This window comes from Ictalurus furcatus, chromosome 24, assembly GCF_023375685.1.
Source record: "Ictalurus furcatus strain D&B chromosome 24, Billie_1.0, whole genome shotgun sequence".
NCBI classification, from domain to species: Eukaryota; Metazoa; Chordata; class Actinopteri; order Siluriformes; family Ictaluridae; genus Ictalurus; species Ictalurus furcatus.
In genome coordinates, this window is record NC_071278.1 from 6,405,203 (window position 1) to 6,477,291 (window position 72,089).

General features: G+C 42.4%; 4 protein-coding genes across 8 annotated transcripts; 2 read left to right on the forward strand and 2 right to left on the reverse strand.

Annotated features, from left to right (window-relative positions):
- Positions 1-4,278: 4,278 nt before the first annotated feature.
- tril (TLR4 interactor with leucine-rich repeats) lies at positions 4,279-7,396 on the forward strand. The gene has a single exon (XM_053613220.1). It carries the CDS (start codon positions 4,487-4,489, stop codon positions 6,695-6,697), a length of 2,211 nt encoding a protein of 736 aa, XP_053469195.1. The 5' UTR covers positions 4,279-4,486; the 3' UTR covers positions 6,698-7,396.
- A 46-nt stretch (positions 7,397-7,442) lies between these two features.
- Positions 7,443-18,749, reverse strand: creb5a (cAMP responsive element binding protein 5a). Its single transcript, XM_053613221.1, has 11 exons — positions 18,647-18,749; positions 17,298-17,369; positions 17,055-17,148; positions 16,677-16,786; positions 14,371-14,534; positions 11,086-11,161; positions 10,484-10,564; positions 9,759-10,073; positions 9,430-9,651; positions 8,861-8,960; positions 7,443-8,596 (listed from the first exon to the last, which is right to left on the reverse strand). Exons 2-11 carry the CDS (start codon positions 17,349-17,351, stop codon positions 8,487-8,489), a joined length of 1,326 nt encoding a protein of 441 aa, XP_053469196.1. The 5' UTR covers positions 17,352-17,369; positions 18,647-18,749; the 3' UTR covers positions 7,443-8,486.
- A 5,590-nt stretch (positions 18,750-24,339) lies between these two features.
- On the forward strand, positions 24,340-35,243 carry jazf1a (JAZF zinc finger 1a). 2 transcript variants are annotated; one of them, XM_053612900.1, is made up of 5 exons: positions 24,340-24,512; positions 33,612-33,684; positions 34,107-34,300; positions 34,428-34,597; positions 34,797-35,243. In XM_053612900.1, exons 1-5 carry the CDS (start codon positions 24,398-24,400, stop codon positions 34,941-34,943), a joined length of 699 nt encoding a protein of 232 aa, XP_053468875.1. In that variant the 5' UTR covers positions 24,340-24,397; the 3' UTR covers positions 34,944-35,243. The 2 variants fall into 2 exon arrangements, with proteins under 2 accessions (XP_053468875.1, XP_053468874.1); XM_053612899.1 differs by lacking the exons at positions 24,340-24,512; positions 33,612-33,684 and having other exon boundaries at positions 33,710-34,300.
- Positions 35,244-39,795: 4,552 nt separating this feature from the next.
- Positions 39,796-56,731, reverse strand: tax1bp1a (Tax1 (human T-cell leukemia virus type I) binding protein 1a). 4 transcript variants are annotated; one of them, XM_053612895.1, is made up of 17 exons: positions 55,214-56,731; positions 53,649-53,870; positions 50,844-50,946; positions 50,486-50,676; positions 50,072-50,179; positions 49,094-49,212; positions 48,877-48,967; positions 48,359-48,514; positions 46,394-46,633; positions 45,466-45,657; positions 45,318-45,393; positions 44,997-45,226; positions 42,690-42,776; positions 41,681-41,861; positions 41,376-41,527; positions 40,705-40,790; positions 39,796-40,503 (listed from the first exon to the last, which is right to left on the reverse strand). In XM_053612895.1, the coding sequence occupies exons 2-17, from the start codon at positions 53,844-53,846 to the stop codon at positions 40,293-40,295; spliced, it is 2,421 nt and encodes an 806-aa protein (XP_053468870.1). In that variant the 5' UTR covers positions 53,847-53,870; positions 55,214-56,731; the 3' UTR covers positions 39,796-40,292. The 4 variants fall into 4 exon arrangements, with proteins under 4 accessions (XP_053468870.1, XP_053468871.1, XP_053468872.1 ...); XM_053612896.1 differs by having other exon boundaries at positions 45,466-45,636; positions 55,214-56,730; XM_053612897.1 differs by lacking the exon at positions 46,394-46,633 and having other exon boundaries at positions 45,466-45,636; positions 55,214-56,729.
- Between the last annotated feature and the right edge of the window lie 15,358 nt (positions 56,732-72,089).

A 72,089-nucleotide genomic window follows, 5' to 3' on the forward strand; every position in this document is an offset into this window, starting at 1 on the left:
CTGTGTCTTTTGTGTCGATGGCATTTTGTTGCTTCACTCACTTTATTGTGTGCGATAATCCCCCTTTAGGAAGACTTTGTGGACAGCGGAACGTCTCGGGTTGACTGCATGTCGAACGTGAGAAGGTGATGTGTTGAGTCACACTGTTTACAGTACAGCTGGTGTGGCATGGACTGGGCCTTCGCTAAGAACTCAACTCGCTAGTGTAGAGTGTACAGTGTCATGAAAGAAAGAAGGAGGAGGAGGATAAATATCCAGAATTGCATGTTTTAAAAGATTATTCTCACTAAAATGTAATAGAATGAGCACAAATCTAAAAAGCACAGGTCATACCGTACATGCTGTTAATATGTAATCTCTCTCTCTCTCTCTCTCTCTCTCTCTCTCTTTAAGAGCGCGTGAGAGAGGAGACAGAGAAACAGCCTGTTTGACTGGTAGGGTAGGTCACCTCACACAGAAACACAAATTGAGTATTGTATACAATAAAACCTTCTGTGTGTGTGTGTGTGTGTGTGTGTGTGTGTGTGTATTTCCAGGACTGGTGTTGCATGTGAGTCAGCAAACAATAGTAGAGAAATTCACAGGAGATATTGTTTGACGTATATAGAGTGCTATTAATACACTAACACTGAGCCACCCTGCAGTGTTATTATTATTATTATTATTATAAGCATATAGTAGTAATAGTATTAGTATTAGTAGTGAGCAAGTAGATAAAATATATAATATTATATTAATGAGGTACACTCATTATATTAAACAGTACACTGTAGGGAGAGTATAGAGTCCAGAGTATTTATATACTATTAATACAATTAGACCTAAAAAAAAAAGGAGTAAAAAATAAAATACAAATTAAAAAAGGATATTGTGTCCTGAATGAGTGGATGGATGAATGAATTGATGAATGAATGAATGGATGGATGAATGGATGAATGAATGGATGGATGAATGGATGAATGGATAAATGGATGAATGAATGGATAGATGAATGAATGGATGGATGAATGAGTGGATGAATGGATGAATGACTGAATGGATGAATGAATGGATGGATGAATGAGTGGATGAATGAATGGATGAATGGATGAATGAATGGATGGATGAATGAGTGGATGAATGGATGAATGAATGGATGAATGAATGGATGGGTGGATGAATGGATGGATGAATGAATGGATTAATGGATAGATGCATGAATGGACAGATGCATGAATGGGTGGATGAATGAATGGATGAATGGCTGAATGGATGAATGAATTAATTAATGGATAGATGCATGAATGGATGAATGGATGGTGAATGGATGAATGAATGGATGGATGAATGAGTGGATGAATGGATGAATGGATAGATGAATGAATGGATGGATGAATGAGTGGATGAATGGATGATGAATGAATGGATGGATGAATGAGTGGATGAATGAATGGATGAATGAATGGATAGATGAATGAATGGATGGATGAATGAATGGATGAATGAATGGATGGATGAATGAATGGATGAATGAATGGATGGATGAATGAATGAATGAATGGATTAATGGATATACGCATGAATGGATAGATGCATGAATTGGTGGATGAATGAATGGATGAATGGCTGAATGAATGAATTAATGGATAGATGCATGAATGGATGAATGGATGGATGAATGGATGAATGATGCTAGCTGACACAGGCTCACACCTCAGCTATTCATGACTCTGGAACCTGGTTCCTGAATAAACCTGGGCAGGGGTTCAGTAACGACCAGCAGATGGCGCTATACTAACCCCCGCTATAATAACCCCCCCCCCCCCCCACTTCACATCTGGACTCTTATCATGGTTACACTGTGTGTTTGTACTGATGTGACTTTTCTCTAAGACTGGTGTGAAGAGATGAAAGAAGAAAAACTATGCACCACACTAAAGGGAATTCTGTCTCTCTCTCTCTCTCGCCCTTGCTCCTTCTTGGGTTTGATTTTTTCCAGATGTGGCCCCCCTCCTTCTCTGCGCCCCCGGGGAACAGCGATCCCCGCACCGGTCTGAAGCTGGAGGGTTTGCTTCAGTGCTGTGCTCTCTGTTATAAGAGCAACAGTAATGCAGTGTGTATGTGTATGTGTGTGTGTGTGTGTGTGTGTGTGTGTGTGTGTTGGGGGGGTACATGCAGACTGGTATAAGGGCCTGAAGGCAAACTCGAAATGGCAATTGGAGGCATTATAGTGCTTAGATACAGATCACAGTGCTGAGTAGGCTCTAACACACACACACACACACACACACACTTTTTGTGGAATAGAAGATAATGACCCGAACAGCTGCTACTAGTCTCAATCTTTTCCCTCCTATCTTGTTTCGTTTGTCCTGTCCTCTCCCCCTCTTCCTGTGCATCCAGAAAAACACACTCGACGTGTTTTCTCTCACTAAACGTTCCTTCGTATTCAGTAAGCGCTTCCTCCTCGGTCCAGCTCCAGGTGGGTCCGGAGTCGGCGCCGGGGCCGCTGGGCGCAGGGTGACGGACACGAGGAGAACACGTGACCCTCCACCCAGACACTGCTGTGTATTAATCATCTGGTTATTATTGGGGTTTTTTCGAACAGGTATTCCATAGGAGTGAAGAGAAAAGATCCGCTACACTGCTGACATTTTTCACACCTGAACTCGTTCAGAATTCAGAACACGTTGGTGTTAATGAGTGTGTAGAAGAGTTCAGTGTGTGTGTTCATGTGCTGCTGCTACACAACATGGGATACGTGCAGCTGGAGCTGTTCTCCATCACGCTGCACGTGTTTCCAATACGTCCTCCTTCAGCGTTCCTTTAACCACAACACTCGTTCCTGACCAGACCCCACATCTCTCTCTCTCTCTCTCTCTCTCTCTGTGTTGAGTGATAAAACATTATGCCACTGACATACTTCTGAGAAAATAACACCATATTATTATACACTAAACACGCCTTATGAACAATTTCTGGTCACTTTCAATGATTCACGCTTTGAAAGCAGGAAAGAGAGAGAGAGAGAGAGAGAGAGAGAGAGAGAGCCCTGTTGCTAGCCCTAACACATGCGTTTATTCTATCATGTCTGTATCTGTTAAACAAACAAATCCCACATACTCTTCTTCTGCACATGCAATGCTCTCTCTCTCTCTCTCCCCCTCACACACACACACACACACACACACTCACACACACATACATTGCAGATTTTTATAGCTTCAGCCTGCTTCGTCTCATTCACTGAGTAGACAGGAAATGACCTTCCTGACATTAAGGGGGTTTTCTCCTTGGACACACACATAGGGTACAGAGGAATTGTGTGTGTGTGTGTGTGTGTGTGTGTGTGAGTGTGTGTGTGTGTGTGTGTGCGTGAGAGAGAGAGAGAGAGAGAGAGAGAGAGAGTTTTACAAATGGTTTGTCCAGGTTCGACTGAATAACTTTACTGAGATTGAAGTTTAGGGGCAAAATACCAATCCACATCCCACAGCTAATGACAGAATAACCGAATGTAGCGCACCCTATCTGTGCTAAGCAACATTTTTCTGTCATCTAGCAAGCTCCAAAAGTCACAACTAGCTTAGCATTAGGCTAGCTTTTATGAAGTACTGTAGCTGTACAACTTGTGTTCATCGTGTTTCCGGTTCGTCTGCGTGTCCTGTCCACTGAGTCAGTGGAGATTATCTTACTGTCTGGAGAAGTATTCAGAACTCAAGCTAAACTCTGGCATGGGTATCTTCTCAAGCATGGGAAGTAGGAGACATCTGGGCCTTCCATCCCCCCCCCCCCCACACACACACACACAAGTATTTAACAGCTTTAAAATGTCATCTGTAGCGAATGTCTTCATCTTTATGGTGAAAGAGTGGAACACGTGTTCTGTGCTTTCCCCCTCCATGTCTCTCTGTGTAATTAATAACCCTAACCCTAACCCTGACCTCCTGACCCTGACCTCCTGACCCGCACGTGCAGCCTGAGAGAGACAGTTCAGCTGGAATATAATCCATCTCCTGTTTTTTTTGTCTACATTTATCGTTTCTGTGATCAATCTGCTTTTCTCAAACAAGAAAAGAATGCAGTTCAGGATTCAGTCCCCATACAAACCCTCACGGGAAGCCAAGTCTGTTTTTCCCATACACCAGATGTGTGTGTGTGTGTGTGTGTGTGTGTCGTTAGCAGACCGTTGTCCACATCTGGCCGCTGAGGGTAAAGGGGCGGGGCGATCCATGTCTAAACTCAAAGAAAAGTGTGTGTGTGTGTGTGTGTGTGTGTGTGTGTGTGTGTGTGTGTGTCTAATCTGCACCAGATGACCACTTGTGGAGTCCGAACAAGGCTCTGACTTTGTCTCCTTTGTCTGCACGCGCTGCGGTATGAAAGCGGAACTCCCTCCATGTGGAATTATTACTGATGCTGTTTTGCACGCGCTTTCCCGTTAAACGGTGCCTGTGAAGTCCCGGGCCAGGGACAGAGTGATGTCCATAGTGCCGGTGAGTTGGCGTGGAACATGGCGAAGCGCGCGCTCTCTCACCTCGCTCTATGGAAGGCGGGCGCGCTCTCGCTGCTGCTGCTGTGCGCTCGCGCCGCGTGTCCTGAGCTCTGCGAGTGTCCGCGCGCGCAACACGTCCTCTGCGCGAACCGCGGCCTGCGCGCTGTGCCCGAGAGCAGCCGGCCCGTGCGCGTGCTCGGACTCGCGGGCAACTTTATCGGTAACGTGAGCGCGCTCGCTTTGGCACGCTACGGCCACCTGACGCGGCTCGACCTGCAGTTTAACCAGATCCGGCGCGTGCACCCGAAGGCGTTCGAAACGCTCCTGGAGCTCGAGGAGCTGTATCTGGGACACAATCTGATCTCGACACTGCACCCCGGGACTTTGGGGCCGCTACAGAAGCTCACCGTGCTGTTCAGTAACGATAATGACCTCCGCGAGCTGACAGGAGACACGTTCGGGAAGCTGGGGAGTTTGGTCCGGTTAAGGCTGGATAAGAACGCCATAGAGCTGCTGAGCGAGTCCGTGTTTCAACACGTCTCCAGTCTGATGTTCCTGCACCTGGAATCTAACCAGCTCCGTCATATTCACCATAGAGCTTTCTACAGTCTGACTAAACTCCAGTTTCTCAACCTGTCAGACAATAAGCAGACGCAGCTGCGCCACAGGACCCTGTTCTCCCAGCTCAGGTCTTTACTCACACTGCTGCTCTCACGAAACCAGATCACGCACATCGGCAGTCACGTGTTCCAGAACCTGAAAAAGCTCACCAAGCTGTCGCTGAGCACCAACAACATTCTCAGGCTGGAGAACGATACGCTGAAGGGGCTCGTGCGCCTCCAGGAGCTTGCAATCGACGGCAACAAGCTAACGGAGATCCAGGCAGGTGTGCTGGAGCCGCTCACGCGTGTTGAACGGATCGATCTCAGTGACAATCGGATCGCACATATCGATCCCGCCGCGTTCGCCCGCCTCGCCCGTCTCAGGGTGCTGGATCTCAGCAACAACCGGCTCAGGAGGATCTCCGGTGGTGCGTTCGCCTCAAACGCCGCGCTCTTCCAGCTGGAGCTGAGCGGTAACCAGTGGAAATGTGACTGTCAGATGGAGAAGTTGAAGGACTGGATGGCGGAGACGCGTGCCCGTGGAAAGTTACTCACAGCGCTCGTGCGATGCGATCGCCCACCTGCGCTCGAGGGGAAATATCTGGAGCATGTGAACGGCACGGAGCTGCTTAACGGAAGCGGTTACTGCCGAGCGGATGACGAGGAAGACATGATGGAGGCGCAGGAACCGCCAGGTGTAACGGAGGACATGCTGAAGAGAGGGGGAGATAAAGAAACGGCTCGGGATGCTCAGGGAAGTCACAAGAACCTGACGGTGAAGAGGAAGATGGAAGTGAAGCTCAGACCTGCACCGAGTGCTTCTGCGAAAGTGAGCTCCTCCTCGGCTCTTCTTGGAACACTGACAACCAAAACGTTCCCTTCAACGGAGGAGAACATCAGCACGTGGGAGCTGAGTGATGCACCGCAGAACCACGTGGAGCATCACGCAGCCGTACGTGTGGCGGTGACGGACGCATGTCAGTTCAACCGCCGGTACATCGTGAACGTGGGCGTGCACAACGTGAGCTTCGACTCGAGCACGGTGTCGTGGAGCACGCCCGCGGACGCGCACACTGCCCAGGCCCATGCGCTGATGTTCCGCATCCTGTTCGACCGCTTTGGACACTCTGTGCGTTTCCCGCGCTATGTTTACACCGATGGCTCCGCTCGAGCGGTGACACTGCGGGAGCTCCGCCCGGACTCCACCTACATCACCTGCGTGGAAAGCGTGGTCGGCGGGGCTTTGTGCCAGGTGGCTCCGCGAGATCACTGCGCGGGTTTCGTCACCACGTCGCCGGAAAGCGTCGTCGAGCTTCAGCACGTGACCGCGGCGGTGCTGGCGGTCAACGCGCTGCTGATCCTGTCGGTGGGCGGGGTCTGGCTCTGGCGCGTTCTCAGGAGGAGGATCAAAACCCGGAAGTCGTCCGCACACACTCATGTGCGTCACATGTACTCCACGCGGAGGCCCTTCCGGTCTGCCATGGCAGCCACCTGTGTCTCGTCTGAGTTCAGTGGGTATCAGAGCGGGCGCCCGCTGGCTGAGGAAGGGGATCTGATCCAGTTTCCGGTTGACCGCTTTTATGACAGCAGAGATGATAATTCCGTCATACCGAGGATATCCGACTAAATCCGAGCTTCTCACCTGCATTGCCGAGTGAAGTGTGTGTGTGTGTGTGTGTGTGTGTGTGTGTTAAATATTTATACAGGGCAAATATTTCTGCTCATGCGCCTATATCCATGTGTGACAAAGATTTAAAAAACAACATGTTCTTGCTGTGCTGTATGAATATGGAATTATTACACAACTTTGAACAGTTATCAATAAATATTCATCTGTCAGACTTTACTCAGACTGTTACACCCTGCTAACGTGGACCATACAGATGCTTCCAGATGTTTGCTTGCCTTTGTACTGTTTCGCATAAGAGTAATCCAGGTATACATCCATGCGTTATTATTGGAAATCAATGGAATTTCATACACATGTGACTTGATTTCAGGAAAAGACACACGGTTTGTTCGTTAAGTTTGTTCGTGTGCCTGTCGTTAATCAATAAACAGGAGGAAATATACCAACAGTCAGCACGCGTGTGTGTGTGTGTGTGTATTGAGAAAGATGCTGATGAATGATACTATAAATGATGATTAATAAGGGACACACTACTGTACAGTATACTACACCATGCAGAAAATAAGCTCTGCCTTTATATAAAATATATGCATTTATTTGTTTGTTTGTTTGTTTATCATCGGCGGTGTTGTCTTACACAAAAAAATATAATTTAGTTGCAATCTCTTTTTACATGTTTATTCAGGTTTGGATGATGATCTCACTTCAGACACAAGTACACGTATAAGAAAGACAACACGAATGCAGCTCAAGTTCTTTTAATTAGAAATAGCCATAACGTTTGTTAGTTACAAAAATAAAGAAATATGGATTTTTTTTTCGTTTTTGGAAAACTGTACAGAGTTATTTCCCCGATGTTTTTCAACGGTAGACGTTTTCTAACACTGCACTGCGCTGCACGTATATGCGTGAACATACAGTAATAGCACAATGTCGAGATTTTATTATCCGCTCGCTAATGAAATGTGATTGTCAGTGGGAAATAAGGTACTTCAAAAAAAAAAAAATTCTATCCCTTATAATCTATACCATCTGTGCAGTCTGTGTTCACGTGAAAAATACTGGAGATTATAAACGTCTTCGTGGGTAGTATGTTATGAATCATCAGGATCATTCCTCATATACAGTATAATGGATTAAACGTGGTTAATAAAGCAGTTACAATTGTAAGTAAAAGAGCAGAAATGTGCAGAGCAGAGCAGAAGGTGCGGTTGCAATCCAAAGACATACAAAACTATCCGTTTCTATTTACACTATCGTACAGAACCCTGATTGATAAAGTACAAAATCGTGTACTGAATCGTGTTCTCATCTGGCATTTCAGCTGCTGAGGCAGAGGAAAACAAAGTGCTCGAAAAACACAAGAAACATACTGGAACGCAAATACTGCCAGAGGTGAACATTCCTGAGGAGATACCACCTGGCCGAAAGGGTCAGAACGACAGGAATAAGGCGGCGTGACGCGAGTACGAGCTTGTCCAGTCGGCTTCTTCCAGTCCGTCACAGTGAGAGGCGAGAGGATCCAGCGTCCTAACGTTCAGCTGAAGCGCTGCCTCGAATCGGTCACACATCTGGTTCGTTATCAGTCTGATTGACATCGCTAACTGAGATGAATCGTATGGATGGAATCAGGCGATATACTGAGAGAACAAGAACACGTTCTGAGATTCATAATAATTATTGAATTATATACTACAGCCGTTTGATTGAAGAAATGTATCAGTGGCTCGAACGTGTATGTGTGTGTGTGTGTGTGTGTATGTGTGTGTGTGTGTTCAGACTGGCTTTAGGATGCAGAATGCGAGCGCGTGGTGAGGTGTGTGTGCGCCACTGAGGACGAGATGCTGTTGTGTTGGATGTTTTGCGTCTGGAGGGGACTTCCTGTTGGGCTCCCAACTGCACACGGACATAAAGATGAAAATCCATTAGACTCTAACTGACTTGAAGACAGTTGTAACAAATCATGCATGAAACCAAAAAGGATCAAACATTTGTACAGCTCCAAGACGGAGAAACAAGGTTAGCGTATGTAATACAGCGGCCAGTTGGGGTACGCAGCGCTTAAAGATCCAGCCTGATACAGCAGCATGCTCCGATGATACTGTCACGGCTACCACTCAAACAAGGTAAAGGTTGTATATGTATATGTGTGTTTCTCACCTTGTGTTTCTCGTTGTCTCACAGTAACAGGGCAGTCTTTATGCGCCAGCAGAAGCTGCTTCAGTTGAATGACCTCTGATTTGAGTAGTGTTACTTCGTTCTGAAACACAGTCGTTCACAAATGAACACATTAGAAACTCACGATAACGTCCTGTGAGGGTGTAGTGGAGTGTGAGGGTGTAGTGGAGTGAATGAAAAACGTCACTATTTGACAGATAAACGCCGATTTTCTGTTGACTTGCTCGTATTTCTAGACGTTCAATCGTGCTTAGCTTCTGCGGAGTTATTATTACACCTAGTGGTCATAAATAGGAACTGCAACAAGCGGTAACAGAGCTCAGTATGGGCAGGAGTCACGCTGCCCCGTGCTCACTCTCTGAACTTTAGCAGTGGAAGAGGAACACACAGGACAGTTAATGACAGGGTTGCCATAGCTTTAAACGCTGCTAAGATCTTTTATAGAAATAATAATAATAATCTGAATTAAACGTAATAACACAAGTCACGTGTGATAACCCGTCTGTTTCATTCAGCTCCAGACTACACACTAACTGCTGCTGTTTCTGTACCTGTAGCTGCAGATTTGTGTGTGTAAGCTCCTCTGCCTTCTTTTCCAGTGACGTCACCCAGACTTTCCTCTTCTGTCTGCAGCGTGACGCTGCTGCTCTGTTCCTTTCCAGAAACTTGCGCCTGCGCTCATCTGGATCGTCGTCTGCTGTCCGTCTGCGTTTCCCTCCGCTTGTCTGGAGAGGAGATTCTGCACACGTCATGGTTTTGGGAACTGGAGATGTCTAAAAATAAATCAATAAATAAAAACACCAAAAAGAATAATCTTTACAAATCATAACAAATATCAGTGAAAATAGCATTCCTCGAAACACTCTGTAGAAAGTGCTACCTGTGCAGGGATTGGTTGACGTGTCAGGTGTTTGGCTGGCGGTTGAGCAGGGCCCGGGTGCAGGTGTGCAGGGGGCGAATGGTGAGCACAGCTGTGAGGAGACTGCTCTTGACTTTGATGCTGATGGGTGTGTCTATGCTGTGATTGGCTGAGGCCGTGCTGCTGATACGATTGATGAGGCGATGCTGGCATGTGCGTCAGAGGCAGCCCCATCCTCGCATGCTGTGGTGACATCATCTCCATCATGTGACCCATGGTGTTCTGGTTCCCATTGGACGCCATTGGGTGAGTCTGGCATGACATGACCTTTGACCTCTAATGGATCATGAATGGGATTATTTTGCAGCTAAACTCTGGATATCAGTGAGCAGCAGCAGTATGCAGTTATACTGTATCGCAACCAATGTTAATCCATTTGATCAATTCGCCCTATCGTCAGGATATCCACACCAGGAGCCAAGGGAACAAAATTGCCTGTGCTCTCTGGGTGGGAGAGGTGGAATTCTCTCTCTCTCTCTCTCTCTCTCTCTCTCTCTCGCTCGCTCTCGCTCTCCACGGCCACTAGTGGGCATCTGTGAGCAGTTTGGGAAAGTAAGACAGATGTGTGTGTGTGTGTGTGTGTGTGTGTGTGTGTGAGCATGTATATATCTTGGTGGACACTAAGGTTCGTCATATAAATAGTTTCCCCATGACATTTGCATAGAGTGTAATATAATTTGTTGTACCTGGGGTGTGGGGCATGATCTGGAGTGAGTAGGGCCTGGTATATCCGTCATGCTGGGGTCCATCGGTAACTGTGTGTTCATCTGTTAGTTTAACCAGAATAACAGAAATGAGTTCTCATCATACCGGTAATATGCATGACTGCGTTTACATCAAGTCAACTTTATGTAGCACGTGCGTGAGGACTTTCAATACAGTGTGAAATGATTACAACAAAACACCAAGGTGTTCCTTGTTGTTGGGGTGGTACCATCACAGGGAAATCGGTTGTACTTTTGCATATTTTAAACCTTTATACAATACCTTTATACGGAGCATAATTAGAGCTAAGGACCACTACAGTAAATGCTAATAAACGTACAGCAGGACACACAAGATACGTAGTATAGGTACAGAAGGTGTACTTGATGGTACCACACCGATGACAAGGAAAAGTACCGGTTTAGTACCTTTTTTCCTGAGAGTGTTAAAAGTATGGTAAAATAATGAATGTGAGGACATGGTCTGAGAAAGAAGTGAATGTGAGAGCATTTTTGTTATATATGTAAGTTAAAGTTTGAATGACAGGATAAATGTCACCTCCTGTATGGTTAACAATACTCACACGCACACTGGGGGCTGCTTGCATGGCGCAGGCTGCAGGGTTTCGCTGCTGGTTGTGAAGACAACTGGCACCTGACCTTAAGTCCATGAGATGGAAACAGAGGGATATTATGAGCACTGAAACAAACCAATGTATGTGTATATATTTGTATATGTATATGTGTATGTGTATACGTATATGTGTATAGGTATAGGTGTATATGTATATATGTATGAGTGTATATGTATATGTGTATATGTATGTGTATATGTATGTGTGTATATGTATATGTGTATATGTATATGTGTATATGTTTATATGTATATGTATATGTGTATGTGTATGTGTATATGTATATGTGTGTATACGTATGTGTATATGTGTATGTATATGTGTGTATGTGTATACGTATATGTGTATATGTATATGTTTATATATATATGTGTATATGTGTATGTTTATGTGTATATATTTATATGTATATGTGTGTATGTGTATGTTTATGTGTGTATGTTTATATGTATATGTATGTGTGTGTGTGTATATGTATATGTTTATATGTATATGTGTATGTGTATGTGTATACATATGTGTTTATGTGTATATGTATGTGTATATGTACAGTATCTCACAAAAGAGAGTACACCCCTCACATTTTTATAATATTTGATTATATCTTTTAATGTGACAACACTGAAGAAATGACACTGTACTACAATGTAAAGTGGTGAGTGTACAGCTTGTGTAACAGTGTAAATTTGCTGTCCCCTCAAAATAACTCAACACACAGCCATGTCTAAACCGCTGGCAACAAAAGTGAGTACACCCCTAAGTGAAAATGTCCAAATTGGGCCCAAAGTGTCAATATTTTTTTGGTGTTTCCACCATTATTTTCCAGCACTGCCTTAACCCTCTTGGGCATGGAGTTCACCAGAGCTTCACAGGTTGCCACTGGAGTCCTCTTCCACTCCTCCATGATGACATCACGGAGCTGGTGGATGTTAGAGACCTTGTGCTCCTCCACCTTCCGTTTGAGGATGCCCCACAGATGCTCAATAGGGTTTAGGTCTGGAGACATGCTTGGCCAGTCCATCACCTTCACCCTCAGGTTCTTTAGCAAGGCAGTGGTCGTCTTGGAGGTGTGTTTGGGGTCGTTATCATGCTGGAATACTGCCCTGCGGCCCAGTCTCCGAAGGGAGGGGATCATGCTCTGCTTCAGTATGTCACAGTACATGTTGGCATTCATGATTCCCTCAATGAACTGTAGCTCCCCAGTGCCGGCAGCACTCATGCAGCCCCAGACCATGACACTCCCACCACCATGCTTGACTGTAGGCAAGACATACTTGTCTTTGTACTCCTCACCTGGTTGCCACCACACATGCTTGACACCATCTGAACCAAATAAGTTTATCTTGGTCTCATCAGACCACAGGACATGGTTCCAGTAATCCATATCCTTAGTCTGCTTGTCTTCAGAAAACTGTTTGTGGGCTTTCTTGTGCATCATCTTTAGAAGAGGCATCCTTCTGGGACGACAGCCATGCAGACCAATTTGATGCAGTGTGCAGCGTATGGTCTGAGCACTGACAGGCTGACCCCCACCCCTTCAACCTCTGCAGCAATGCTGGCAGCACTCATATGTCTATTTCCCAAAGACGACCTCTGGATATGACGCTGAGCACATGCACTCAACTTCTTTGGTCAACCATGGCGAGGCCTGTTCTGAGTGGAACCTGTCCTGTTAAACCGCTGTATGGTCTTGGCCACCGTGCTGCAGCTCAGTGTCAGGGTCTTGGCAATCTTCTTATAGCCTAGGCCATCTTTATGTAGAGCAACAATTCTTTTTTTCAGATCCTCAGAGAGTTCTTTGCCATGAGGTGCCATGTTGAACTTCCAGTGACCAGTATGAGGGAGTGTGAGAGCGATGACACCAAATTTAACACACCTGCTCCCCATTCACACCTGAGACCTTGTAACACTAACAAGTCACATGACACCGGGGAGGGAAAATGGCTAATTGGGGCCAATTTGGACATTTTCACTTAGGGGTGTACTCACTTTTGTTGCCAACGGTTTAGACATTAATGGCTGTGTGTGGAGTTATTTTGAGGGGACAGCAAATTTACACTGTTACACAAGCTGTACACTTACTACTTTACATTGTAGCAAAATGTCATTTCTTCAGTTTTGTCACATGAAAATCTATAATCAAATATTTACAAAAATGTGAGGGGTGTACTCTCTTTTGTGAGATACTGTATATGTGTATATGTATATGTGTATATGTGTATGTGTATACGTATATGTGTGTATGTGTATACGTATATGGGTATGTGTATATGGGTATGTGTATGTGTATATGTGTATGTGTATACATATATCTGTATACGTATATGTGTATGTTTATATGCATATGTTTATGTGTGTATGTGTATATGTGTATATGTGTATGTGTATACGTATAGGTGTATGTGTATACGTATATGTGTATGTGTATGTGTATATGTATATATGTGTATGTGTATACGTATATGCGTATATGTGTATGTGTATATGTGTATGTGTATATGTGTATATGTTTATATGTATATGTTTATGTGTATATGTTTATATGTTTATGTGTATGTGTATATGTGTATATATATGTGTGTATATGTATATGATTATATGTGAATATGTATATGTGTATATGTGTATGTGTATGTGTATATGTATATGTGTGTGTGTATATGTATATGATTATATGTATATGTGTATATGTATGTGTATGTATATATGTTTATGTGTATGTTTATGTGCATATGTATATGTATATGTATATATGTGTATATGTGTATGTATATATGTGTATGTATATGTATAGATGTATATGTATTTGTGTATAGGTGTATATGTGTATGTCTATGTGTATGTGTATGTATATGTGTATATGTATGTGTATGTATATATGTTTGTGTCTATGTTTATGTGCATATGTATATGTATATATGTGTATATGTGTATATGTGTATGTATATGTGTATGTCTATGTGTATGTCTATGTATATGTATAGGTGTATATGTGTATGTGTATGTATATGTATATGTGTATGTATATGTATAGGTGTATATGTGTATGTATATGTATATGTGTATGTATATGTATAGGTGTATATGTATATGTGTATGTATATGTATATGTATAGGTGTATATGTGTATGTATATGTATAGGTGTATATGTGTATGTATATCTGTATGTATACGTGCATTTATGTGTATATGTATATGTGTACATATATGTCTATGTGTGCAGTAGTACTCACTGTGTGTTGGTGGTGCTATGGGTGGTGTGTCGTTCCATAGAGCAGTGAGATGAAGAGTGAGAGGTGTGTGTGTGGAGATTTGTGTGGAACTGAGCCACGGCACACTGCTGTTGCTGGGAGCCATGATGCCCGCTCTCTCGCGATGAACCCTGTACTGAAAAGTTCTAGCACGAAAATTTAAAAACAGTTAATGATGATGTTCGAGCCACCATTACACTTTCTGTTTAAGTCCTTCCTTTCTGAGCATTCTTTCCAACTTCCTCTTTCTCATTTAATCCCAGCAGGTGTGTCTATTCAGAGAGCCTTACAGAACAGACTCCAATGTGTTTCTGCATCTCAGTGCATTTACATTCATCACTGAGTGCCACTGTTGTGTCCCTCACTACGAGCTGTGCATGAAAGTCAGTTCATATATAATTCTATATTCATATATATCATTTCAGATCATTATCAGCATGTCTCTTAGCAGCGTTTCCTAGTTTCCTTGTGTTATCCAATCTCCAATTTGACTTGATCTATCCAGTTTATTTTATGTAATGGTTTTATTAGTAAGTGTTTGTTTTAACAGATTAAGTGTCATAGGTGTGAACGTTATTATTTCATTTATTTGTTTTTTAGGTGTACTAATGGGTCGTTACATTCAGGTTTGAACACAGCAGAACGCTTCTACAGCTCAACTGCTTTACCTAGTAGCAGAGTGAGGAAGCTTTTTCTCATTAATTGTGATAAAGGAAGTGTAACTTTAATTTTAGATTCATCTGAATTTCACTGGAAGGAGACGGGGCTTCCCATTATTTCCCGTGCATGTGAGATGAGTACATTTCTGTGCCATTCTTACAATTAAAATTCAAGATAAATCATATCAGATCTTTTCCCACCAGAAAAAAAAAGTTACAGTAACCAGGTTGCATAAGTATACACACCCCTAAACTAACACATCGTTGAGGCATGTTTTAATTTTATTACAGCGCATTAGTCTGTCAGCGTGGCACATCGTGACTTGGGAATATTTTCCCACTCTTTCTTGCAAAAACATTCCAGATCCATCAGCTTGTCAGCACGTCTCCTGTCTACAGATCTCTTCAGGTTCATCGTTAAACCTTGATAAAAAAGTACCAGTTCTGGCTGAAGAAAATTTGCTCTAAAGCATGATCGTGCCACCACCGTGCTTCACTGTGTGGATGGTGTTCTTTTGATGATGTGGCTTTTTTTTTTTTTGCACCAAAGATATCTTTTGGAATTATGGAATTATTAGACCTTTAGGAATTGGCCTCATCAGATCGTAACACATTTTGTCATATGGTTTTGGAGTGATTTAGTTTTTTTGTGAGAAAGGGCTTCCGTCTAGCCGCCCCACCCCATCGCCCAGACATGTGAAGAATACAAGAGATTATTGTCACATCTGGAGAATAATCAATACGTGTCAGATATTCCTGCAGCTCCTTTAATGTAACTGTATGTCTCGTGGTAGCCTCCCTGGTATGTTTTTATCTAGTAAATTCTGGAGGGACGTCCTGTTCTTGGTGATGTCACCGTGGTGCTCCATTTTCTCCACTTGTTGATGATGGGCTTCATCAGCTGTATGATAACTACTATTGAACATGAGATTGGAATGTGGTTGGTTTCTGAACACAGCCACCAGGATATTGTACGTTTTTGATTTCATGTGAGATAGGTGTGAAAAAGATCTGACGTGATTTATCTTGGGTTCTTGGAGCTTACAAAAACGTGTGTAAACATGTTATATATCCACCTTAGACATGTTGGTAAACATTTAACTGGTGAAAGTTTAGTGGAGGCTGCGCTTCCCGAGCAGCCTTGAAGCAACGGCCTGTGCTGGTTATTCATTGTTTATCACCGCGGGGGTTTCGGCCTCTGTCTGACTTCATTACACATATACTTTCCATCTGCCTGTCAGTAGATGGTACAATTTTGCACTGTGTGGGGCAGTCTGACAAATTTGTCCTGCCAACCACGTAGCAATTTATAGACCCATGCTAGCTGCAATGGGCTGAGCCACTTTCGAGGGGGATGGGGTGGAATTAAATGAGATGGTGGAACATCATTAGTCACAGATTTGATGCAGACGCGGTTGTGTAAAATGGATAAATATACAGTATATTGGCCCTCTAACACATGTGATAAAGCTAAGCAATGGTGATGCTAGCGTTCTCCAAAGCACTAGCAACCCAACAACACCAAATGAAGGCCTTTGCCTTCATTTCCTGTTTCTTAGCAGTAGCATTGCTGTGACTAGAACTGACTTCTATATAAGAATGAAAGAAATATGTCGCAGGTTGTAGTACCTGTTCTGATTCCTCTTCGTCTTCGTCTGATGCCTGATTGAGCTCCAGGTCACTGAAGAGTCCAACCTCCTCGCAGTTCCTCAGGAAGCGTGTTGGAGTCGGAGTCTGATCTGCACGTTAGCACACAGTACAAATACGCAATATACAGAATCTGATGATGCACGAATGTTGTGATGTTTCCATCATGTTTTATTTGTTCGTTCCCATGTACATATACACTCCCCGGCCACTTTAATATTTCAGAAGAGCATTTATTTATTTATTTATTTATTTATTTATTTTTAACTCATCGTAAGGATCTTTGAATTATTAGTAATAGTAGTAGTTTGAATTCCCCTGCATGTCTCAGGTGTGTTTGAGTCGTTGGAAATGTCTTACCTGACAGTGTGTTGTCACACTTAATGGAAGAGAATTTGAGGGTCATCTCATGCTTGTGCCTGTGTATGAGGAGATGATCTTCTCTTTGGAAGCGCTACGGAAAATCAACACAGATGCCTAGGGTGAGCTGGTGCGGTGCTCGGGATCTGCGTTTCATGCTGGTGTGTGTTTTCAGCGTGTGTGCCGGTACATATGCACAGCTGTAACCGAAGGCCAGAGGAGCTACATCCAGCTGTGACTCACCTGAGTGCATCCGGGAGCAGTGCATACATATGGCCCGTCCTGATCAGTGTTCATCACTGAGACCTGAAGAGCCTACACAGAGAGAGAGAGAGAGAGAGAGAGATACAATACACACTAATGTGTCTCAAGCACTAATAATAAGACTCACTTGTGATATAATAATAATAATAATAATAATAATAAAAATAATAATAATAATAATAACAACAACAACAACAACAATATTTTATATGTATATAGTTGGTAATGTCCCTTATGGAATGTCTGATGCTGCTCAGAGGTTGTTCTTCTTTGTTGCCCGCTCAGTGCTTGAGAGATTCGGCTTTCAGGGTACAGAGAGAACAGTTATCCAAATGCAGATTGGACTGAAGTGTCGCTCACTCGGACGTGTTCAGTGTTTAAAATGAACGAGCCTGTAACGAGGCTGGAGATCTGCTGGAATGAGGTCTATTACTGATCTGATCTGTCTGAAGCTATAATCTTCCCCTGTTTAAACCATTATTACAGCATGAGGAGCAGTGCACACTGATTCCTGATCACCCCCCCTCCCCCCCTCTGACTCATCTCACTCATCCACAGTCTTTAACTGTCCTGTTCTGACTTCAAACGTGTCCCCAAACATACATTAGTACTCAACAAGTCGCTGTTTTCGTCGTTCCAGCTCATTCACCGGGGTCGTGACGTCATCATTAATGCCTAATTACAGTGATGCGCTTTCAGCCGAATCAAACCGCAGAGTGACGTCATGCTCACGGACTCACAACGGGCAAGGTAGAATTTCAACCGAACGTCCTGATGATTTAAAGTCCTGATGATTTAAAGTCCTGATCGCAGAGCTGAAGTGCGACACATGGAAGTGGATTTTGAAAGTTGTAAACACGTGCGTCACTGATGAGCTTTTATTGGGGTGTTAAACTGAATCAGATCATTCACACACAAACACACGCGCGCGCGCGCGCGACGTCTGAGAGAAGTCTAGAGCTCAGGTTCAGCTTAACCCACTGTCTGGTGTAAAGTGTAGCTTATTAACGCACAGGACTCTAACCAACACACTTCCACAAGTTGTTCTGAATGAGTGAGCACGGTGTGTGTGTTTGTGTGTGTGTGTGTGTGTGTGTGCGTGTGTGTGTGTGTGTGCGTGTGTGTGTGTGTGCGTGTGCCTGCCACATGCTGTCACAGGTCTTCAAATAGACTCTGAGCGCTGTCCATCAGTGGACACACTCCCTCAGCTGTATAACACACACACACACAAACACACACACAAACACACACAGACACACACACACACACACTTTCTGTTGGTGTTTCTGTCTCTGAAGATACCCAGTTGAGAGTAAAAAGTAACTTACCTGAAGGCGCGCGCGGACCGAGACGAGCGACGCTCCTCGAGCAGACACCGAGCGCGCGGAACTGAAACGCGATTACAATATGATCTATTTACAGAAGCATTACATCACCTCGCGGTGACGTCACACGGGATTCCTGAACTTCTAAATCATTGCGGTCGGTCTTTTAGGAAGTGGTGGGCGGGGGTTTTAGGCCTCGAGCTCCCGCCCACCTGGAAGATGAAGCCACGCATTGGTCCACCGGGTCCGAGGCTGATAGATGAGGGGGGCGTGGCTTCGTGACGCTGATGCGCCAACAGCTGCGTGGAAGTGTGCGCGGGACGGTCCCCGGTCCTGACATGCGAGCAGCGCGCGTGCATTTGTGGGTATGTGTGTGTGTGTGTGTGTGTGGCGTCAGAGCTTTTCCGCTGCTCTGCCCTCTGCTAATCACCGACTGTTATTCTGTCCTATTCCTACCCTGTTATCATTATTATTATTATTATTATTATTATTATTATTATTGTTGTTGTTGTTGTTGATGTTGTTGTTGATTCACAAAATATACACAAAATGATTTTATTTTAATAAATTTATTTATTCATGCATTTTTATTTATTTATTTATTTATTTATTTATTTATTTATTTTTTACAATATATCTTCATAAAGTTGGTGTTAAATGACTCTAGCCCCATCCACTCAAATTTAGGCCCACAATATGTTAAACCTACTTTTGCACTGTAGTCCTTGTATTTTGGTTTTTATATCTCAGACATGTCTCACATGTTGGATAAACATACAGCGAAAATATTTTTCTGAGTACCAGATAAAGCTGATAGAAAGTCTGAAAAATGTCAGAGAAAGTAACGTCCCTAAATAATCCACTAAGTAATTTAAAGGTGCGACACGAGACCACTGCAGGTTAATGTTTTTTGTTTTTTTTGTTCAGCACAAAAAACACGAAACGTTGCTTGTCTTATACATCAACATTACTACTTAATACAGATGTTCATTTATACTGTACTATTATATTTTGGAGGACTGATCAGAAATTTAATAAGCCATACCAAACCACTGATTTAACACATGTCCAGATGCTCTTCTCTTTCATCAGTGGCTTTGAATAATATTGAATGTAATCATGTTTCCGTCCTCACTTGTATCTGTGACCCTGTCATGTGCAACTGGCCAGGGCTCAGACTGTAGAGTGGAGCTCCGAGTGGAAAGGTGGGAGGGGGTGTGTGTGGTCATGGCACTGGTGATTAAGACCAGCACAGCTCTTTCGTGATTGGTGCCAAGATTTAAGAAAGAGAGAGAGAGAGAGAGAGAGAGAGAGAGAGAGAATATCAGAAACAAATCAAGCGAGTGACTCATCGCAAGTCTACTCTAACGTGCTAGTAGCTGTTTCCTCGGCAACCCCACCAAACAGGAAGGAGTGATGATGTCATATCAAGCCCAGTCTGCGTCCCCTCCCAAATTTGTGAGTGTGAATCATTCACCAACACATGCACCATAACACTATGTGCAATCCAATTACCATGCAGCTCTAAGACTATGAAAGACCTCATGCACACTTATCTGATCTGATAGACCCTCACATGATAAAGAAACTGTGTCAACACTTTAGTGCTTAAACAATATGCAATAAGTATGAGGAGTGTCACTGATATCACTGCTGAAACCCGATGACATGAATACCACACTGAATTCTGAGAACTGCATACTATACTATACTATACTATATATCACTAGTATAGTATAGTTTATCATAGTGTAATATCATATAGTATAGTATAGTACAGTGTAGTATAGTGTAGTGTAGTACAGAATAGTGTAGTATAGTATAGTGTAGTATAATGTAGTACAGAATAGTGTAGTGTAGTATAGTATAGTGTAGAACAGTATAGTGTAGTACAGAATAGTGTAGTATAGTGTAGTAAAGTATAGTGTAGTGTAGTATAGTATAGTCTAGTGTAGTAGAGTGTAGTGTAGTACAGAATAGTGTAGTATAGTGTACTGTAGTGAACTATAGTATAGACTAGTATAGTGTAGTGTAGTACAGAATAGTGTAGTGTAGTATAGTATAATACAGTATAGAGTAGCATAGTGTAGTGTAGTTTAGTATAGTGTAGTGTAATGTAGTATAGTGTAGTATAGTATAATACAGTATAGTGTAATACAGTATAGTATAGTACAGTATAGTGTAGTATAGTATAGTGTAGTGCATTATAGTACAGTATAGTGTAGTATAGTATAGTGTAGTGCAGTATAGTACAGTATAGTGTAGCATAGTATAGTGTAAAACAGTATAGTGTACTACAGTATGGTATAGTGTAGTACAGTATGGCGTAGTATAGTGTAGTATAGTATAGTGTAGTATAGTGTAGTTTAGTATAGTATAGTATAGTGTAGTATAGTACAATGTTTTTCTGTTATTAATCCTCTGTGTAATTTAACAAGGATTATTACATATAAGGATAAAGATATGTACATCAAGGACACATATAATCTAGTGGAGGACCAAATGTGTAATCTTTTAGCCTGGTCTCGCTTGACGTCACATCTGACATCGGCTGCCTGGGTCTGAACTGTGGGTGAGCAGATGGTAACATTTACTCCAGCTTTGTGTAATGATGTTATAAAATACCTCACAGTCTGCACGGTCTGTGTAAGCATTTATCAAGTGTGTGCATCTGTCAGGTTTAAGATGTGACTAGACTGTGTGTGTATGTACATGTTAATGTTTTACTTTATGGCTTGAATACTACTTTGGTATATGCAGTATGTATGTATGTCAATCATTTATATATAAGGATTGTGAAAGGTCAAATTTTAAATTAGAAAAGATTTATAGTAGTGGTGTACACATATTTACATAAAAAAATGTGCAGTTATGTGAATTTTAAAGTTTTCCATCATATGGTGATCATGTGGTGCGACTATGATTTTGCATTGAAATAATATATTTCCTTGATTTGCTTAAAATTTTGACACATACACTTACCATCTGTGAAATAAATATCTACATTATTTATAAATTTGAAGTCAGGAAGTCATGAGATTATATGTACGTACAGTATATGTACAAGGCTAGGGTCCATTTGAACTGTATCAGTGATTAATATTTTAGCTACAGAACTTATATCTTTTATTTTAATACAGATATTGCAACATGGTTACACCACATGATGAGGTGTCACACCAAATGATCAGAAGAAAATGTATGTGAAAAAAAATTCATACACAACAATCCATATCTGAAATCCCACAAACATTTGATAATTAACATTAAACTAAACTAACAATCAAAATGTGCAATGTGTGTTAAAATGTTGCAGCTCTCCGTTTCTCTCTTTCTGTTTCTCTTTCTCTGTTTCTTCCTGTCTGTCTTTGGCAGGTCACTTAGATTACATATGTCGTCTTTCTCAGCCCATTTCTTCTCTGGTAGCTAAAACAATAGTGTATCATGTTGTCACATGAGGTAAATATTTTGTAAATAGTCTCATTTAAATGTATGATAAGAACAGAAGAAGGTTAACATGCTCATTTCATGGAAAAACATATTTTTCTTTCTTTTTATAAATAATTAAAAAAATTTTTTAAATAGTTTTGTAAATTTTATGTTTGATGTAGTCAAAGCTACAGAATCTCTGCTGCAAAAACAGCTATTTCGTTATTTTTAGTTCTGATTCACGTTTACGTATCACTGCTATTCAGTCCATAGCAGTTCAGTCCTGCTCATTTACGCTGAACTGATAAAGAATGATTCATCTATCCTAGTTTTTAACAAAGCTCAATACAGGACTAATCACAACAGAGGCCATTTAACATATTGGTTTTAAATGCACACTAAAAAATAAAACAAAAAAAAAGATTAATTAAGTAAAATATACACAAAATATTAATCCTCAAATATCAATTGATAATGCAGGAAAATGCATTGAAAATGAAAATAAATCTGTTCCAAATGAAACTGTAATAAAGAACTGCATGTATATAAATCACGAATTGGGTATAAAAGAAAAAAGGAAAAGCCAATGGAAGACATATATCTATTACAGACAGTGGTTACACCACATGATATTTTCTGACCACCCTGCAAAACAGGACTTCATCTAACTACTGTAGGTTTCTTTATTACATTTATAATGCTATATAGATGATATAGATTTACATATACAATTACATGTTCATAATAATTTTTTTTTGCCATATATGGCAACTATATAGCAGTAGTTGAGAAGGTGAAAGTTTTCCAAATTTGAAGCTCTTCACCTGCATCTGCATGATGTTATTCATTGTGCTGCTGCTGCCACATGACCTGGCTGATTAGATAACTGCAGGTGTACAGGTGTTCCTAATAAAGTGGATGGTGAGTGTAAATGTCTCAAAATGGTCTTTTCTTAATGTTGCACTTGTTGATATTTCATACAATGAACCTGGGACAAATTTCATGCCAATGCTTCGCAGTTGGTCAGTACAGTGCAGAGCAGGTTTATAAGAAGCGCACTAATGGTCAGATGGTTACACCGCATGATATTTTGACTCTTCTAATAAATGACAAATGATCAGTAGACTGGAAAAGAATTAAAGTTGCTTCATGAGATGAGACCCACTAGATTTGTATTATGTCTTATTAGGCTCATTATGCATTCTCCCGAGGATTCTAGAAGAGCTGTAGAAGATTCTAGAAGACATTTATAATCCTGAGCTTAAAGATTAATTGCCTGTTGTTATTGGTGCACAAGATATTCCATTATCTCTGAGAGTCCAGATCAAACAGCCACACTGCAGCAGCACATCTACGCACTACACTTGACTGACTCTTAACATGGTCAGGGCCGGTTTGGACCGCTCTGATGATTGCTCTGACCTACATTTTCATCTTTTAGAGCTAGTACATGCATTAGAGAGCATTAACAACACAGCAGGAAGTCTCGGGTGATTGACATTATTAGCAGTTAGATGATACGTTTCACAGAATTAAATTAAGACAGAAGAAAGTGTTGATACACAGTGTTCATCTGGATGAAATCATGCAATGAGAAGCCACCGTTATCCTTGAAGTGTTAAATGGATCATTGTGAAACAAATTATTTGATAATTTGATCTCTTTTAAATAAATCAGGTGAATTTGCTCATGAACCTGAATGTATATTTGTGAAAGCGTATTTCATTCCAAGTAATGATAGTAATATCGATGGGAATGGAGGGAAAATCAACATAAGTATCTTTCTAAGGTATTTGGCCACCACAAACTGCTTCAATGCGTAGTGGCATAGATTACAAGGAGGAGATATGAGGTTGAAAGTTATCAAGAGGGAAAATTAATGGATGGCTCAAACATGATAATTATAAATATATAATAGTTAATGTCAATAATGTAATGTAATAAATATAGTTAATGTCAATATTAGTAAGTATTATTATTATTATTATTATTATTATTATTATTATTATTATATTATGGTTGCTGTTACTACACGCTTTCCAATTATCAAATATAAGTATTGTATTACATAAATGCATTATTATAACTACATTATTATTCAAACGAATCAAAATATGCTTAGTTTGATTCACCTAAAGAATCGATACAGTGAAGTGACTCGCGATGCCCATCAGTGAGGTGTATCGCTCACTCCTCCTCTGTCACATTCCTCACCCCCCTACACCCCCTCCTCCTCCTCCAGCTGCTCCCGCGCCGCTGCTTCTCCTCTCCTCTCCCCTTCCTCTCCGCCGCTTCTCCTCATCCTCCCTCCACACCGTGGCGGAGATGGCGGGCGTCGCAGCCGCCTCGTTCTTCTCGAACGCGTGTCGTTTCGGTGGCTGCGGGCTGCACTTCGACTCTCTGGCCGAGCTCATCGCCCACATCGAGGACAGCCACATCGGTGAGTGCCGCTAGCTCTGTACCACTTAGCCGGTTCCGCTACTAGCTAACCGGAGCTGCAGCGCTCTCACTCCCCGGAGGAAGCTGCCAGTGTGTGTGTCAGGGTGTGTGTGTGTGTGTCAGGGTGTGTGTTTGTGTGTTTGGGTCAAGGGGTGTGTATGTGTGTGTGCAGTTGTAACAGTATGTGGAGAGATAAATATCGACGTTATGCACCACAGCGTTTCACATTACTGAATGTGAAAATTCCGCTGCTAAATTCCGCTTCAGCTACAACCATAACGAAGCTAACTTCGTGTGTGTGTGTGTGTGTGTGCGCGCGCGCGCCGAGGCCTGAACCGTAATTAGCACCGCTGCTTTCAGCTTTGTTTTGCTCGTGTTTTCAGCCTGTGTGCACACACACACACACACACACACACACACACATACATCCATATATATATATATATATATATATATATATATATATATATATATATATATATATTTACACACACAGACACATATCCATATATATATACACTTACACACACACACACACACACACATACATCCATAAATATATATATATATATATATATATATATATATATATATATATATATATACACACACACACACAAACACACACACATATCCATACACACACACACACACACACACACATACATACATCCATATATATATATATATATATATATATATATATATATACACACATACATACGTACAGTTATGGTTAGATTACAGTTATAGTTATGATTAGATTATTATTATGGTTATAGTTATGATTAGATTACGGTTATGGTTATAGTTATGGTTTAGAGCTGCAACATCTAATCAATAAAATCAATAATAATTGATTATGAAAATCGTTGTAACGAATCTCATTATGGTTTAGTTGGTCTGCGCGCAGCACAGGGCATGTTCACTCATTACGTTACTTCTGTTCAGAAAACACGCTTCGGAGAGCAAATACTAAAGTTGTGTCTCAAATAATGTACTACACACTTACACTATGCATTATGTACTCTACCTTGTAGTGTATGAATTTTTGAAAGGTAATATCATCTCAAATATAACACTAGCGTTTTTTTTTACTAACTGGAAGTATAATTCACTTCCTAGTCGAAGGCACTTGATGTCACACGCATGTAATGCGACGCCACTAGCTTTAGCCTCAGAGTCACCGACACTGACTTTCTTCAGTTTACTTTCTGTCAGCGTTACCTTTTTTTCCCAACATGACCTCAGCCCTCATCAGACGGAGGCAAAATCTTCACGTGACTGAGGAAGAAAGTGTGCGACCTCCAGGTCCTCTAAGGCAGGGATTAAACACCGCTGAGAAGATTTATAAACTTTATAAAGCGGAGTTTGTGCATGGAAGCATGACAGTGATGCGGTCGCGAGTTGCTTAAAAAGTTTAATTTAATTTAAGATTATTGTCATTATATGGTGTATTTGTGTGCTTGCAGTGTAAATTCTGTCGTTTATTATAACGGAAGTGATGTGATAGTAATGAGGCCGCGTTGCTCCTCACGCGAGATGCAGACGCGGTGATACAGAGTGTAGTGTGAGTAAGATCTGTAATGTCTAATTGAAACATTATGATCAACAAGTAAAATAATATGTCTAAAGGCAGCGAGTAACAGAAACCACAAATGCAGTGAAAGTGAGTTTTTATTATTAATTTAGGACTGTAGTTGAATTCAGTGCTTTTTGTGCATCCATAAAAAATAATGCTACCTATCTATCTATCCATCCATCTCTCTCTCTCTCTCTCTCTCTCTCTCTCTCTCTCTCTCTCTCTCTATATATATATATATATATATATATATATATATATACAAACACACACATATAGGGATTAGGGATGTCACGATACCAAAAATCTAGTAGCCGGTACCGATACCACAAAAAGTACACGGTACCAAAGTCGATACCACGGTGTGGTTAAAAAAAATAAAATTAAAAAAATTTTAAAAATAAAATTTAAAACTCCTGGAGGGCATCCTCCTCTGGTTGATACTGGCAAAGCGAGAGAGAGAGAGAAAAAGGGGTGGGGTATTTTAGTTATCAAACACTGTCTGACAATGACTAATAACAAGTGCTAAGGTGCACTCCTAAATACGCGCACACACACACCCACACACCCCTTATACTATGAATGCAAGCATTAGTTTAAATTCACTGATATGGTGGCAGGCCAGAAAGATTTATTAAAAGCATGAACATGTGAATATTATTATTAATATATTATTAGTGACATGAGGCTACATTTATCTGACAGGACACGGGCTGAATGGCGATGCATGGTGTCCATTAGGAGGTAGTTTATAACACTGCAATGTATTAGTGTCGTTAACAAATAACTGTCTATCGCTAACATTACATGGAGCATAACGTTAGCTGGTTTCACGGCCACAATGCAGCTGCCTCAAACAAACATAATATAGGACCGTCTTTCAGGAGCGTCGCCAAATTCCAGGTGTTTCCTCGCTTTGTTTGAAATGAACGATAGCAGCGGTTGCACACCGGAAACCGATACTAGCTTTCCTCTCAATGAGTGGGGGCAGAGCTAAACTTGTTCAGCTAAGCTAATCTTCTGTAGTTTTTCCCGTGTGCTTGTAGGCGTTCTTCTTCTTCACCACTTGTGGTCCGACTAAAACACTTGCGTGTATTTGCTGCCCCCATCAGGTCCGGAAGAATCGCAACCTCGGTACCTACGGTCCTTACGCAACTGGCAACTGCAGACTGCAGAAGAACAAGTACCGTCACATTTTAAACATGTTGGTACCGACTTGGTACTGAAGTATCGGTTCTCGTGACATCCCTAATATATATATATATATATATATATATATATATATATATATATATATATACACATATATATATATATATATATATATATATACATATACATATATATATCATTTAGTTAGTGTATATTTATATTATATATAAGTATTTATGCTTTTATTTTTTTGGATTCACAAAAAGCAAAGAATTAAATTACAATCCTAAATTAATAATATATGTTCTTGTGTGTGTGTACTGGGATCTTTTCTGTTTTGGACAAACAGTTGTGTAAAGTTTTAGTCTGAATTTATATTTGTAACACTCTGTGGATTTTATTTTAAATAAACAAACAAAAAAAAGGTACTGAAAGCTCGCCCCGCCCCATCCGATTAATTGAAAAGATAATCGACCAACTAATCGAGTATGAAAATAATCGTTAGTTGCAGCCCTATTATGGTTATAGTTATGGTTAGATTACAGTGATAGTTATTATGATTAGATTATGATTATGGTTATAGTTATGGTTAGATTATGGTTAGATTACAGTGATAGTTATTATGATTAGATTATGATTATGGTTATAGTTATGGTTAGATTATGGTTAGGTTACAGTTATAGTTATTATGATTATATTATGATTATGGTTATAGTTATGGTTAGATTACGGTTATGGTTATAGTTATGGTTATAGTTATGGTTAGATTACAGTGATAGTTATTATGATTAGATTATGATTATGGTTATAGTTATGGTTAGATTACGGCTATGGTTATAGCTATGGTTAGATTATGGTTAGATTACAGTTATAGTTATTATGATTAGATTATGATTATGGTTATAGTTATGGTTAGATTATGGTTATGGTTATAGTTATGTTTATATTTATGGTCATCTACAAGGGAACAAACCGAGCTGTGCTGAGCTGCTGAGCGTTTATTAGCAGAAGTAAACGGCATGTTTTGGGTAAATGGCTGGAGATTCTTTGCAGTCAGTGACCATCTTTCCTCCTTCCTCTGCCTTTAATCCAGCCATTTTCACTTCCTGCTGGTTTGTCTTGGCTTGATTGCTGAAATGTGACTTGGCCAGTTAAAGGCTTGAACACTGAGTCCTTGCTGTAGCTGTATGTTGTAGGTTATTGTTCTGCTTCAAGGTGAAATGATGTTTAAATCCAGTCAGAAGAAGTGATTCTGAAGTTGTTAGAGTCAGACGAAGGCAGCAGTGCAGTTACGTGTGTTTGTGTAAGTACACAGGAATGCTGTATGAAGTCATGCTTTCCTTCTGTCTTTCACTGCATGGATTATAACTGTGTTTACTGTGTGTGTGTGTGTGTGTGTGTGTGTGTGTGTACGTGCGAGTATGTGTAGGAACAGTACATGCTCCCACATGCCCAGGACGTAATCAGCACATCTGTCTCCTGGCTATTGTTACAGCAGGTAACAGGTGAGCTCATGCAGACTGAGGCAGTGTGGTGTGTATTCAGGACATTACTCAAACACGATGAAAATCTACTTACACTCAGTCCATAAATATTTGGACATTGATAAACCTGCTGTTATTTTAGCTGTCTGTCACAGTGTATTGCAGGTGAAATTAAATAATGAGGGTTTCCTTTGCCACCAGTTGAGGGACCAGGTGAGGTTCTCCAGCAGGTGAACACCAAGGAATTTGGTGCTCTTGACGATCTCCACAGGGTCAAAAGTAATTGGACAGTTGACTGATAAGCCATTTCATGGCCAGGTGTGGACTGTTTCCTCATTATTTCATGACGGAGTTATGAGATAAAAGGTCTGGAGTTGATTCCAAGTGATGAATTTGCATTTGGTAGCTGTTCATGGGAGCTCTCAATGTGTGGTCCAAAAAGGTGTGGATGCAGGTGAAGGAGGCCATCATTGGGCTGAAAAAACCCATCAGAGAGAGATAGGAGAAACTTTAGGAGTGGCCAAATCAACAATCTGGTACATTCTTTAAAAGAAGGAACGCACTGTCGAGCTCAGCAGCACCAAAAGGTCTGGAAGATCACGGAAGACAATTAAAGTGGACGATGGCAGAATTCTTTCCTTGTTGAAGAAAAACCCCTTCAGAACATCTAGCCAAGTGAAGAAGACTCTGGAGGAGGTAGGAGTATCACTGATGTAAGAATCAGTGAATGTAAACACAAACGATTTACCTCAAGATGCAAATCACTGGTAACACTCAAGTACAGAAATGCCTAAAACTCTTCTTATTAATTTTTTTAAAAGTCTGATCAGTTCTGGAACAAGATTCATTTCACAGAGGAAACCGAGATGGACTTGTACCAGAATGATGGGAAGAGAAGAGAATGGAGAAGCAAAGGAACTGCAAACATGGTGGAGGAAGTGTTATGGCATGGGCATGTACGGCTGCCAGGGGAACTGGGTCACTGGTGTTTATTGATGATGTGACTGCTGATAGAAGGAGAAGGATGAATTCTGAAGTGTATAGAGCATTACTTTCTGCTCAGATTCAGTCAAATGCTGCAGAACTGATAGAACGGCGCTTCACAGTACAGATGGATCATGGGTAATGGAAAACAGACCACAAAAGCAACCCAAAAGCTTTTTAAGGAGAATAAATTAAATGTTCTTGAATGTCTGATGACCTCAACCCAATTGAGCTGCTTTTCACTTACTGAAGATAAAAGCGAAGGCAGAAAGACCCTCGAACACGCAGCAGCTGAAGGCGGCCGCAGTAAAGGCTTGGCAAAGCATCTCAAGGGAGGAATGTCCATGAGTTCCAGACTTCAGGAAGTCATTGACTGCAATGGATTTGCATCCAAGTATTAAAAACCCTAATATTTATGATTATGTACGTTTGTCAAATTACTTTTGAGCCTGCGAAAGTGGAGGGACTCTGTAAAAAAATGGCTGTAATTCCTAAACGGTTAAAACAATGTTTTTGAATTAAAGCTGAAAGTCTACACTTCAGTCACATCTTGATTGCTTCATCGTGGTGGTGTACAGAGGCAACATCATGCAAATTGTGTCTCTGTCCAAATACTTATGGACCTGACAGTATGTAAACGTTAAGCGCTGTAATTAGACTGTAGCTGTATAATCCGTGTAAAGCTAGCTGTGTTCTTACAGTAATCCCTTCCATAATGCTCTACAGTGAGGTGTGATAATATTACAGCTGTGCAGTCAGGAACCGCAGCAATCACCACGTCTCAGCTGGAACCGTCCAGGAACCACAACAGAACATGCTCACTATAATCCTTTAATAAATCTCTTTCTGTACACTTCATCAGAATCTACAGCGATGTGATGGATGTGTAACCTGTAGCTGTGTAGCAAAATATTTGTGTTCTATAATACCCATTTTACACCAACACCAGGAAACCAAATAAACACAGATACACCAGGTATTCACTGTCCTACTGTCCCACTGCCCCACTGTCCTACTGTCCCACTATCCTACTGCCCCACTGCCCCACTGTCCTACTGTCCCACTATCCCCCTGTCCCCCTGCCCCACTGCCCCACTGTCCTACTGTCCCACTGTCCCCCTGCCCCACTGTCCTACTGTCCCATTGTCCCACTATCCCCCTGCCCCATTGTCCCACTATCCTATTGTCCTATTGTCCCACTGTCCCCCTGCCCCACTGTCATATTGTCCTACTGTCCCACTGTCCCCCTGCCCCACTGCCTGATGCCAGGGTTTTGAGGTGAAGGGGTTTATAACTACAGCGGACAGATAAAGCAGGGTCGATGATGAAGAGAGCAGAAATGACCTGATCCACTTTTAGTTGTTGGCCTTTTCTATTCTGTCGTGTTGGCGCCCCCTTCAGGACAGATTGGCACAACAGGTTTCAGTCATGAACCTCAGGGAGATTTAGAAGCATGACTGAGGCATATATATGTGAATAAAGTAGGCTTTTCACCAGATTTCTCCGCTGCACAAGTCACTGTGAATGTGTGAAAATGACATAAGAGAACGAGCGCATTAATACGAGCCTGATGTTCTACTGGACATCACTCTCTCCATCTCCTACTCCTGTGTTCCTCCTCGCGCTCCTCCTGAACACAGACATGTCCTCTGAGGTGTATAGGGTGAAGAGGAAGAGAACTGGAACAGTCCCGTGAGTGAGGAGCTGTGTGCAGGTCTACGCAGGTCTTCAAGTCGTCAATGTGATGATGATGATGATGATGATGGACCAGTGGAGTTGTGAATGCAGGGCCCTTGATTAGATCTTTTTAGAGAAACGATTCAGCTCACGTGTCTGTCCCAGTCTCTCATCTCTCTGTGACCTGACGTGTTCCTGGTGCCTCTCCGAGTCTTCCTCTCTCCAGGTTCCTCTGCACGCTCCTCTTTACTCTCTGTGGTATGACGGAGTAATGTAACAGTAGTAGTTATTAGTACAGTAATATAATCAGAGTGAACATGACTGACACAGTGACTCTGTGAGACGTTGTAGAAAAGCTGAAATCATTATATAACACTTGTGTTTATCTGCCGTCATTTATTTATTTATTTATTAACAGGGTTATAGATAGTCTCTGTAATCAATTACATGTGTGTCACTGTAAACCTCCTGGATGAAAGGTGAGTGACCACTTGTGTGTGTGTGAGTGTGTGTGTGTGTGTTAGACTTTTATAGGCCAATTAGCGAGATCCAGTGGAAATTCCCTCATACCAGCCTGCACTCTGTGTGTGTGTGTGTGTGTGTTGGCATTGGTTAGTGTGTGTGTGTGTGTGTGTGTGTGTGTGTGTGTGTGTGTGTTCCTGGTCTGTGTTTGTATTCTTGCAGCTTCCTGCAGGAGTGTTGTGTACCGCTGTGCTTTGGAAATTATAATTACACACAGTTTTTTAGCTCTTGCCGTCTCCTCTCGTCCTCCTCTCGTCCTCTTCTCCTCTCGTCCTCCTCTCCTCTCGTCCTCATCCCCTCTCGTCCTCTTCTCCTCTCGTCCTCTTTCTCTTCCCCCTCGTCCTCTTCTCCTCTCGTCCTCCTCCCCTCTCGTCCTCCTCCCCTCTCGTCCTCTTCCCCTCTCGTCCTCCTCTCCTCTCGTCCTCCTCTCCTCTCATCCTCCTCCCCTCTCTTCCTCCTCCCCTCTCGTCCTTCTCCCCTCTCGTCCTCTTCCCCTCTCGTCCTTTATCCGGAGATGTCCTTTATCCAGAGACCTGCTGATCTCACACGTGTTTAAACACTACACTAAATCAGCCTTCTGGAAAACAAGCCTGTTGCCCCATGCCATACCAGGCTTTCACACACACACACACACACACACACACACACACACACACATACATACACACCTTTTGTCTGTCCCAGCTTAGTTCTATGAAACAGGTTCTAAGCTAAAAGGGAAGATTCGTTGAGACTGATTACGAGACTTTACAGCGAAGCACCTATACTGCTGGTCTGTACTTTAACTACCTCTGCTATTTCCTGTATAAACACACCGATTTCCTGTACGGGAACGTTAAAGGAACAGTAATATTAGAGAGTAGAGGAGTAACAGACCTGGTGTGTAGGTGACATCTTGTTTTATTTGACGAACTTCCAGAGGTTACCACACGGGGGCAGTCGCAGCACACAAATTTTAGTCAGAGAAACACACACACACACACACACACACACACACACATTTTTGGAATAGTTCCTGGTTTGCCTCAGGCAGTGGAAGTTGCCTGCTGTCTCCAGCAATGTGGGGAAAAGTGTGTGTGTGTGTGAGAGAGAGAGTGAGTGAGAGAGAGAGAGAGAGGTAAAAGGACATAGTTTTATGACTAAACTTACAGTAAAACCTACAGTCATTAAGTAAATAAAAATTTTAAATGAAACTATTTTATTCTGTTGTGTGAAGTTCAGTACTCTTCTTGTGTTATTTTGGGGCCAAGCACCAAAGGTGAATCACTGTAATTGTATTATTTCTTCTTCTTTGTTATTATTATTTCTTCTTCTTCTTCTGTTATTATTATTATTATTATTATTATTATTATTATACTTCCGTGTGGTACTCTATGGCAGCCCACACATCTTTTGAACAGTCCCAGCTGATTTGGACATACATCTGCAGTAATAAGGTCGAGTTCAATGGACACCATAAAAGTTCATCAGAAAGTTTGGATCACGGCATCCTGAGACCAACTCGAACACAACTTGTTTCGATATGCTTGGCGTACTGTGATCAAATCGAGTGTATCCCCATGGGAACGAGCACTGGTGGTCCCGCTGGCATCTGAAAGCGCTTGGCCCCGAAATCACTGCTTGCAGCGATATTAATTTAGTACTTAATTTATCTGCGATGAAATCCCCCACTGCTCGTGTCTCGCTGCGTGTGTTATAGATACGGATCCTAGAGCGCTGGAGAAACAGGAGCTGCAGCAGCCCACGTACGTCGCCCTGAGCTACATAAACAGGTGCGTTTATGTGCGATGACCGTTAAAGTTCATACATTTATAATACATAATTAAATGTAAACGTTAAATACACCTTTAATCAACATTTCGGGGGAAAAGATATAGCTGTAATATTTTAAAGGCTGATTTCCAGTGTATTAATGCAACGTGTGGTGAAAACCAGGTACTGGGTAATACCACCCCTGTGATGAAGCATGCTGGTGGCAGCATCGCACCATGGGTGCACTGAATAAAGGCTCTGAACACACACCTAAACGAGAGACTTCCATTTTTATTATTTTTAATACGTTTGCAAAGATTCAGAATAATTTTCAGGTTATTGTGCGTAGACTGACGGCACAAAACGCATTTAAAATTGAATCTATAACAGTAGAGAAAGTGTTGTGTAGCCACTGTGTGTGTGTGTGTGTTTGTGTGTGTAGATTCATGACTGAAGCAGCACGCAGGGAGCAGGAGAACCAGAAGAAGAAGGTGCAGCCGAAACTGGCGCTTTCAGCCACCGGAAACGTCTCCCGTAACATGTCCACGCCCCCTCGCCATAGCAACGGCAGTCTGACCCCGCCTGTGACTCCGCCCATCACTCCTTCATCTTCCTTCCGCAGCAGCACACCCACAGGTGTGTGTGTGTGTGTGTGTTTGTGTGTGTCTGTAGTCATGACGATGGATGCAGGGAGCGTTGGATTGGACGGTCGGACGCAGCGCGCTGTAAGAGAGTAACACCGAGTGTGTGTCCTTGCCCTCAGGCAGCGAGTGTGATGAAGAGGAGGTCGAGTATGAAGACTCGGACAGCGACGAGTCCTGGACTACGGAGAGTGCGATCAGTTCCGAGTCCATCCTGAGCTCCATGTGCATGAACGGAGGAGACGAGAAGCCCTTTGCCTGTCCTGTACCTGGCTGCAAGAAGAGATACAAGGTACACACACACACGTAATAATAATAATAATTGCTATATTATATATTATATCCAAGCCCCCTTCACACGCACGGCTCCTGGGAAACCTTTCTCGAACCTATTAAAACTTGGCTCAAGTGCTCCACTTCAGCATGCACATACTTGGTGTTTTGAGCAGTTGTGTAACTTTGTGTAACTCGCTGTGGTTTTCTGCTTGAAGAACGTGAACGGTATAAAGTACCACGCCAAGAACGGACACAGGACGCAGATCCGCGTGAGGAAGCCCTTCAAGTGCCGCTGTGGGAAAAGCTACAAAACCTCTCAAGGGCTCAGGCACCATACCATCAACTTCCACCCCCCACTGTGATTATTACACACACACACACACACACACACACACACACTACTCATATTGCTTCAAAATGTACGTACTCACCTGCACGCAGTATGACATCAGCTTCCTGCTGGTACCTTTTCTGTTCTTTATTTTATTAGATTTTTTTATTTTTATTTATTTATTTTAAAAATAATTTCAAATATTCGTCTGTTTTGTAAGTGTTAGTGTTTTGCACGATACTTTCATGTCGTTATTTGGCTTTTAACAGCCGTTCAGTAATTATTATTGTCCAGCGAGGCTGAGAGATTTAATTTACAGACGTGTGTATATAATATCTATAAGGAAATGTTCAGCATGTGCATGTATTTAGTCGCTGTACTTTTATATGTTTGGTTTTTTTTTGGTGAATTTTCACACGTACACGCCGTTCGTTTTCAAACGAAATCGTTTCACGTAATACGGTGCAGTGCGTACGCGCCAAAACTCGAAGGGGTCCGAATACTGTACGTTCTGAATCCTAGGGGGTGGGGGTGTATATTTTAACACCGTGCCTGTGTTAGTGCTCAAAATATTCACCTGTTTTTCTATTTAAACTAAAAATGGGCGTGGGTTTAAAAATAAATGTTTACATTTAAAAAATAGGTCAAAATGGAGGTTTTTCATCAGCGTTTCGTTTTATATATATATGGCCTGTTTGATTCTCCGAGATGATTTTATATTTTAATAACGGTAAAGAAAGGTAATTCACGAACGTACAAGATTTACATGTTTGAAAAATGAATACAATAATTCATTTCTTTTGAATAAAAAACACAGAGAATGGGATTTTCTGAAATCTGGCAACCCTGGCTCTACAGCGCCACATTCAGGTAGAAACCTCAGACCTCTGCGACCGTTCGGGAATCGTTTCCGTTTGTTTATTCATAGAATAAATCCGGATTTGGGCAGATTCGGGAACCACACAGACCCCTTCGGTTTGTACGCACACTGTACGTTAGATCAGACGGATTAGATTTGATTTTCTTGGTCATTTATTCACACATAATAACCCATAATGACCAAACAGAGCTTCAGTGTCCAGTCTTCTTGGAGAAGTCTCTACAAGCTTTATGCTCCCTCTCTAGCTCAATCAGATTGGATCTCAGAGTGGGCATTGGGTTCTTGTTCACCTCCCTGACCAAGGCCGTTCTTGTCCGGACAAACTCGGATCCGGAACGTCTTCCATTTCTCAACGATGAAGCTCGGCGTGCTCTTGGGAACGTTCGAAAGCTTCAGAAACGGTTTTATTCCCGTGTCTCGACACGATTTGATCGTGGAGGTCCACAGAGAGTTCCTTGCACTTCACGGCTTGTTTCGTTTGGTCTGACCTGCACTCATCTACACACAGCTGTGCGCCTTTCTGAACCACTGGCCAGAATTGTACTCTAGTGACGTTTTAGAGGACACACCTGAACTCCATCTGGAGTGGAGTGTCTGAACGCATATATCTAAATGTCAGATTTCATTTCTGCATTCTGGATTGTTCTGTGTAGATTTAATGGCCAAATAAAGTCATCCATATGAATATTGAATCTATAACACTGTGCAAAAAGTGAAAGGGTGTGAACACTTTATATTTAAACATCCAGTGACTGACCACTTTAATAGGAACACCTGTGCGCCTGAACATTCATGTAGCAGCAGCACAATCCATAAAATCATGCCGAGACGGGTCAGGAGCTTCAGTTAACGTTCTCATTGAGCATCAGAACGTCTAAACCAGGTGTACAGGTGTTCCTCACAGGCTCATGCGGTATTGATTTCGCCATGCTTGTGATTTACCACACCCACAGTCTTCAGATCACTAGATATTTTTTTATAGAAATCAGCGTTTCAGTATAACGTTTAGCGTTTAGCGTTTCAATATAACGTTCCTTGTTAGGCTCTTCGGCGTCGTTCAGTTCGATTCAGATTTATTTCTATAGCGCTTTTTAACAGTGGAACCAGCTTTCTCGCTGGGGTTTGTAAAGTGTCGGATTTTGACACTCTGTTGTCACCATATTGAATCTTTCTAGGTCAGAACATTCCTCCTTCGTTCTATTTCAGCCAGAAGTGTTAACTACTTTTGGCGTACCAAATGTTTCATTGGCGTCCCTAATTTATAAACACGTTTAACCGATGCTAGCGAAGTCGAACGTATGCTGGTAGATTTTAACAAACTCTAAACGTGAGGGCGCGGGAGTTACAGGAATGGGGCGGGGCTTAAAATCAGAGCGTCCCAAACACCAGCGCTGATCAGATTCCAGATTCATGTGTGCATTTTCTCTTTCACTATGTGTTTGAGCGATAACTGTACTGGAATTCTCCTACACAAAATGCGTAATGGCTGGCAGGTCAGCTAATATAATATAATATAATTTAGTGGTTAGCAGTTCCTCCTCCGCCCTTGGTGCATGGAGTATGCACGTTCTCCCTGTGCTTCGCCGGTTTCCTTCCCCAGTCCAAAGACACGTGTTGTAGGCTGTCTAGCGTCTCTGAAGTGTCCGTAGCGTGTGAATGGGTGTGTGATCGTGCCTTGCGATGGGTCAGCACCCCGTCTCGGGTGCCCCTGCGATAGGCTCCCGCGTAGGATAAGTGCTACAGACGACAGACGGATGGAGTAAACAGCACTGGATATGGTGGCAGTATAATTTCGTGTAGAGACGATGAAATAAATCGTTATATCGCACAAACCTAATTACTATTAAAGTGGCCCTACGGTTTTGTTTTTATTTACTTTTCAACCTTCTGTTTCGTTTTGTTCCTCGTTGGTGGAGAAACCGTATGAGTCTCATCGGAAAGACATTAATCTCAGGTCCCAACACTGCCACCACCATTTATACAACACTGAGAAAAGGGACGTTCCTGACAGAGTTATTCTGCCCAGGAAACAGTGATGGATGTGGAGAGAGGGAGGGAGGGAGAGAGAGAGAGAGAGAGAGGATGACGGAGACGAAGGAACATTATTAGTTATTAGCCAGCAGCTGTAAAGTGCCATGTTATTGTGGTGTGTGGATGAGCGTGAGCAGTGTGTTGAACAGACCTGATACTAGTGTGTATGCACTCTGCACTATTGTGTGTTTGTGACGTTTCCTCATCGCGCTCGTGTTGGTTTTGTGTTTCTGCGCTGCTGCTCACGTGCCAGTGTGTGTTCCTGCCTCGCCGCTCTGCAGGACCTCTGCTTCTAGCCTTACTGTTTGTTTTTGTCAGAAGTATTATGCTGTTATGTCGCTGCCTCTCTTGTTATAAGCTATGATGCCATAGATATAGATATTTATGCTGGCAGCAGTGATTGACAGCGAGCGTATTTTTCCTGATTTCATACGTACTGTACGGTTTATAGTCACCGCAGTGAACTCGTGATTCAGTGATGGTGTATAATCTGAATTGGCTCTGTACGGCGAGGTAAGTCTGGTTCTCAGGACCAGCGTGGGCACTGGATCAGAGGTACTGCCTTAACTCCGACCTCATCAGTATGATGTAGTTGACCCTTCTAATCTCCTGCAAGCCTGCATTCCAGTACCGGGTTCACCTTCACATCCCCTCAACACTTCGGCTGGTGGGAATCACCATCGCCCTCTTCAGGCCCGCTGTAGTACACCTCACACACCGAGGTAAAACCCCGACCCGAGAGTCGCTGTAGACGTTACCAGAAGGCACTGTGAATCTGATCCAGGTTCTTCTCCAAACTCTTTTATAAAAAATGGTGGGTGTTTTTTATTTAATTTAATTTATTTATACAAATGTGCAATAAACCTCTTCAGAAATATCACCACCCACTCTACCTACACACTTCCTCTTAGCTAGCATGCTAACCAGCCAGTGCAAATGCATACTGACTGTAACATCTTGTCACACACACACAGTGGGACGAGTGCGTGGTTGAGGGTGTATTAACAATACAGGAATGCAGGCCGGGTGGTGAGGTAGTAAACACGTGCCATAGCGGTTCCCCCGTGACGTGCTGCTGCTCTCACGTGAGCTCGGTTTTCAGTTATTACAGATGCTCAACGCACAATAAGCCGTACACACACCAGTATTCATGCGACAGTACTTTTAAACCGTAAACGTTGCGTCATCGAGTACGGAGCACGTTTCAGACGTATCCTGACGTTCTGTCACTCATGTGAGAGATTATTAAAACCATCGATCCAGCCTCCAGAGGAACCCGCGATGGGACGAGCAGACAGACGGCGTCTAGATGCCAAATAAAATAAAATGTGTAGTGCAGTGAACAGTGCCAGTTTTTATACTTGAACAGACGTATATAGTTCTGGTTTCACATCGATGTGGTGTCACTTTCAGAGTGTGTGTTTTGTGTGGAGACTCTTTCTGCACTTAGCATAAACACTTGTACATATCATTTTGTAGAACATCTTCACAAAGAGGATGTGTGTGATGGAAACCTTTATACTTTATATACACATCTGGACTTCAAGTGAATAAGATGCAGTCGTGTTGTTCTTCAGCTGTGTGTGTGAGTGTGTGTGTGTGAGGCAGTTTGATATCCTGTACAGTGAATGTATTGTAACCTCTTTGTAAAGTAGTTTTGAAATTATATTTTCATACTACCGTTTTTTTTTTTTTTGTGTGAAATATTTTCTCCGTGGCGAAATTTGTACCAGGTGTGTCCTTGTGAATATGAAAAGAGTGTTCAGGTGTCTTTTATTTTAAAATGCTGTTAAAAAAATAAAATAAATAAAGACAAAAAGCGAATGAACACGTGTCATGTGTATTTCATGGATTTAGATTAAATACTTCTTAAAAAAACAACAAGATGGTGGCCGTTTGAAAAGCAGCGTTTATGCAAGATGTGTAGTTTCTTATCTGCAAATGTATGTAAGCACGTCAGATTGAACACACGGACATCACCAGCTTTATTTTATTTCTTGTTTTACAATCTGTCCAGGACAAGCATTCACGCGGCTTCGAAACGGTCCGACTGGGACCTTGGGAAATAGCAGCGTACGTCACGAGACCGGCTACAGAACAAAAGCTGTTACAGAAATACGCAGCAGAAATGTTTCACATGACCTGCATCGTTATATAAAAATCTCTTCGTAGATTCTATGTTTATACACATAAAGCTATTTGCTAGCGTTCTACAGCGCGACTAATCTCAGAGCAGCTCTCAATGCATTCGGAATAAATTAAGCGTAGTGAAATTAAATGGCTAACGCGATCAGAAAAGACGGGACACAGAACGAGCGACAGGATGCGTCTTTACGAGAGAGAGTATATGTGCAAATCTCAGGATTCTGATTGGGTTAGCGGTGTAAAAACATGCGGGCGTTAGCACACAGGCTAAAGGGAACAAAGCTTCAACGCTGCCCGTTTATGCGGATGTGCGTCTTTGCTGAATCAGTCGTAGTTGTGGAAGTTCAGCACGTTGCTGTCGAAGTGAGTGAGAACGTGTTTCTCGTAGAGCTGCTGCTGGCAGTCCAGAGGGAACTGCTCGCTGCACACGGGACACTCCCTCCAGTGAGACTCCACGTGGCGCTCGAAACTGCGCTGCTCAAAGTGTGGCGGGAAAATGACTTCGCACAGAGGACAGCGTTTATGAACGTCAGTCCTGAAAAAACAGACAGAGAGAGAGAGAGAGGGGTCAGGACTGGCTTTCCTAATCACCACCAAAGCATCTCAGCTGGGTCAAGGTCATCAGATATTTAAGAACATTTAGTTTATTTTCCCTTAAGCAGCTCTCGGGTTGCTTTCGCAGTGTGTTTTGGGTCGTTGTCTAATCTGTAGCGTGAGGTGAAGTGCTGCATCGTACCGAGCGTCAAAGCAAAAGCCAGAGCCGCCCTCATTGGATTCCGGACTTTGATGATCGCAGACTGCAGGAGCTTCACCATCACCTCCCTGTTAGAAGACAACAGCCCCAATTAACACACACACACATACACACACCTTCACTTCCTGTTAAAACACACAGTGTCTCAGTCTTCAGTAATATCTAACTGCTGCTTCGCTTAATGAGACTCTAAAGCACTGATCTCTCTCTCTCACACACAAACACACACCACACTCACTCACTCTCCTAAAAGCCACGGCTGTCTGCACAGAGCCGGTTCCCTGCAAAAGGTTAATGGGCCTTTAATGCAGCAAATGAGTGTGGGAGAGAAACAGGTCATGGAGGAACGGCACCCTTGCCGAGCACAGGCCAACACCTCCACCAATTAGTACGGAGCACGTCAGCCGTGCGCGCTAATGAGTTCCTGCCCTCGTCACTCTGCTCCACTAACGAGCTGAAGAGGAAATACCTTAATTGTGGTATTTATGCAAACGATCCGTCCTAGCGTGCCGCTTTGACCTGAACCGTCTAGCCGTAAAGAGCAAGATCGTGAATAAGGGGAGAGGAAGAGAGAAAGATTGCAGATGTACACACGTTTAGAGCGGCTCTAAACTCGGAGCGATCAAAGGAACGGAACAATAAAATGTTCTCACGTTGGGCCGCTCCTCAGCAGGGTTCTCCAGGCCGTCAGGAGGACTGAGACTGCGCAGAGGCTGACTGCACACCACTGGACCCACCCATGGAGGAGGGGCTACCGGAGGGGGGCGGCAACTTTGCTGCGGGGACAACGCCCCGTCCGCACCGTCTACGAGAGACAAAACGCATCACGGTAAAGGAAGACAGGAAGAACAAGAAGAAGAATCATTTATTTATTTATTTGTAATCCTGAATGGTTGGTCGAGAAGTTTCCTCCACCATTTACTACATTACAGCCCGGGACTAAGCAGTCGATACACACCGCGTGTGTGTGGTTCACAGTAAGGGTTTCCATACTGCAGCTCGGCAGGTTGCTGGGGCACCAGCGGGAGAGGGGGCGAGTCGTGAGGGTAGGGCAGAGGATAACGCAACACCACAGGCTCCCTGACCTCCGACCTCTGTCCACACGCAGCTTCCTCTTGGCCTGCACGTGACCGCAGCTCCTGAAAATTCAGAAACAAAAACACGTCACTGATTTCTCCGAAGGAAGGACAATAAGAAGACCTCTTGTTTCTTTCTGAGACACGGGAAAGGTCACAGCGGGTTCTGTGCCGCTCGGTGTGGCTGTGTTACTTCACGACAAGCGAACTACGCTGAAACACTGAAAACTCTAATCCTCGAATCAACTACTGAACTGTAATAAAAACGTAGCAGTTATTACGAACACGCTTGATTAAGGCCCCAGACTCCAGAAATCAAACCAACATCTGGGCTTCTGTTACTTAAGCGGTATTTTTAATTCGGAAGAAGCAGCCGACTCTGATTAAAGAGCTAATTAAAAAAATAAAAAGTCTTTACGTATCTCTGGTGTGGTGAAGCCTCTCTCTCTTTTCTCCTTCTGTCACGCGCCGTTTAACCCGAGAACTGGGGATCATGATTAGAGGAATTATTCCTCCAGTTAACATTTAACACAAGTGCTGTAGGTAATAAGGGAGCTGCTGCTGCTGGTGATGGTGGCATTTAGCTCCAACAGAGTCTAATGAAAGTACGTCTCATTTTATTTCATCATTTGAATTTATATACAGCAGTGTTAGCCTTTTGAAGCAGAGCAAATATAGCGAACAGCTTTAACAATGGCTAATGAGACAAAAAGACTGAAATATTACTCTAATATATATATATATATATATATATATATATATATATATATATATATATATATATATATATATATATATATATATACACACACACACACACACACACACACAATCATTTATCATCAACGTCCGGTGTTTTATTTATAGTAGAAATTTTATAAATACTCTTACCTCTTCTAACGTCCCCTTTTCTTTCGTCACCTCAGCGAGACTCTCTCTCAAAGAAAAGACCTCTCGATCTTTCTCCGCTAACTGTGCCTATAAACACATAGTGAAAATAAAACCAAAACAAAATTACTGTCCGTAATTATTTGCGAAACGCTCCGTCACCGTGGCAACAGGGTCAACCACGCCCTTCCTTTAAACGTCGGAATTCCACGGTAAGCGTCGTGAAGCTGAAGAACGCGCCATTTCTTTTCATGGTGCACACTCGGCAGGATTTCAGTGCTGCTGTGTTTGGTGTATAAGCCTGTAAACTTCTCACCGCTAGCAGCTCCGTCACCGAGACGTTCTGTAAGGACAGATCCATTACACTGGACACCGCGCTTACTTCTACATCTCTGTTACACTCGACATTAACAAACATATAAATCACTCACACCCACTTCACCCGGCTTTTTAAAATAAATAAATAAAATAAACATTTGACGAGTATGACTTTTTCATCAAGGGATAAATGAGTTTTGATCTACATGTGAATTTACTGAACCGTTATTAGAAAAAGCTCATCTTCCCATGCATTAATATACCCAGGAGATCACTGAGGGACTGGAGCACTAAGATTATATATATATATATATATATATATAATTATTATAATTATTATTATTATCATAGTGCGGATGAACTCATCCAAACAGACAGATGTTAATGGATCATAACATCCAGGGGTTGTTTTTTCTTCAGTTTTGTATCTGGAGACTGTATTTGCAGTGAAATGGACAATATTAGAATTATAGTACAGAAATATGACGGACAATGCTATTAAAATTGACTACGTTTACATGGATAGCACTAATCTGGTTATTGACCTTATTCTGAATAAGACAATATTGTGATTAAGGTGTTGACATGAGTTGCTTTTAGAATACTCCTTTCATATTCCTGTTTTACATGTTATAGAACATAGATTGATTAACAGCACACGTCATTACATTCCCACGCCACGCCGTCCGACGTTCCATCCAGAATTTCATGCATCAACATACAGTTCGTCTTCGTTATGGGACCGTGTACAGTCTTGGGTGTTTTTATTCAAAATTTTTACGAAAGCTTCAAGTGCAGTTAATTATTTGTCATGCAAATAGACGACTGCTTGAAGCCGTGGGCTGCGTCCCAAACCGCATACTTACCTACCGTGTAGTGGCCGAGATGCATGTATCTCTCCTACCGTATAGTGGCCGAGATGCATGTATCTCTCCTACCGTATAGTGGCCGAGACGCATGTATCTCTCTTACCGATAGTGGCCGAGATGCATGTATCTCTCCTACCGTATAGTGGCCGAGACGCATGTATCTCTCCTACCGTATAGTGGCCGAGACGCATGTATCTCTCCTACCGTATAGTGGCCGAGACGCATGTATTTCACCTTCCGTATAGTGGCCGAGATGCATGTATTTCTCAATGCATGTATATAGCAGGTAAGTACACAGTTTGGGACGCAGCCGTGCTATCTTGTTTCCTGTAAAATGGTTGAGCACTGCCGTGTGTGTACGTGTCCTGTCTCAAAATGCGGTGAAAACTCACAAGACGTTAATAGTGTGATTAAGGTGTGTACATGTCTGTAATAAACGTCCATAATGTGACTAAAACAGGAACACTCCACACGTCTTAATTCCATTTGTGTTTACTTTGAGTATGACTTTAGTCGAATTAAGGTCATCAATAATCTCCGTTTACATGCTAGTTTCTTAGAGTATCGTCTTAATCGGGTTAATATTGGATTATTGTTGTCCGTGTAAACGTACTGATTGTTTTATTCCATGGGTCTTATTAAACGGGCATTCCAATTTAATTTTTTATAAAAATGGCCACATTGTCCATTTGGAATGAAAAAAGGCTGATTACATACATGTTCCTGGTGCTAGATTGTGCGTGTGTGTTTAAACAGGCTGTAAATAAAGCCATCAAAGCCTCTGATGTTATCTCCTGCTTGGTCTAAGCACTCAGACAGGGGCAGCCCTTTATGACCTGGTCTCTCCACCTGGGCTCTCCTCTGCTCAGCCAATCCAGTGTTTTACAACGTCTTACTTCTACACACATACAAACCCTCACACACACACACACACACACACACACACACACCCCCACCCACATGCACACCCTCACAGACACCCACATACACACCATCACAGAGGTCACACAGAAACTCCAGATCACAGCGAGTCAGAAAGAAAGAATGACCCTGGATCACCTGAACACGCTGGAGTTTAATTCTGAAACGTGTGTGTGTGTGTGTGTGTGTGTGAGAGATATACTTTAAACCGTTGCTCTTCGTCAGCCAGCAGCAGTTTTAAGTTGTCATTGATGACGCACTGCTCTCTCCACCTCTCTTCCATCCGAGCAAGCTCCACCTCTACCGACACGCTAGTCTCCTCCCCTTCCTCCTGTTGCTCTTCCTGGCTTCCTTCTGTTTTCTCTCCCTCTCCCTCGTCCCTTCCTTCCTTCATCTTTCCCTCAACATGCTCCTGATTCTCGGGCTTCTTTTCTGCGAGACACAAGAGCAGGTGGATCACGGCACAGTCGAAGCTAGAATTACAGCACCATGGTTCACACAGTAAGGGTACGAAGGTGCACACCTGTAGGAGGTAACTCTGCGTCCATCGGGTTCGGCTCCTGGGCGGGGTCCGTAGAGGCATCGTTTCTGTTGCAGTCCTGCCAAAACAGATGTACACTTAACGTAGCAGTGAGTTGCTTAGCTTTCTGATCACACACACGCACACACACCTCCTGCTGTGTTTCCTGCTTCTGTGTAAGCTTGGTGACTTGTCTGCGCAGCCGCTGGCACTCTCTGTACTTCTCCTTGTAGTGTTCAGCAGCCATTTGCAGTCTCAGCTTTAGCTCCTCCACCTCCTTCTGCAGTTCAGCCTCTAGCTCCGAGACCGGTTCCGCCCGCTCCTGTCGAGTCAGTTTAACCAGCTGTAAGCATAATGAGTTCTCAGAGGTGATTTCCGGGGAGACGTGGGGTAAAAAAGTTCAGCTGTCTCTGAATGTAAAGTGTCTTAGTAAAGCGTTGGATCATGATGAGAGAGTGTCAGAGACTGTCCTGGACAGATGAACAACATTACATATTCACTCAATTGATATTAATTACAAAAACATTAAATATGGGGAGAGATAAATGAAGAAAGCAAACCAAAACAAATCCATAAATTAAAAAAAGATCAATAATCCTGAGCTCAGGTTACTGGGTTTCTGCACACACTCCTCGTGTGGGTTTCCTACAGGTTCTCTGGTTTCCTCCAAAGAGACTGAGTGTGTGAACGTGTGTGTGAACGTGTGTGTGTGCATGGTGGACCGGAGTCCCACACGGCTTACGCCCAGTGTTTGTAGTAGAACTGACAGGGACGATCCATCTGTTTACTCGTCTGTTAGACCCTTACAATAAACTTCAAACAGGAAGGACGCTTCTGAAGAAAAGCTCATTTCATTCATTCAGAGTTCATCTGCTGCTTACAATCACAATCCCCTATAAATCCTACAAACATTTAAGCACTCGCTCTTGAGATATCGCTCTAACAACAACCTGAAAACACAACTCCTCCTCCACCGAGCAGCAGAGGAATAACATCAGGCCTGCACGAATGAGAAAAATCACACCACACTAAATATATGAGTGTATCTTCCTAAATAACTTCTCGATTCGCCCGATTACCGTTTTCTGTAATGTTTGGCTCCTCAGCTCATACAGCTGGTTCTGGGTGGTTCTGCACTCCTCCTGGGCCTGGGCTAAGCTGGCCCGGATGATCTCGGCCTCCTGGCGGACACGCTGAAGCTCAGCCTTGGTGTGTTCGTGCTCACCGGATACCTCATGGAGCTCGGAATCCAGCATGGCCGCTCGCTGGTACGTGGCCTCAAGCTGCTCCTTCACCTGACGCAACTGCTCTATTACATTCTACACACACACACACACACAAACACAATGCAGTCATTCATGTGGAAATACAGAGGGTACGCACTGACCATTGAGCACCTTGAAAGGTGTGTGTGTGCGCGCGTGTGTGCATGTATGTATGTATGTATGTATGTGTGTGTGTATATGTGTGTGCGCGCGAATGTGTGTGTGTGCGAGTGTATGTATATGCGTGAGTGTATGTGTGTATGTATGAGTGTGTGTGTGTGTGCGAGCGTGTGTATGTGTGTGCATAAGTGTGTGTATGAGTGCATGTGCGTGTATGTGTGTGTGTTGTACCACGTCTGCAGCGTGTGCATTTCGTTCTGTGTGGAGTCACTGTGTGTATGTGTGTCGTACAGTGTCTGCAGCATGTGCATTTCGTTCTGTGTGGAGTCTCTGTATGTGTGTGTGTGTGTGTGTGTGTGTATGTGTGTGTGTGTATGCGTCGTACAGTGTCTGCAGCGTGTGCATTTCGTTCTGTGTGGAGTCTGTGTGTGTGTGTGTGTGTCGTACAGTGTCTGCAGCGTGTGCATTTTGTTCTGTGTGGAGTCTGTGTGTGTGTGTGTGTGTGTATGTGTGTCGTACAGTGTCTGCAGCTTGTGCATTTCATTCTGTGTGGAGTCTGTGTGTGTGTGTGTGTCGTGCAGTGTCTGCAGCATGTGCATTTCGTTCTGTGTGGAGTCTGTGTGTGTGTGTGTGTGTGTGTGTGTGTCGTACAGTGTCTGCAGCGTGTGCATTTCGTTCTGTGTGGAGTCTGTGTGTGTGTGTGTGTATGTGTGTGTGTGTCGTACAGTGTCTGCAGCTTGTGCATTTCATTCTGTGTGGAGTCTGTGTGTGTGTGTGTGTGTCGTGCAGTGTCTGCAGCATGTGCATTTCGTTCTGTGTGGAGTCTGTGTGTGTGTGTCGTACAGTGTCTGCAGCGTGTGCATTTCGTTCTATGTGGAGTCTGTGTGCGTGTGTCGTACAGTGTCTGCAGCGTGCGCATTTCATATTGTGTGGAGTCTGTGTGTGTGTGTATGTGTGTGTGTATGTGTGTCGTACAGTGTCTGCAGCGTGTGCATTTCGTTCTGTGTGGAGTCTGTGTATGTGTGTATGTGTGTGTGTATATGTGTGTGTGTGTGTGTGTGTGTGTATATGTGTGTGTGTGTCGTACAGTGTCTGCAGCGTGTGCATTTCGCTCTGTATGGAATCTCTGTGTGTGTATGTGTGTGTGTGTGTCGTACAGTGTCTGCAGCGTGTGCATTTCGTTCTGTGTGGAGTCTGTGTGTGTGTGTGTCATACAGTGTCTGCAGCATGTGCATTTCATTCTGTGTGGAGTCTGTGTGTGTGTGTGTCGTACAGTGTCTGCAGCGTGTGCATTTCGTTCTTTGTGGAGTCTGTGTGTGTGTGTGTGTGTCGTACAGTGTCTGCAGCGTGTGCATTTCATTCTGTGTGGAGTCTGTGTATGTGTGTGTGTGTGTGTCATACAGTGTCTGCAGCGTGTGCATTTCATTCTGTGTGGAGTCTGTGTGTGTGTGTGTCATACAGTGTCTACAGCGTGTGCATTTCATTCTGTGTGGAGTCTGTGTGTGTGTGTGTGTGTGTGCGTGTGTCGTACAGTGTCTGCAGCGTGTGCATTTCGTTCTGTGTGGAGTCTGTGTGTGTGTGTGTGTCGTACAGTGTCTACAGCGTGTGCATTTCATTCTGTGTGGAGTCTGTGTGTGTGTGTGTGTGTTTGTGTCGTACAGTGTCTGCAGCGTGTGCATTTCGTTCTGTGTGGAGTCTATGTATCTCCTCTTGGTACTGTGAGATGGTGACCTCTCGGTTCAGCTCCACCGCCTTCAGCATCTGCAGCTCTGCACTCAACTTAGTGTTCTCCAGCTCAGCACTGCGCATGTGAGACTGCACACACACACACACACACACACACACACACACACACACACACACACACTTACCACCTGCAAAGCAAAATCTATACATACAGGTGGGCAGTATATCTAGATACAGATCTCTAGATAAGTCCCCATCACAAATGGAACCATAGGGGCTCCAGCTCCTCCTCCTCCTCCTCCTCCACAGTGCTCAGGAGCATCCTTATGAAGCCCTAAATTACATATGTGACCTTGTACGGTCTTGAGGATCTTCAGGGTGTGAGCAAACGAGTACCCCAAGTGCAGCGTCTGGGACAGGTCCTAATGCATGGACATGCTACACACATGAGAACCACAAACACTCCTATAATACACGTGTGTAGTACTCACTTTGTACAGCTCTCTTTCATCTCGCTCGTTTTTCAGCTGAACTTCCAAATGATCCCTCTCCATGGTCACCTTCTGTAACTTGCTTCTCAGACTACACACACACACACACACGTTTTTAAATGATTAACATTCTGCAGATTTAAGGGGTGTATAAATTTATGCACACAACTGTATATTGCAATGTATATTGTCATGTGTGCATGTGTGTGTTCCCTACCAATCCAGCTCGGTCTCTTTGAGCACAGCTTTCTGTGTGACTCCCAGCAGGTCCTGCTCCAGCTGTTTGACTCCAGCGTGAGCTTTCTCTCTCTCCTCACGCAGCCTTTGCTGTCGCTCCTGCCATTACAGCAGCAGTCAGTGTCTCGCATCCACCACACACCAGAACACTCGCACCAGAACACTCGCACCTTCCTCATGTCAACAGCAGTGTACTGCTTCCAATTAACTGTGCTCTAACGTCCATATTTAACATCTGGATCTGACATCACACACACACACACACACACACACACACAAGTTCTTCCCGGAGGCATTTAGTGACTGCTGGCGTTTTATAGCTGATTAACTCTCAGCACTGCTACACATGTGTATTAAAGCCTTATAAAAATGGAAAATTTGCAGCCACACAACGACCTCATGCTCTCGTGATAACTGTAACAGGAGAAACTATACATACTAACACTCACACACACACACACACACACACACACACTCTTTGGACTCCTCCTCATATCCTGCTCCTCCAGCACTTTTTATCACTCGGGGAGAGAGAGCGAGAGCGAGAGAGAGAGAGAGAGAGAGAGAGAGAGAGAGAGCGAGAGCGAGAGACAGAGAGAGAGAGACACACACACACAGAGAGAACCGAAGTTTGGAGGAGAGAAACGCACTTGAATGTACTTGCTCTCTCTCTGTGTCTCTCTCTCATCCAGTCACTGCACACTCACACTCATTAAATCTTTACTGAAATGGTAAAGAAAGGTCACTCACACACACACACACACACACACACACACACACACATTATCTGATAAAGTAAAGTGCTTTCAGGAGTGTGTTGTGTGAACTCACTGGCAGACATGTAGACAAATGGAGACAGTGAGTCTTCCTTCAGACGCACACACACAAAGTGGAGGGCTTTGATGTGGAGAACTTGTGATCACCAGTGTGTTAGACTGCTCAGTGTGTGTGTGTATACCTGATTGTGTTGTCTCTGTTCTTCTTTAAGTTGGTCCCTCTCTTGCGTGAGCAGACAAACAGCTTTTTGCAACTCCCTGCATTCCTGCTGAACTTCCTCCACACGCCGCTACACACACACACACAGATTTGATCTCCTTGTGGTAAAATGATATATTACGCTATAATGAAAGCATACTGTATTCTCAGAGGCATGAAGGTATTATTATGAGTCTGTGTGCGCATGTTTTTATATATTTGTGGGGATAAATAACTAGAAAGTATCTGACAGTTTGAGCCTGTAGGGCGTGGCAGGACATCTGCCTGGTTCATGAGGACCAAAAGGTCCACGGAGTTAGAGTTAGATGTAATCAATCGAAGGTCCTCACAAGGCTAGTAAGACAAACCAGGGTGTGTGTACACAAAGTACATGTACCTCTAGTAGTCCGGTTTTGGTTGTAACCACCAGTATGTCTGAATTCCCATCATCCTCCACGGTCAGTAGCTCCTCCCCCGTCGGGGTGGCCGCTCGGAACTGGAAGGGTGTGCTGGCTCCTCTGATTTCACCCATGTGTGTGACATAGCAGAACTGATAAAATTCCCCATCGCTGCGGGGAACGTAGTAACCTGGGAACACACACACACACACACACACACACACATCATCACAGTGACAGAGAGTAGTGCGCGCACACACACACACACACACACACACACACACACAAATGGTTAATGAACGCATTTGGAACGTGGTCTGTGGGTTCATTCATCTGTGTGTGAGTGTGTGTGTATACCTTGGAAGACAAGAACCCTTTGGACAGTGGAACCTTCTGTGTAGTTCTCAGGCATGGGAGACCACAGGAACGTGTAGTAGTCTCGTGCACTGCTCCAACCCACCTACACACACACACACACACTATAAACAAGAAAAATTACAAGTCTTCCCAAAATGGACGCCCTAGCGTAATGATCTGGGTGGAAAGCGTCCCCCATCGTGTACGTGAGTGGGCTGCTCACCTCCTCACAGCTTACAGAAGGTTTAATAGAAAAAACCCAATAAAATGATATTATAACAGCAGTGTGTACACCAGAGAGAAGGAGGTGGCGTGAGCCGTAATAACGCCGTTAACAACCATGTTATCATCCTATCATACTCGCCGCCTATTTCAATTTAACGAGTATAATGACGACATTACGAACCGTACACACGCTCCAGATATTTAAACACGCCATTAGCTGCAGATGTGTTATTATCATATCCTGTTTTATAGCTCGTAAATATATGCACGGAAGATGTTTCGCTATGAAGCAGCTGTTAAAAGCTATGCCTTTGTGTGTGTGTGTGTGTGTGTGTGTGTGTGTGTGTGTGTGTGTGTGTGTGTGTGTGTGTGTGTGTACGTGTGTGAGAGAGAGAGTTGGGGGTAAAAAGAGAAAATGGTGACATTTTAAGCATACTCCGAAAGAGAAACGTTGATATGTTTATAGTTATTCTAATAATGTTTGAATGTGCATGTTTGAATAATCATGGCCGAGAAGCACTTTCAGGAGAAAGTATGTGCGTGTGTTTGAACGCACACACACACAGAGTTTTGGACTGATGGTAATCTGCCAGCATGAATATCCTGTATACACACACCCTGACAATATATCATGACTACGTGGAAAACATTCAGCTTTCATCTGAAAGTTGGAAGCGTAAATAACCAGATAATTGCACAGCAGGTGTGTGTGTGTGTGTGTGTGTTCACACAGTCTTTGCTTGTAGGTACAGGACTGATAAATGATGAATAAAATAATAAGAGGGTTGATGTGACTATCAATCAAGTGTGTGAGGAACATTCCACAAGTGTGTGACAGCTTAATTACACACTGCCGCTCATCTACAGGACAGAGAGAGAGAGAGAGAGAGAAAGAGAGAGAGAGAGATAGAAGCAGGTTGGAGAGAACGAGTGCCGATAGTGTAGGTGATCCATCACAGGAGGCTTTTTGGAGGTGGAACATCTTTTTATATGCACACTCACACACGGTCAAAAAAATGCATGGTTTTTTATACTGTAACCGATTAAAGAAATCATTTATAGCCATGTTTAGGTTTTATATCAGATCTTAGTTCTTTACAATCCAGTATAATATAACTAATAAGAACATAAATCTACACAGCTTTCTAAATATAGCCACGGAACACAGAATAAGACCGAACGCTCACTACCACTTGGGGGAGCCAGTGGTCTACTGAGCAACATGTACAGTGTCAGTGTGTGTGTGGCAATATAAGTACCCTGTATGATTCATAATACACACATTTCACTTGCTGAAGGCAGGACTGGAGCTGAAACGCCCCGGGAAGTGAAGACAGCTGCAGTGAAGGCCTGGCACAGCTTCTCCAGAGAAGACACCCACCATGTCTACGAGTACCAGACGTCACGCGGTCACCGACTCTGATTCACGACCGTGTTCGTCTGTCTGATTAGAGGTTCGGTCGTTCCAGCAGCGCTCGCCCGAAACCGAACGTAACGTAAAAATGTACGTCTGCACTTTGGTTATATAATATAGCATGATGGACAGATATGTTAACTAGAACAATCTACACGTCGTGTATTACGCTGCGTAATATAACGTTCCTGAGGGCAGCACTGTGGTGCAGGGGGTCTCATGGCCTCAACATACTGCTCCACGAGGGGCTTCGCAGGTTCTCTCCGGGTTCTCCGGTTTCCTCTCGCTTCCCAGAACACGAGTGAGTGATGTTCAGAGTGATCCTGTAACAGTCAGCGTTTTGTCAGAGCTTTTCTCTCTATAACATGCACGAGCGTAACGGGGCCTTTCACAAACACTCTTTATTCCCCGTAAGAGAAGAAACAAACAAGTGACTCAACTAGCGCTTAAAAAACAAGGAACGTCTACGAAAGGCAGTCCGGGCCACGGGATTGTGCTTCTGCTTCCTCCAACACTCAATTAACTCTCATAGGAAATGCCTGCCACCTGCAGCTCGGGGAAAGAGCACACACACACACACACACACACACACACACACACCCTGTAAATTGAGTGACCCAGCTCAAAGCTAACCATCAAAAGACTAATACGGTGTGGATTAACCATGTATTTCCAAATCACTTTTCCTCCCATTAACCTCTACTCCTCTCCCGGCGCCGTCAGATCTGGTCCATTTGAAGCTAGTTTTTTTTTTTTTACGCCGTCTATAAACTGTGGCTTTAACCTCAGAGAGATGCCAAGTTTCCACTCATCTATTTCCATTTAAGTGCTTGTACGATTAAATTCCTTAATGAAAGCGGGACTGGGGAGCAGAGGGAGAAGGAGAAGATGAGAAATGGGGGGGTTGGGGGTGGAGATACCGAAAACCGTCAGCAGCTGGAACGCCCAGAGACACGATATGGAGCTCACACTGGCATTGTGTTAGAAACAGATGTGTTAGAAACAGATGTGATCGAGAGAGAGAGAGAGCAATAAGATGTGTGTATGCATGTCTCCGTCTGACTCTGAAAAAACAAGCCTGGTTTTGATACAGAATGCACTGGAAGATCTTAGTGTGTGTGTGTGTGTGTGTGTGTGTGTGTGTACACGTGTGTATACACGCTAACCTTAAAGATGCCAACCCAGTCTTTGGGGTGGGGGGTGATGAAAGGTGTGAGCGTGTAGTGGCACTCCAGTGCAGCCTGAGGCAGAAAGCTCTTCCCCACGTTCTGGAAGATCACATGGGCGAAGTTTGACATCTCCATCACTGAAGCTCCGCCTCCTCCACCTGGAGATACTGCTGCGTCACTGGCTGATGACATCATAGACGTTTGTGGCTCACCGTCTACCTACAGACACGGGGGGGGGGGGGGGGAAGAAAACCGAACCTGAAGACACGGAGCACTCAGGATATATTTACACACACTATACAGCTAAAAGTATGAGCACCCCTGACTGTCACACTAATACGTGCTTCTTCAGCGCCTGACCTCGACCTCATTGATGCTCTTGTAGCTGAATGAACACAAATCCCCACAGCCACGCCCCCAAATCTAGCGAAGAGTGCGAATAAATCTGCAACGAGACATATACACACACACATATATACATATATATATATATATATATATATATATATATATATATATATATATATACATACATATATATGTGTATGTGTGTACGTTCCTGAGCTACACTCGTTCTTTATCAGCTTAGAGTATCTGTGTTTGAGTATTATAGCTGTGGTATCATCTATATCAGTGCGTCCAATCTTATCGCCGTGGGTGCATGTTTTCATTCCACTCTAGCTGAAGCCACACCTGATTCCACCTGTTTAATCAGCTGCGCTTGTCTTTCAAGAGACTATTGGGTGTGTCTTCAGCTTCCAGATCAGATGGGACACCTCTGATTTGTAACCCAGACCACTGAGCGTGAGCCCGAGCCCGAGCCCGTGCCCGTGCACGCATGCACACACACACACACACACACACACACACACACCACCGGCACTGAGAGAGAGACTAAGACTAATAAACTGCTCTGCTTCTGTCCTGACATCCCTGAGCAGAGGAGATCGGAAATTACGCTTAGGACATCCCTGAGCAGAGGAGATCAGACATGACTCTTAGGACACCCCTGAGCAGAGGAGATCAGATATAATGCTTAGGGAGGGGTCTAATGCAGAAGCTGACATAAAGCTGTACAACTTAATCTGATCTGGGTGTTTGCATTAGACTTATATGATGATGATGAAGGTTAGTAGACTCCCTATGATGACATGGACCATACCACTCTGATATGACTCCCTGCTTCCAGACACACAGTGTGTACAGTATATCCACTCCATTCCCGAGATAAGGCCGATTGTATATGCTGCTGATTATTAAAGACAGGAAAACCTGCACAGGTGAACTAGTGCGTGCGTGCGTGCGTGCGTGCGTGCGTTCTCTCTCTCTCTCTCTCTCTCTCTCTCTCTCTCTCTGTGTGTGTGTGTGTGGAGTAATGCAGTGTGTATGAGACACAGCAGCTCGAGCTCTACACGCTAATCAGGAACAACTGCGCATCCTGCGCTGTGTCATCGCCCAGCAGGACGGAGCTAACATGCTAGCTAGCGTTAGCCACAGAGCAAAAGCGCATGTTCAAGAGCAGCCCAAATAAACCTCATTAATGTAGTAAAGTAATAGTGTACCTCTGGTCCATGTCTGCAGACGCACCGCGGGTTCTGAACGAGCTAAAGCGTTTCTGTTAGCAAGACATGCGAATGACAGCTTCTCTGGGTCGTCCACATATGGATGCAGGACTCTTTGTGACGTCATATCCGCTCTCGCGGCTTCTGGTTAGCGATTGGTCCTCGGTCCTAATCAGCACAGTACAGTAGCACAGAGCACTGTTAGCAGGTTAGCACTGGAGCTGTACCTCAGGTAAACAGAGACGGTATGGAGGTGTGATGTTCTGCTGCATCATTTTCACATAAACAACACGACTTCCACAAATAAATAGTGTCATTCACAAAAAATTAAAAAGAAATCCTTAAATACACTAAATGGCCAAAAGTATGTGCACCCCAGACCATCACATCCATATGTAGTTCTTCCCCAAACCGTTTAAACCACACAATTTTTAAAGAAGGTCTTTGTATTCTGTAGAGTTACAATTTCCCTAAGAACTAAGAGACTGAAAACTTGTTCCAGCACGACACAAAGTGCACAAAGAGTGCGAGCTCCATGAAGACGTGGTGTGTGAAGGTTGGAAGAAGGTGGAAGAACTCGAGAGCCCTGACCTCAACACCACTGACTCATCACCTTTGGGATGAACTGGAACTCCCCTAGGAGGCTGAGAAATCTGGGCAAAAAAATATTGACTTGTTTATCAATTATGTCAAGTATATAAGCAGATCTTTAAACATAAAAAAAAAAACAACAACAACAACAATTGGCAGCCAAGTGTAAAGTTGGCTCAGGTGGTATATGTTCTGCACAACTTCTTAAACCACTACAGGATAAGAGCAGTTTAAGAGTAATATATATATAAGATATAAGTAATATAAAATATAAGAGTTTAAAGAGAGAGAGCGAGAGAGAGAGAGAGAGAGAGAGGTATGTGAGTGTGTGCACACAGAGTCTCTTTACTACTCTGGCATTGACAAGGATTTATGCATTTTCTCTGATTATGACATAAGACAACTAAAAACAAGCACAAATATAAGGTACACAGGTCTGTAAATTATTGTACACTTATGCAATGCTGCTGTTTACGACCGTGTGTATTTAATCTCAAAATGCTATCTTCTAGGAGCTTCTAGTCTAATAAGAGCCATGTGTCTCACACCAAGGGAGTCAGGTCATAAACGCAACTCTCCATTTTAAACATTTCCGTGCCATTTCTCTTTTTTGCTCTTTAAACTTTCTTTTGTTACACATCTATTCACTCGAAAAAGCTCTTGGTGTTTATACAGTGGTTCACTTTTATACAGATGTGTAAATATTTGTGCATTTCCCTTAATCCCTACACCTAGGTTCAATTTCATTACGCTAAATACATAAACACAAGGAAAGCGTCATTAATCATCACCCAGTAATGAAATGATGGATATGTCTAGGAAGCGTTGAACTTGATCAGGAACACATACAGTACATCTGTAGAGCAGAATGACACAAAAGCTGTCCAGAAGGTGGCAGTCCATCCACCCTGATGTCTGCCTCTGGCTCTCTGTGATGAAACACACACACACACACACACACACATTTTTCTTTTATTGTTGAAACATTCTGTTGTTTAATCTATCTATCTATCTATCTATCTATCTATCTATCTATCTATCTAGTATATAAGTGTGTGTGTGTGTGTGTGTGTGTGTGAGAGAGAGAGAGAGAGAGAGAGAGAAGTGGTGTGTGTGTTTAGAGGTATTTATTCATTTTTGGTCCCAAGTGGTCTTTTGATAATTTTATTTTCTTGGGTGTTCTCCGTGTGCGTCACTTAGGTTTGGCATGACACACTGTGCTGCTCGAATACTAGCCTTGTAAAAAGAGCAAAAATCCCTTTTTTTCTCTCTTCTGTCACTTGCTTTTCTCTCTCTCTCTCTCTCTCTCTCTCTCTCTCTCTCTCTCTCTCTCTCTCTCCTCTGCAGCCTAGATTTGTAATAAACCCTAACACACAAACCTCACAGTCTTCTGTCGCTGATTTGGACCCACAACAAACTCTACTGACGTCACACGTTCGTACACACACACTGCGAGACATGGGCTTATGTGGCCATCGCCACGTCGAAAAAAAAACTACTGGGTTAGTTAATGATAATTACGCACATTCCCTTTTTAAACTTTCTTTATTTTTTTCTGCGCTTGTAGCCAAAGTGTTTTTTCTCACACGCTTGCTTTGATGGGAAAGTTCAAGCTTTCGATGTGTCTCTGGATCCAGTGCGACATTTTCTGCAGTATTTTTCAGTTAATCTTATAGCAAATAGCCTCTGCTATTTGGATTAGCAGAGACGGACATGTGCTATTGTTCTTTCCGGAATGTTCTTATTGTGTACCGCATGTGTTTTGCCACCACGTCAAGTGAAATGCTCACATGTGCGGCCAAAACCCAGTTGTCACTTTTCACACAGACGTTTAACCAATAAGAGTGAATAATAACGCCTTTGTCTACATACATAAACTGTTCCTCCTGTGCTGTCATCCAGAGCTTTCTGCACATTCGGAGTCACCTCTTGTAGTTCTGGAGGATCTTACCTGTACAGTACGCTGTAGTCTCGCACCTCCTACAAACTGTTAGAGCACCCAGACATAGCAGAGATTCTTGTCCATATGTACAGACAAACAGAGGTCTATTTAACATCACAGACCTGATGGCACTGTGCTTGTAAACAACTTTTATTCTGCGACTGGAGCGATAAAATAAGACTAAAATCGTCAGGTTTGGAGAACTGAACGTTAATGCAGTGAAGTGAGTAGGCCTTGCTGAAATAATGACGCGTGAGCCATCTTTTCTGTCTCAGACCGTGTGGAAGGAGGAGAATGAATTGGGCTGACGGGTCATGAGTGATGGAGAAATTAGCATAACAAGCTCTTGACTGAGAAGGACAGGGGAGTTGTGTCTGTCTGGGGAAGGGGCTGAACCTCTCCTCAGCTCCAGATGGAAACAGACCCTCAGCAGCTGTTTAACTGGGCCTCTCTCGCGATGAACGAGAGTGGGTGCGTCTGTCTGACAGACTGAGGCAGTGTGTACTTTGTTTATTTTTCACGAAGAATAAACTTCAACTCCACGTGTGTTAAGATAGACGGTCTAGCTAGTCACCTTGGTCAGTAAGGCCGGCATGTAACACAGCACTGGAAATGAAACGACCTTTTGTCTTCACCTTTGTGTTGTGTGTCATTTGGTTTGCAGTAATAGCCCCTGCTAAGGAGTCATCATTCAAATATACCCCCCCGTTTTTCATGTCTCGGTGCCGTGCAGCATATTGTCTGATTTTACTGTCACTCTGTGGAGTGAGTTAGAATCACAGCATTAGAAAAAACTTATTTTAAATGTGAATTTTAGCATCTTTTAATCTGGAATTTAAAACTGGCAACTGGATTTGAATCCATAAACGCAAAAAAGCTTACGTAAGGATAAATGGTTGGGGTATGGTACGTGACAAGTAGCGATTGTAATTCTTAATAAGAGAAATTAGACATGTCTTAGACATGTAAATGATTTCACACTGACGCGCGGACTTTTCTGAAGCCCTCGACGTGCCAGTTTAATCCGGTTGGTATTAAACGTTGAAAAAAGAATCATATTATGTGGGATGATGAAAATCTATTTGTCTTTTATTTGTTTCGATTAGGATGTTTGATCACATTTGAGGCAGCTGAACATTTTCTCCGCTTTACAGTTCAGACACGACATTATCAGATTCAAGTTTAGATTTATAGTCTAATGTCGTTTTTGTTCGATTCGATTATAATATTTCTTTGCGTCTGATTGCGCTGCATTTTTCCTGCACACATTATAAACTGCTCCAGTGTTACTCCCAGGAGGCTTATTACTGCTCTGCCAGCACAGAGGTTTGAGAAGGTGATCTGGTGGAGATCTCTATTGTGCGTTTACAATAGCAAGGTCTAATCAATTCTGGCCGTTTTGCAGTCTAATGTTAGGCTAGGAAGAGCGATTGATTTGACTCAGGAGGCTTACTGATGGATCATTATCAGTGTTTGTGTGTGAGAAAGAGCAAGTGTCTATGTGTGTGTGTACTGCATGTGTGTGTGTTTGTATACATATCAGAAAAAGCAATGATTTAATCATTTATGCATAATTAGTGTCAGCAGTTAGAGAATGATGAAAGTCGTAATGACGCAGCCATTTAAATGTAATTTAAAGCCATTTTATCATTTTTTTCCACACAAAATTGATGGAGAGATGTACTCAAAGAGTGAAATGACAGATTCTGAGCTAATTTAGGGAATTTATTGACGATATGGACATCTACATCGCAAATCAATACAGACAGGCAGAGAGTCATAAACTAGCGCTCTTTTATCAGCTCTTTTATCCGAGTCTTTAATAATTAACTTCGGTATTATGAGCTCTTCAGTAAACGTCCCAATCCCGTTTATACCCCACAGACACAGCCACAAAGAACGGACACTGCATTTCAACAGATTAATTAAAGTCCTTATGAACAAATGGTGTGTGTGTGTGTGTGTGTGTGTGTGTGTGTGTGTGTGTCTTTTAAATAATGGACACTGATTGGAGCAGATAAAGAGATCCATCTGAATTTTTCTGTTTTAATGATGTTCTGAGTGGACAATTCCCTGGACATGTCTGTGTTTGTCAGCAGCTTGACGAGGACCAATTCAATGTAGAACATAGCACGCTTTAACGTGATTGGACATGCATGGTTCTGTCAAGACATGTTCTAATTGAACATGATAAAGTGTAAAGTTAAATACCCCATCGAGCTGTCACTCATACCCCAGGGGACATGTAGACTTATGGGGGCGTGCCATCACGGGTCCATCTGTTGTTGTAGAGAGGAGAAGTGGACAATAGACATTTTTTGTCCTTAGGGAGTTGAATTGTGTTCTGAATTGACTTAAATGTTTAGCTTTAAAAAAAATCAAATGCTGAAATGCCCTATCTCTGGTACCAAAGAGCTTAGCATCACTATATGCACACATGAACACACACACACAAACACATTTCCTCTTTGAGGACAAAAAAATAAATTATTTATCTATTATCAGAAGTGAACAACACCCAAGCTAACGGTCGTCCACACATTTCACTGCAGAATAGCTTGTGCTGTTGCTAACAGCGAGGGTAAGCTCCAGTATCTCATCGAGTGGGATGGCTACATCCCAGAGGAGAGATCCCAGCACATGGCATCCTTGATCCCTTCCTCTGCAGGCATTTGGTGCCCAACACCCAGAGATACCTGGGCCTGCACCCTGTCCTTGAGGTAGGCCTAAGAAGAAATCTGCTCCTGGAGTGAGCTATTCCGTTCCATCTCTCTTTATATACTTTATATATATATATATATATATATATATATATATATATATATATATATATATATATATATATATATATAATGTTGAATAACATAAGACCAATTTAAGACATTGGTGAAATGTAATATATATAAAGTATATAAATATCTGGAAACGATGTCTTCTTAATATTGCTTGTCTGCTAGGCTGCTTTTGTTAACTACGGTCATAGAACATATGGCAGTAACTCAGTAACATCAATTTCCCTCACACATAATGAAGAAATTCAACACATTACACAGGAATGTGTGACATTGTCCGTTTTCCAAATGTTACAAGAAGCCTCAGTTGACCCAAAGAAAAATGGAATGCACTTTAATTGTATACTTTATATGAACTGCATTGTACACAGCAATCTCTTTTATTTAATTAATTAAAAACAACCCTATTAATATCCTCCATTCAGTTGATTAGTTCTGGCATGTGAATCTTCATTTAATGAGTGCTTTGATTCGCAACACTTGCGATTCATTTTTTTTTTTTTTGTCCCAAGCTTTATCACAGATCTCTGGTTGACCATTTACAGTTTTGTGAGTGTATGTTAGGAACCAACTAAACTTGACACAACACTTGAGGAACTGAAATCTTTAGGTTCTTCTTTGCCTCCCTCAGCATGCGTCCTACTGTGTGTAAGGATATGTTCCTGCATCCTCTACAGGGCAAATCAACAAACCACAATTGGCTACTGACTGACAGAGGAGACAGGAAGGCCCTTCCTCCAACCCAGAAATCAGGGACAATTATTTTGTCTTACACTCCTAGTCACAGATGGCTATGGCATTGTTGGGATTTGAACTTATGATCTTCTGTCAATGCTGAAACCAATTAACTGTTGTGTCATGCAAACGCTTTTGCGTTTTTGCGTTTTATCAGTTAAATCCTTAGACAGAATAGGTTAACAAAGTCTAGCATTCTACAGACAAGCGCACAGATTGTCTACAGATGTTTACAAAGATAGCTGGAGTTTGGTGATAAACTAGATTTTTATGGAATAATTAAGTGGGTTTGCACACAAGTGTTTGTGTGTGTTTTTATGGCTTGGATTTGATAAGGATGAAACGAGAACAAGCGCAGTAGTTAATATATGAGAGTCTTTAAAACTCTTTCCTTATATTACAACTATGATCACACATTAAAAGCTTTTTCCCCCTCCTCCAGTTTTAATTGAATTCACTCATTTGGTTTTTACTAGCGTTAACACATGCAAGTGGCATTAACACCCTCACACGCAGCTTTATTCAGTGGTTGTGTAGGTAGATTGGATTGAACAGATAATGCGTCCTGCACAGATGCAAACAACAGCTTTTTTTTAAAATTTATTTATTTATTTATTTATTTATTTATTTATAGGAAGGTTGCAAAAAAAAGCTTCTCGATAGGCATGGTAATGTAGAGCTTTACAGGGTTGCCAGGTTTCAACGAACATTAGTTTTTTTTTTGTGTGTGTTTTTTTTTAAGATTTTCTTTTAATAACATTGGAAAATTATCATAAACAATAAACAAGTTTTTTTATTTTCAATATGTAAGAAACAAACAATTGACTAATATTATATATTGCTTTTATATATATATATATATATATATATATATATATATATATATATATATATATATATATGAATGATACATTTTAATACAGCAAAAAGCCATTTTCAACTGATTAAAATTTTCAATATTATAAAAGTATAAACATTTCAAATTAATAATGACACATCAGTATTAGAATGTAAATAAAAATAAACAGGGCTAATTAAAACTGGTCTGGATGAAGGAAAACCATCTTAAACTTAACCTGGCAAAATCTGAGCTTCTCGTGATCCCAGCCTGTCCCTCAATCAACCACAACCTCACTGTACAGCTCGGATCACTCACACTCATGCCAACCAGGACGGCCAGGAACCTTGGGGTGATTCTTGATGACGGCTTGACATTTACAGACCATATCTCAGCAACTGCAAGGTCCTGTAGGTTCATCCTTTACAACATCAAGAAAATCCGACCCTACATCACCAAACAGGCTACACAGATACTAGTCCAGGCTCTTGTTATCTCTAAACTGGACTACTGCAACTCACTGCTTTCAGGCCTCCCAGCCAGCTCCATCAAACCCCTTGAGATGATTCAGAATGCTGCAACGCGCCTCGTCTTCAACCAGTCCAAGAGAACCCATGTCACACCCCTCTTCATCTCCCTCCACTGGCTTCCTGTAGCTGCCCGCATCAAGTTCAAGGCCTTGATGCTCACCTACAAGACCTTGTCAGGAACAGTACCCTCCTACCTCAACTCTCTCCTGAAGGCCTACGTTCCATCTCGCAATCTGCGATCGATTAGCGACTGACGTTTAGCAGTTCCAACTCAGCGTGGCGCAAGGTCCCTTTCCAGAACCTTCACACTAACTGTTCCTCAGTGGTGGAACGCACTTCCAATCTCAATCCGGACCGCAGAATCTCTCACCATCTTCAAAAAACAGCTAAAGACCCACCTCTTCCATGAACACCTAACCAACTCATAAAAAAAAAAAAAAAAAAAAAAAAAAATGCACTTACACCTCTACTCTGCACTTTGCTTCTTCTGGAATTCAATTAATAGATCTTGTATGGTAGCACTTCTTGTATTGTTCTCTGCTTGATATATCGCTTTGCTTGTATCTTTCTCATTTGTAAGTCGCTTTGGATAAAAGCGTCTGCTAAGTGAATAAATGTAAATAAATGTAAATGTAATGTAAAACCATTAGCGCTACAAGCTTGAACTGTTGTGCAGGGTTGCCAGGTCTCAGCAACTTTTCCATCCCAATTACAGCTCAAAAACCACCCCGTGGAGGAAAAACTACAAAACACACTGACTTGAGTAAAACTACTGCTACTGCTACTGTAAAAAATTATCATGGGAGGGAAATGAGTGGAAGACTTCCTTATCCACAGCTAAGGTTCATTATGAGTATTCGGCCATGTCTTGTGGTTTGGTCAATGCCTTGTCAGTGTTCCAGTGCTTTGTTTACGAGGTCCTCCGTGATATGATTAATAAGGTTGTCATTGTCTACATTGATTATATTTTGATCTTTTCTTCCTGTCTAGCCGATCACAGAATTCATGTGCTGACAAGGTTATGGGAACATATGTGAAGCCCATGTGGTTGTCTTCCTGTTCACCCATCCTGTGCCTATGGAGCAGCGATTGGGATGGGGCCTTCTGGTATCCTCTGCTTTCTATTCTGTAATTGATAAGCATTAGCATATAGCCTTGCAACTAGCTTGGTAATTAACCTAGTATTTAGCATCGTCTGGTTTCACCTTGCATATCTTTGTTATACACTCAGTAGTTTACATGTATACCCCTACAAGTTAGCATTAGTTTTTAACTTAGCATTTAGCTTAACTTAGCCTATTATTGCCTTTGCCTCTTGCCTTATTTGTGTTTTTCTTCTTGTGCTTGCCTGTTTATTCATTAAAATCCACCCTTAAGTTGTGAATAGCAGTGGACTAGCTGTAACATGGTGAGACCTTCTGACAGTGATAGTGGGACTGTAGTATACCTTTCCTGTACCTCTTCTCATCCTCAACCTCTCCTCAGCTTATGACCAACCAGGCTTCCCTCACATGACTGCTGAACTTCAAAGAGCCCATGGGGCAGCTTTCTAGGTAGGCAGGACCAGTTTCACTGGCAGGGAAGACAGACGGTTACGTAATAAAAGAGCAGCAGTAGATTGTTGTTGTTTTGTTGTCAGTTGCACTGCAGACTTGTAGGGTCAGTTGTGCTGGACACCGTTTTCTTTCTCAAGTATCTAAGGAATAAAACATGATTGTCAAGACATTTCACTAGGTAGACACAATACAATCATACAATCATCATAATGTTGGAGATGAAATTAAATAATGAATATGACCTCAGAGACTTTCAGCTTGAATTTGAGGTTATATACAGTCCCCACCGGCAAGGCCAATTCAATAGTTTGTGCTCTACACCAAAGACATTTGGATTAAAAGATGGAGATGAATCGAAAGGTTATGATTACAGCTTTTATTTCCTGGTGTTTACATCTAGACATGTTAAACAACATAAAATATAGAACCTTTTGTATCAGACCACGCAATTTTTAGGCGAGAAAAATTATGGGAAAGTCTTGAAGTAAATTAAAGTAAATAACGCTTAATATTTGGTTGCATATCCGTTGCTTGATGTAACTGCATCGATCTTGCGACTCTGCCTTCTTCTTCTGTGAAGCTTTTCCTGGATTTTACTGCAGCTTCTTTCAGGTACTGTTTGTTTCGGGGGGTTTCTCCCTTCTGTCTCCTCTTCAGGAGGTGAAATGCTGATCAGTTGGGTGAAGGTCTGGTGATTGACTCGTCCAGCCTAAAACCTTCCACTTTTCCCCCCTGATGAAGTCCTTTGTTGAGATATCAGTGTATTTTGTATCATTGTCTTGCTGCATGATGAAGTTCCTCCTGATTCATTTGGATGCATTTCTCTGTATATCTGCAGACAAAATGTTCCTGTGAACTTCTGAACTCACTCTGCTGCTACCATCATGAGTTCATCATCAATAAAGATTAGTGAGAATGTTCCAGAAGCAGCCACGCAAGCCCAAGCCATGACACTACCTCCACCATGTGTCACAGATTGTATGTTTTCAATCATGAGCAGATCCTTTCTTTCTCCACACTTTGGCCTTTCCATCACTTTGGTAGAGGTTCATTTTGGTTCCAGAACTTTTGTGGATCATCTCTGTATTTATTTGTGAATTCCAGTCTGGCTTTCTGATTCTTACCGCTGATGAGTGGTTTGCATCTTGTTTGTTTTTTGAATTTATTTTGAGTTGACCGATTAATGAAATAATGTTTTTTGGTTAATTTGATGTACTTTCCATTGAATAATTCCTTTAAATTATGAAAATGAATCAGTGTTGGTTTGTCAGAGTGACTTCCCTATACGAGGATTCACTACGTATCTCCACTGCTGTTCAACACAGCGCAGACGTATGTCAATTGTATAATGAACTTAGTTACAGCTAATAACTATCATGCCCCATGCTTGTGGACTTAAGTATGGTTTAAGCCCATAGTTATATGAGGTCTGGCTAACAATGTGCACAGTTCTGGTATTAACTCAACTCCTGAACATGTCCCTAAACGAATATTTAGTTAATGTCTGAAAGAAGGGCGTTTGTGTGCTTTACTTACTTTTATTAATGGTATACCACCCACCCGCTCATATTAGCGTATGCGCTATAGCCCTAGTGGTTGAAGATTGATTGGTGTAATAGCGCCCAATTCAGGCTTCAATAAAGGCAATGACCTTTTCAGGCACTGACCCAGAACCATCCTATATTTATCTGTGGGTGCCTGGGCAGGGGGAGGAAAGCAAAGGGAGATGTTGAGCATATGTCACCCGTTGTCCCCATGAGACAGAGAGTAAGAGACACAGAGAAGAGCCAAAGCAAAATATGGCTCAGTCACATCGTTAAAGACGTATACAGCGAAACACGTATACAAACCAACAGTATGCTTACAGTATGCAAAGTTTAAAATCAACTGTATAGACAGACAATGATGGATGGTGAAGAAAAGAGAGTGAAAATGAAATGTACTTTTACTATGGAGGTGTATCCTGAGCTTTTAAATACTCTGACTTATAAAGTAGTCTGGGTATATCTCTGTGCATGTCTGTCTGTGGGCGTGACCCTGTAAACCTGTGTGAACCTGCGTTTTGGAGATGTTCTGACCCAGTCCTCTAGCTTTCACAATTTCACCCTTGTGAAAGTAGCTCAGCACCTTAAGCTTGTCTATTTTCCTGCCTCTAGAACCGCATCAATTTCTAGAACTGACTGTTCATTTGCAGCCTAATATATCCCACCCCTTGACAGGTGCCACTGTAACGAGATAATCAATATATATATATATATATATATATATATATATATATATATATATATACACACACACACACACACACACACCATTCTCTGTGGATTATGTGTGGATTCTTAGCACAGAAGAAGTGAGGGCAAAAATTTCTAAAAGCTGGCATTAAGTACAGTATGTTTTGAGTGTGTGTCCTTTTTTGCCTTTTCTATTATGTCAGCGTGAGACCACAGAGCCGCTAGTATTGTGGGCCGTCTGCTTTTCCACTTTCCTGTTAAAAACCCTCTGCTCCAGACAACCCAACCACACACACTTGCACATTTTTAATAATGCCCTTATTTCCAACATCACAATCAAAGAACAACCTTTTAATAGGGTTCTTAGTGTTTTGTTTCGCGTGTTATGATGAGGCCTGCTGCTCAGTTTGTGTCTGTAGACAGCCTCAGACAAAACCCAGTCTGAATCAGCGCAAAGGTCATTAAAATCACTTTAATCTCCTGCTTTTAATTGCAGCCCTTAATTTTATGAACAATGCTCGTGATGTGTAGTTATGTGGCTGTCGTCTCAGATGGTCCTACGCACCATAAGCACACTTATGGTTTAACAATGGCTTGTTGTTAACTGCGTGATGGTTTATAACTGGTCGAATGTGCATTAAGCTTGAAAACACACTGCAGTTACAAGTCAGCTGTGTTGTACTATTTCTTTTATTTTAAGTGGGTATTATAGTATTAACCAGTGCTTAATTTGTAATACCATACTGGTGCTCCAGAGATTTCCAGAACATACAGACAAAACTGCTTTAAGCATTCACCTAATACAGTTGTGTTTAATAATATCATATAGGGCTAGGCAGGTGTGATGACAATGTGGAATTGCAACCGCAACATTTTAACGTGTTAAACTCTACAATATGGCCTCAACCTCAAAACAAACATTTGGCTCAGAGCACTGGGTCTTACGGAAGTAAATGATACCCCTTTAAACCAGTGCTTCTCAAACCTGTCTTGGAGGACCCCCAGCACCGCACATTGTGGATGTCATCTGCCACACCTGATTCAACTCATCAGCTCATTAGTACAGACTGCAAGGCCTGGACTGGGTGTGTCAGATAATATGTTGCTCAATGAATGTTTTTTGTCTTTTGCACCATTCTGTGTAAACTCTAGAGAAAATCCCAGGAGATCAGCAGTTTCTGAAATACTCACACAACCATGCCATGGTTAAAGTCACAAAGATCACACTTTATCTTCACTCTGTACAGTCAAGTGAAAAAATAAGTACACCCCATGGAAATTGGTGGATTGTTGGCATATTTGGTCAAGAAAACATTTGATCCTCTTTGAAACAGTGCCTCTTAATAAAGGTGATACAGTCTGTTATTGACATTTTGTAGCAATTTTAGCAATTAAAAATAAAAAACAGATCAGTCACATGGAGAAAGTAAGTACACCCCTACATTTATCACTCTTTATCAAATCCATACAATTAGAATCAGGTGTTCAAGATTGGCTTCCAGCAGAAACGCCACTAGAGATTTATGAATGGGGGGCTAAGCCTCTTTTAGGGGGGCCTGGGTATACTCCCCCTGAAAATTTCATTAACTACATATACAGTATCTCACAAAAGTGAGTACACCCCTCACATTTTTGTAAATATTTGATTATATCTTTTCATGTGACAACACTGAAGAAATGACACTTTGCTACAATGTAAAGTAGTGAGTGTACAGCTTGTGTAACAGTGTAAATTTGCTGTCTTCTCAAAATAACTCAACACACAGCCATTAATGTCTAAACCACTGGCAACAAAAGTGAGTACACCCCTAAGTGAAAATGTCCAAATTGGGCCCAAAGTGTAAATATTTTGTGTTTCCACCATTATTTTCCAGCACTGCCTTAACCCTCTTGGGCATGGAGTTCACCAGAGCTTCACAGGTTGCCACTGGAGTCCTCTTCCACTCCTCCCCACAGATGCCCAATAGGGTTTAGGTCTGGAGACATGCTTGGCCAGTCCATCACCTTCACCCTCCCTCAGCTTCTTTAGCAAGGCAGTGGTCCTCTTGGAGGTGTGTTTGGGGTCGTTATCATGCTGGAATACTGCATACTGATCATGCTCTGCTTCAGTATGTCACACTACATATTGGCATTCATGGTTCCCTCAATGAACTGTAGCTCCCCAGTGCCGGCAGCACTCATGCAGCCCCAGACCATGACACTCCCACCACCATGCTTGACTGTAGGCAAGACACACTTGTCTATGTACTCCTCACCTGGTTGCCACCACACATGCTTGACACCATCTGAACCAAATAAGTTTATCTTGGTCTCATCAGACCACAGGACATGGTTCCAGTAATCCATATCCTTAGTCTGCTTGTCTTCAGAAAACTGTTTGCGGGCTTTCTTGTGCATCATCTTTAGAAGAGGCTTCCTTCTGGGACGACAGCCATGCAGACCAATTTGATGCAGTGTGTGGCGTATGGTCTGAGCACTGACAGGCTGACCCCCACCCCTTCAACCTCTGCAGCAATGCTGGCAGCACTCATATGTCTATTTCCCAAAGACAACCTCTGGATATGACACTGAACACGTGCACTCAACTTCTTTGATCGACCATGGCGAGGCCTGTTCTGAGTGGAACCTGTCCTGTTAAACCGCTGTATGGTCTTGGCCACCGTGCTGCAGCTCAGTGTCAGGGTCTTGACAATCTTCTTATAGCCTAGGCCATCTTTATGCAGAGGAACAATTCTTTTTTTCAGATCCTCAGAGAGTTCTTTGCCATGAGGTGCCATGTTGAACTTCCAGTGACCAGTATGAGGGAGTGTGAGAGCGATGACACCAAATTTAACACACCTGCTCCCCATTCACAACTGAGACCTTGTAACACTAACAAGTCACATGACACCGGGGAGGGAAAATGGCTAATTGGGCCCAATTTGGACATTTTCACTTAGGGGTGTACTCACATTTGTTGTCAGTGGTTTAGACATTAATGGCTGTGTGTTGAGTTATTTTGAGGGGACAGCAAATTTACACTGTTGCACAAGCTGTACACTCACTACTTTACATTGTAGCAAAGTGTCATTTCTTCAGTGTTGTCACATGAAAAGATATAATCAAATATTTACAAAAATGTGAGGGGTGTACTCACTTTTGTGAGATACTGTACATGGGCAGTTATAATTGAGCTAGGGTGTAGTCAAGCTACAGTCTTATTTGTCTGTCCGAGTAAACATGACACGATGTGTAATTGAATGATTGATACGATTTGGTGCAATCTTCTTGTAATGATCTGGAAGTATTTCCCTTTAAGACCAGGAGCGGCACGTTACTGCTTCATTCTGCGTTCTCGCTGCCTGTGTGTGAGTCTGCAGAAAGTGTTTGAGTGAACAGCCAAACTGTAACCGTGATAATGGTCAACACAATTAATAAAACCAATGTACAATGTTTAAACAGTAAACTGTGCAGTGTGTGGATCATTTGCTAACCAACAGTGTATACATGCTCGATGAAGTCGAGCTACAAGTCATGTAAACGTGCTTACTGTCTGGAGGTCTGCTAATGGGAGGTACCCACAGTAAATCCGCTGGATGTGTGTCTGTTAACTGAAAAACATGCGGACAAATAGGTGCATAGGTCCTAATGCCCACCCAGGAACGGGTTTAAGATGCGATGGAATCGAACCATTGATGGAAAAAAAATAAATCAAAAAGAAAATATATTGGCTGATATATTGATTTGCTTGGGGGGGCTAATTGGGGGACCTAAATCCCCCCTACAATAGGCCTAGCGACGTCACTGGGTGCCCGTGATTAGAACCTGCTAAGGGAGTGCAGGTGGAGCCACTCTTATTTATACCCCTCTCATATCTAGTGTTTGTTGTTCCCTTTGCTTTTGAGGTGTATGGTGTCATCATGCCAAGATCTACAAAGTTCTGTAAGGCCTTCAGTTGATGCCTATGAGTCTGGCAAGGGATTTAAAAAGATCGCCAAATGATTTGAAATACATCATTCCACTGTAAGGAAAATAATCTACAAATGGTGCAGATTTCAAATGACTAGCAATTAGTCCAGGACTGGCCGTCCCAGCAAATTCAGCCCAAGATCAGACCATCTGATGCACAAAGAAGTCTCCAAGAACCCGGAAATTTCATCACAGGATTTTGCAGCTGTTGGTGTCAAAGTGCATGCTTCTACAATCAGAAAGAGATTGTAAATTTGACCTGCATGGGAGGCGTGTCAGGAAAAAGCCTTTGCAAGACTACAGTTTGCCAATGAGCATATAGGCAAAGACCAGGCCTTTTGGAATAATGTGCTCTGGACAGAGGAATCAAAGATAGAGATGTTTGGATACAGTAACAGCAGACATGTTTGGTGCAGACCAACAGCTTTTCAGGAGAAGCACCTCATACCAACTGTGAAGCACGGTGGTGGAAATGTTATGGTTTGGGGTTGCTTCACTGCCACAAGGACTGGACAGTTTGCATTCATTGATTCAACTATGAATTCTGTATCATATCAAAGAGTGCTTGGAGATAATGTGAGGCCATCTGTCTGAAAGTTGAACTGAAAGTGGACCTTTCAACAGGATAATGATCCTAAGCACACGAGCAAATCCACCAAGGAATGGCTCAAAAAGAAGAAATGGAGGGTTATGGAACGGCCGAGTCAAAACCTGGATTTGAATGCCAGTGAAATGCTGTAGGGGGATTTGAAACAGGCAGAACATGCAAGAAAACCTTCAAACATCTTGCAACTGAAAGAATATTGCATGGATGAGTGGTTAAAACTTCCAGCAAGCCTGGTGGACAATTATACAAAATGCCTACAAGAAGTTATTTCTGCTAAAGTGGGCAATACTAGCTTCTCAGGCCAAGGGTGTACTTACTTTTTCCATGTGACTGCTCTATTTTTTTTAATTCATTTAATTTGTGAAAATTACTACAAAATGTCAGTTTTATGTGTCATTTGATAGAATGTATCACCTTTATTAACAGGCACTGTTTCAAAGATGATCAAACGTTTGCTCGTCCAAATATATATATTTGGATCGAAATATATATATTTATAATATATATATTTGGATATCAATCATTCAATTACACATCGTGTCATGTTTACTTGGACAGACAAATAAGACTGTAGCTTGACTACACCCTAGCTCAATTATAACTGCCCATGTACAGTATATCACAAAAGTGAGTACACCCCTCACATTTTTGTAAATATTTGATTATATCTTTTCATATATATTTTTCATATATATTTGATTATATCTTTATATATATATATATATAATCGATATCCCTGGGGTGTACTTATTTTTTCACACGGGTGTATTTATAATGTACTCCAAGTGTAATAACACCCGTTACTTCAAATTACGATATATATTTAATCAAGATATATTGAAACATAGCATGATTACAATATACGTTCACTTACGTTGTCATAAGTTGCTCCAGAATAAAACATTGATTAAAGAATGTGTAGGGCCTGTGTATTAAAGCATGCATTAAAGAATGTATAAAGTGTTAATACTAACAATATTAGTACTTAAATACACGTTTCAAGGGTGACTGTAGGCCACACAATCAGAATTGTATTGCATATCATGATTTTAAATAAAATTCTGATTGTGTGGCCTACAGTCACCCTTGAAACGTGTATTTAA

What these genes read in the sequence shown, in the direction of transcription:
- tril (XM_053613220.1), top strand. Translation starts at nt 4,487, where the DNA reads ATGGCGAAGCGCGCGCTCTCTCACCTCGCTCTATGGAAGGCGGGCGCG.
- creb5a (XM_053613221.1), bottom strand. Translation starts at nt 17,351, where the DNA reads ATGAACACTGATCAGGACGGGCCATATGTATGCACTGCTCCCGGATGC. An exon ending in GTGTGACAACACACTGTCAG is followed by an intron (nt 16,787 to 17,054) that starts GTAAGACATTTC and finishes GCTAACGTGCAG; the next exon opens with ATCAGACTCCGACTCCAACA. An exon ending in AAGCAGCCCCCAGTGTGCGT is followed by an intron (nt 10,565 to 11,085) that starts GTGAGTATTGTT and finishes TTAAACTAACAG; the next exon opens with ATGAACACACAGTTACCGAT.
- jazf1a (XM_053612899.1), top strand. Translation starts at nt 33,901, where the DNA reads ATGGGTGCACTGAATAAAGGCTCTGAACACACACCTAAACGAGAGACT. An exon ending in CCGCAGCAGCACACCCACAG is followed by an intron (nt 34,301 to 34,427) that starts GTGTGTGTGTGT and finishes CCTTGCCCTCAG; the next exon opens with GCAGCGAGTGTGATGAAGAG. An exon ending in GCTGCAAGAAGAGATACAAG is followed by an intron (nt 34,598 to 34,796) that starts GTACACACACAC and finishes TTCTGCTTGAAG; the next exon opens with AACGTGAACGGTATAAAGTA.
- tax1bp1a (XM_053612895.1), bottom strand. Translation starts at nt 53,846, where the DNA reads ATGATGTCATCAGCCAGTGACGCAGCAGTATCTCCAGGTGGAGGAGGC. An exon ending in AAAGAGACCGAGCTGGATTG is followed by an intron (nt 48,968 to 49,093) that starts GTAGGGAACACA and finishes GTGTGTGTGTAG; the next exon opens with TCTGAGAAGCAAGTTACAGA. An exon ending in GGCTTTTGCTTTGACGCTCG is followed by an intron (nt 40,504 to 40,704) that starts GTACGATGCAGC and finishes CTGTTTTTTCAG; the next exon opens with GACTGACGTTCATAAACGCT.